The 72,089-nt window shown below is 43.6% G+C and overlaps 1 protein-coding gene across 1 annotated transcript; it reads left to right on the forward strand.

Annotated features, from left to right (window-relative positions):
- Positions 1 to 26,116: 26,116 nt before the first annotated feature.
- GIMAP8 (GTPase, IMAP family member 8) lies at positions 26,117 to 59,617 on the forward strand. Its single transcript, XM_025379816.1, has 5 exons — positions 26,117 to 26,656; positions 47,162 to 47,825; positions 51,441 to 51,486; positions 54,647 to 55,273; positions 57,321 to 59,617. Exons 2-5 carry the CDS (start codon positions 47,190 to 47,192, stop codon positions 58,007 to 58,009), a joined length of 1,998 nt encoding a protein of 665 aa, XP_025235601.1. The 5' UTR covers positions 26,117 to 26,656; positions 47,162 to 47,189; the 3' UTR covers positions 58,010 to 59,617.
- Positions 59,618 to 72,089: the final 12,472 nt, after the last annotated feature.

Raw genomic sequence — 72,089 nt, forward strand, 5'->3', positions numbered from 1 at the left:
TTCAACTTCCAGTGGAGACTGGTCATGGTTTCCAGGCAGGCGTGGAATCCTCTGGGTCTTCTTTCTGGAAAAGTGTGGGTGAGGGGCAGATAAGACAAGATTGACCATGCCTTGACAATTTAGAAGCTGGATGAGAGGTAACTGGGGGTTCCTTATGCCTCTCTTTCTTTCTTTCCCCTTCCTTCCTTCCTTCCTTCCTTTCTTTCTTTCTTTCTTTCTTTCTTTCTTTCTTTCTTTCTTTCTTTCTTTCTTTCTTTCTTTCTTTCTTTCTTTCTTTCTTTCTCTTTCTTTCTTTCTTTCCTTCTTTCTTTCCTTCTTTCTTTCTTTCCCTCTCTTTCTCCTTCCTTCCTTCCTTCCTTCCTTCCTTCCTTCCTTCCTTCCTTCCTTCCTTCCTTCCTTCCTTCCCTCCTTCCTTCCTTTTCCAGACAGAGTCTCACTGGATCACCCAGGCTGGATCTCACCTGACGGCAAGCTCCACCTCCCAGGTTCACACCATTCTCCTACCTCAGCCTCCCGAGTAGCTGGAACTACAGGCTCCCGCCACTATGCCCCGCTAATTTTTTTTTCTTCTATTTTTAGTAGAGATGGAGTTTCACCATGTTAGCCAGGATGGTCTCGATCTTCTGACCTCGTGATCCGCCCACCTCAGCCTCCCAAAGTGCTGGGATTACAGGTGTGAACCACCGCTCCCGGGCTCTTTCTTTCTTTTTAGAGACTGTGGTAAAATACACGTAACATAACATTTACCATCTGCTATGATTTGAATGCTTGTGTGCCCTCCAAAATTCATGTTGAAACTTAATCCCCAATGCAACAGTATTAAGAGGTGGGGACTTTAGGGGTGATTAAATCCTGAGGGCAAAGCCCTCATGAATGGGATTAGCAACCTTATGAAAGGGCTGGAGGGAACTAGCTAGGCTTCTTTTTGCTCTTCCATGTGAGGATGCAACAAGAAGGCGCCATCTTGGCAGCAGAGGGCAGCCCTCACCAGACACTGAATCTGTTGGTGCCTTGATCTTGGACTTCCCAGCCTTCAGAATTGGGAGAAAATACATTTCTGTTCTTTATAAATTACCCAGTCTCAGGTATTTTGTTACACAGCACAAGCAGACTCAGACATCATCGTAACCATGTTTGAGGGGACGGTTCTGTAGTGTTAAATATATTCATATTGTGGTGCAACCAATCTCCAGGACATTTTCATTTTGCAAAACTGAAATTCCACACCCATTAAACAACAATTCCCCACCCATTAAACAACAATTCCCCATTTCCCCTCTCCACAGGTCCTGGAAACTATCATTCTACTTTCTGTTTCTATGAATTTGACTACTGTAGATACCTCATATAAGTACAATCAATCAAGTGGTATTTTTTGTCTTGTGACTGGCTTATTTCACTTAGCATGATGTCCTCAAGGTTCATCCATGTTGTAGCATGTTGGGACTGGATTTCCTTCCCTTTAAGGTCTGCACAATATTGCACAATATTGCATTGCATGTATATACCATATTCTGTTTATCCATTCATCTGTCAATGGACATTTGGGTTGCCTCTACGTTTTGGCTATTGTGAATAATGACGGTGTGGATATGAATGTACAAATGTCTCTCGATATCCTTCTTTGAGTTCTTTTAGATGTATACCCGTCATTACACTCCTCAATCTCCAGCTGAAATACAATTAGTTTTGTGATTTGTTTCCTGCCATTGTGGTAGCCTACATGGTCAGTGCTCTGGAAGAGTCAAACCAGAGGGTTAAAATTCCTTGAATTTAACAAAGTCATACACGTTAAAAACTTGTGTGTGTGTGTGTGTGTGTGTGTGTGTGTTTGAGATGGGGTTTGTCCTTGTTGCCCAGGCTGGAGTGCAGTGATGCAATCTCGGCTCACTGCGACGTCCACCACCCGGGCTCAAGTGATCCTCCCACCTCAGCCTCCTGAATAGCTGAGATGACAGGCGTGTGCCACCACGACTAGCTAATTTCTTCCTTCCTTCCTTCGCTCCTTCCTTCCTCCCTCCCTCCCTCTCTCTTCTTTCTTTCTCTCTCTCTTTCTTTCTTTTTCTTTCCTTCTTTCTTTCTTTCTCTTTCTTTCTTTCTTTTCTTTCTTTCTTTTTCTTTCTTTCTTCTTCTTTCTCTCTTCTTTCTTTCTCTCTTCTTTTCTTTCTTTCTTTCTTTTCTTTCCTTCTTTCTTTCTCTTTCTCTTTCTTTCTTTCTTTCTTCTCTCTTTCTCTTTCTTTTCTTTTTTCTTTCTTTCTTCTTTTTATTGTACAGATGGGGTTTCAACATGTTGCCCAGGCTAGTCTGGCACTCCTGGACTCAAGTGATCTGCCTGTCTTGGTCTCCCCCCAAAAAATTTGGTTTTTGAATTGAGTAATGGCTCTTCAGTTGTTAGTTGTATAGCATTTAAGTTTGAGGTATTTGAAAATGGATGAAATAGAAAATCAAGCAGTATTTCTCTCAAATGCAATGAGCCAATATTTTTTCCACATTCTCCAGCATATAGATGCAGAGATGAGGCTAAATAACATGGAGAGCCTTTCCCATCTGGTAGATCTTTATCTATCTATCTATCTATCTATCTATCTATCTATCTATCTATCTATCTATCTATCTATCATCTATCTATCTATCTATCTATAGAATGCTTGCGTGCCCTCCAAAATTCATGTTGAAACTTAATCCCCAATGCAACAGTATTAAGAGGTGGGGACTTTAGGAGGTGATTAAGTCCTGAGGGCAAAGCCCTCATGAATGGGATTAGCAACCTTACGAAAGGGCTGGAGGGAACTAGCTAGGCTTCTTTTTGCTCTTCCATGTGAGGACACAACAAGAAGGCGCCATCTTGGAAGCAGAGGGCAGCCCTCACCAGAGACTGAATCTGTTGGCGCCTTGATCTTGGACTTCCCAGCCTTCAGAATTAGGAGAAAATACATTTCTGTTCTTTATAAATTACCCAGTCTCAGGTATATGTACACACACCCACACACACACACACATATATATATATAGAGAGAGAGATGGAGTCTGGCTCTGTCACCCAGGCTGGAATGTGGAATGCAGTGGCATGATCTCTACTCACTGCAGCCTTCACCTCCCGGGTTCAAACGATTCTCCTGCCTCAGTCTCCTGAGTAGCTGGGACTACAGGTGCTCACCATCACGCCCAGCAATTTTTTTTTTTTTTTTTGTATTTTTAGTAGAGATGGCATTTCACCATGTTGGCCAGGCTGGTCTTGAACTCCTGACCTAGGCCGCCCACTTTGGCCTCCCAAAGTACTGGGATTACAGGCATGAGCCACCTTGCCTGGCCTCGTAGCAATATGAATTGAAGTTAAGTGATTAATTTTGGCCACACCTATTCAATGGGAAGGCAGGGAACCTCTTTTTTGGGAAAAATAAACCTGCTTACTGTTTTCCAGAAATATAGCTTATAGTATCTTGCCAAGAACACAGTTCTTGCCAATCTTACCCAGAGGCACAGATGTTGTGAAAGGAGTCAATGTTATCTGTTTTGGATAACCTTGAATACCTTATGTGTAAAATGATTTTGCATGTTTAAATGTGTAGGACTTTTTGATATGGAGTTATTCTTCATGTATTCTGCATATTATGGTATATATGGTGAATCCCAATCTTATAAAAGAGAAAGGAAAATCAGCACTGCTGGTAGCACTTGAAATTCAATAGGTGTGGAGATTATTATTAGTAACAAAGTGATTAAAATAAGAGGACTCAATTTGGAAAATTTGAGACGTGAAGCCTTACTGGTTAAAAAGAAATCAATAGATACAAGGTCACTAATTTAGTACTTCCATTTTCGTATCTTTTGAAAAAGAGGCCCCCCTCAAGTTCTATAAGCTTCAAGCTCCAGAAATCCTGGATCTGCCCCCGGTGATGGCTCGGCCCCTTCACTTGCTGGGAGGAGAAGGTAGTTTTATCAATAGAACATTCCCTTTGCCATGTTGAATGCCACTTGATTGTCTCCCCAAGGACAGACCCTTCTCCTCCTCAATTTCAAGGGGTGTGTGTGTGTGTGTGTGTGTGTGTGTGTGTGTGGGTGAGGGGGAATTATGCAGTCATTGTCCGCTGTGTCTCATTCTAAAGCAGCTGGGGCTTAAGCACAGGCACAGGTGTCTCTGAAATAGTTGTGCGCTGGGGCCTCCTCCTGCCCCGTCAGGGAGAACGTGGTGGTGGTTGGGGGAGGAACCGTTATGGTGGCAATGTGTGTGTGTGTATGGCTCACACCGATCCCTGACTTTGTAGTGTCTGCCTAAAGTACTCGGCATCTTTGGTGACTCCTCATGTTGCTGATTTGTTCCCTGGGGGCTATACCCTCTGCCTTTCCCAACCATGGTGTCTCTCTGCCCTTCCCGCCAGGTGTGTGGGCCCACTCTGCCCTTCGCTGGGCAAATCCTCCTAGTGGGGGGCCACACCTGAGGCAGGAAGGGCTCTCAGCCCTGCAGCATGGGCTGCATCAGTGCCCAGCAGGGCTCCCAACTCTCACCACCTGGCTGCCTGTCAGGTGACCTGATGCTGCAGCTGCACGCTCTTGATGCTAATGGGGCCAATCTTCCATCCTCCATCCACCACAACTTATGTATCCCGCTGTCCCATGTTCCTGTAGGGCTGATGAGAACTTCTCCAGGCCAAGCAGTGGTAAGTGGTGTCAACAGCTCCATGCATATTGGGGCGCCCAGGTCACATGAGGGTGCTGACACGGCCTTGAATGCCTTTCACCAGAGGCCTGACCAGTGTGGAGGTCAGGAAAGAAGAAGAGACTTTAGAAGTGGGAGGCCTTGCCTTGTGTTCCTCAGAACCAGGACACTTGGTCCTCACCAGGGTGAGGCTGGGCAGAGTGCACCCTCCAGCCACCTGTACCTCCACAGCCCTGCAGGCCGAGAGATGAAAGATAAACTACGGATGACACCCACTTTGGAGTCAGGAGGCCTGAGACTCTCCCCCAGCTGGTTCCTTCATGAACTTGGGGAAGTCACTTCCTTCCTGGGGGCTACAGTTTCTTCACTGAAGAATGAGGAGGTTGGATGGGAAGTCACTACTTCCAAAGTTTTTTTTTAATGAAAGTAAAATCTTATTTTTTCAAAATGTCACCGGGAAGACCCATGGATCACCCCAGGAGTGTTTCAGCTGCAGCATGGGATGGGTCTCCCTCTCCCCAGCAACCTTCTTTCCTGGGCCCGCCCCTTGGGTGTCCGGGGGCGCCCACCAGAACCTGCAGAAAACATTTGGAACCCACTGGACTTGCTTGCAGGTCCCATAGAATCCCACCCTCCAGGATTCTCTAAGGAATTCAGAGGTTCCCCTCCGACCCCCAACCACACTCTCCACAGACACATGCACAGAAACATAAGCACTGCGCACAGCTGTGTGCACACACAGGGACTTTCAGAGGCGTGATTCAGAAGCCACACTGGGCAAAGTGCCCTCCTGCTGTTTGTGTTCACTCACGCACCCCTTGGCTGCCTTCCTCCTGTCTTCTTTATTTGCTGCTGTCACTCCCACCTCCTGTGGAGTAAACCAGATGGCCGCACCTGCCCAAGGAAGTGTCTACAGAGGGAACGGCAAAGTACATTCCAGCCAAGGTAGAAATCACTGGCAGGCAAGCTCTCAGGGCCAGGGCACTGGGGCTTTGGAGGCCTGGCCTGGGTGCCTACCCAAACCCTTGTCCTCTCAGATACATCCCTAGACCCCTTCCTGAGCAACCTGGAAAGGACCCCCAGGCCCATTTTCTGCACATTCCTCAGCTCCACAGAGAGAGGAAAGTACTCTACCTCCTCCAGTTGCTGCCCAGGCTGCCAGCTAGGAGGGGCTGTGGCTTCTGCCTTCCCTTCCCCAGTGCAGCCAGGCTTGACCTTTCAGAAAATCCTTAAAGATGGGAAGGACTCCTAAGGGTGGTGTAGAATAGCCAGGCCCAGCCCCTGGGCCTACATAAAGCAGTTGTTGGGAGGCAGAGGGTGGGATGCCTGGTGAATGGGGGGCTGGTGCTCAGTGCAGTCAGAGAAGGCAGCGTTCTTACCCAGCTGCTCTCAGAGTAAAGGCACTTGCCCTCTGCAGGCTGCCCTAGAAGCTGAAGGAAAGCAGCTGAGTCTAAAGTGAAGGTTTGGGGACCTTAATATCTGATGTAGTTTGAATATTTGTCCCTGCCCAAATCTCGTGTTGAATGAAATGTAATCCGCAGTGTTGGAGGTGCCTGGTGGGAGGTGTTTGGGCTATGGGGGCAGATCCCTCATGAATGGCTTGGACCATCCTCTTGGTGATGAGTGAGCTCTCACTCTGAGTTCACACGAGATCTGGTCATTTAAAAGTGTGTGGCACCTTGTACCTCACCAACCCCCCTCCTCTCCCTCTTTCTCTCTCTGTCTCACGCTGAAGGAGACAAAGAACAGTGAGATTCTCCCTTGCAGCCTCCAGAAGGAACCTGCCCTGTGGACACCTTGATTTTAGCCCTGTAGGTTCATTTCAGACTCCGGACTTCCAGAACGCTAAGAGAGTAAGTCTGTGTTGTTGAAGCCACTGTCTGTGGCGGTTTATTATGCAGCAATGGGGAACAAATACACCTGGCATGTCTTGGGGCAAAGCCTGGGGACAGAGGAGGGGACTGAGCTGGATGCCCATACCCCGAAGCACGAACGGAAGTGACCAGCAGCTAACACTCGAAGAGGCTTACTAGTTCTCAAAAGAGGTATGACGTGAAAGCCATAGTGAGGAGCAAGGGGAGATACTAACTCCAACCGAATTTTTTTTTGGAGACAGGGTCTTCCTTGGTCACCCAGGCTGGAGTGCAGTGGTACAATCACGGCTCACTGCAGCCTCGACCTCCTGGGCTCAAGTGATCCTCCTGCCTCAGTCTCCAGAGCAGCTGGGACCACAGGTGTGCACCACCACGTCCTGCCCCCAACCCCATTTTCTGTCCCTGAGGTGCATGGGGTATGATATAATAAACAGTCCCCACTGGAGAGAGATTATTTAATCCTCACCCTACTCCACAAGACCATTATCGTTATGGTCTTCCTTCTACAGATCAGGAACCTGAAGCACTTGGGGGAGGAGGTCACTTGCTCAAGTTCAGGCAGTTAGGAAGGGCAAAGCGGGGGTTTGAACCGTGCCTGCACCTGTGAAGTTTAGGAACCATCATCGCATTCCCCCAGGGGAAAAGTCTAGGATCCGAGTTCCAGCTTCTCCATCTGAGGCAGCAGTCCCCAGGTGCTGGCAGCAACGTGCGGCTGCTGGGGTAGGAGGCAGGTGCCTGCAGAGACCATGCCTTCCCCTTGGCGCAGGTGCAGTGGGCAGCCTGCACTTTGCTGCTCTTGTGTACGACTCCTTGGGGTTCTGTTCCGGAGACAGAGCTCAGTGAACTCACAAGACGGTCACTTTCTTCTGCTGAGCCCCTGAGTTTATTTGATGAAATCCAGAACTGAAGTTCCTGGAATAAATCATCTTACCACCAGTGTTTTGAATTAATGAACTCAAATGTCATTTCCTCCCACCCAAACGTTTCTCTTTAGACATACAAGGATGAAGATGAAGAGAAAAAGTCAGGTCATGCGCTGAGCTGTGGTGCCGATCACATTCTGCGTCTGGGGTGCCTGTTCAAATGTCCTACTTGGACGAGTTATTTGTGGGGCATAAGCAGAGAACCCAGACACAGATGACTTGGGAGGGAGCTCAGGATGGTGCAGTTTCCCCAGACACTCCTGGCTGTGCCATTGCTCTGCCCATTGGGAACAGTTTATAGGATTCTCAGATAAGAACCATATCTGCAGAGAAGCCAAAAAGGAGATATGACCCTTTGTCCCTTGGTTCCAATTTCCTCAGGGGATTGGGCTACTCTAAAATTTTCTTGAAGTGAACAAGTCTTGAGATACATTTTTTTTTGAGATGGGGATCTTACTCTGTTGCCCAGACTGGAGTGCAGTGGCGCAAACACAGCTCACTGCAACCTCAACCTCCTCAGCTCAAGTGATCCTCCCACCTCAGCCTCCCGAGTAGCTGGGACTACAGGTGTGCACCACTATACCCAGCTAGTTTTTTATTTTTTGTAGAGATGGGGTCTTGGTATTATGCTCAGGCTGGTCTGGAACTCCAGAGTTCAAACAATTTTCCCACCTTGGCCTCCCAAAGAGTTGGAATTACAGGCGTGAGCCACTGTGCCGGGTCATGAATATTTTTTTAAATGACATGCATTCCAAAACAGTTTCACAGGGCTATCAGGAAAAGAAGAAAAGTAGGCAACTATTTTGTATACTGCTTATAAAAAAATACTGTTGATTTTCTTTCTTAGGTGTAATTAACTTTTGAGTGGGAAAGCTTCTATTCCCACTTTGAATATTCTATTCAAAGTCGAGGACAGTCAAGTACCTCACGTTCTAGAGAGAACAGTCCTCTTGGCAGTTATTAAAAAGAGACAGACCAACTCTTTCACCCCACTCTCCCTTCATCGGCCCACACTCAATACCAATACCAGTCTGGAGTGCATACTTGGAAGACTTGGAGGGGGAGAGGCAGTGAGAGGGAGGGGCTGTTGGAACGTTGTGCTGTGGGGAAGAGGGGCTTTGCCTGGGTGCTGGGGAGACTCCAGCTCCCGCTTCAGCCCTGTATCTGGGCTTGCTCCATGGTGGTGCTGAGGCCCTTCTGTGCCTGTGAAGCTGGACTATGAGAATTTTGTCTTTCTTGTGACTCCCTTTTCCAAAGATCTTGAAGTTCAACAGGACCCACAAGTCCTAGAACATTTAAAAAGCATAAGTAAATCCCCCTCCTGCTCCCACCTGGAGAACTTAGAATCTTCATATCAACTCCTGGAGGCAATGGTCTTCAGATCTGCTTGGCTGTGGCCAAACTACAGGGTGTCACAGGGAAACATAGTCTGGTGGGAGGGGCAGGTGACAACAGCAGAAGGCAGGAAAGAGAAAGACTTCTTGGTGATATCTTCCATGGTGAGTGTACAGTTTCCATATTCTCCAGCTATGAACTTGAACTCAATGGGAGAAATCTCCCAATAAGATGTGATGTGGGTGGTGGCCTAGTAGGAGTGGGTTGGTTGCTGTGAACTGAGACTCTCCTGTCTTAACATTGGAGAAATGGAGACTTGAAGAGGTGAAGCAAATTTCCCTAGGTGACTTGGGAGTGTTGGGTTGTGGGGAGTTGGGTTTGAACTTGGACATTCAGATTTGAATACACGCGCTCATAGAGGGGTAGAGAAGGCTCTAGGACATGAGAGTCAATTACTCAGCAGAGAAGGGAAAGGGAGAAGATTTCACACATTCCTGCTCTTCTGAGTTGATTTCAATCCTATCTGGGTAGTAGACATCATTATGGTTAATATTTGCCTCTGATTGGTTGTCCTTGTTTTGATTCCCCCTGAATTAAGGATTCAAGGGCAAGTAGTTTATTTGAGAGTGGATCCTGAGAAATCCTGGTGGGGGAGTGGGAAAGTGAGAAAGAGAGGAGGCCACTAGAGGATGACTGGAAACTCATTTCCACTTTGGGCCACTGGAGCTTGATCCTGCTGGGGAACCCTGGCATGTGCATCTCAGATGCCAACCATGGAGCAAGAACACTGGGGTGTTCTTTCCATCTGGCCTTGGTTGCAGCATCTCCCAGGGGCGTTGTGTCCCTGGTGCTCTGGTTGGTGGAGAGTCATAGGTGCTCTTGTTAAGCGTGTGTGTGCATGTAGAGGAGAGTGCTTGGGAGGGATGGGGGGTGGCATCAAGGGCATCTGCAAACCTTGGTGGCTGGAAGATGGCCAGGTGGCTGCCTGTGTGTAGCTCGTGTTGTGAAACATCTTTCTGTGCCCACTTATTTGTGCTCGACCCTGGGCCACAAGTTTCTGGATAGTTACAGGGAGAGGTTCCAGCCACCCTGTTGCGTGCCTCAGCCCCATCCAACCCCTGATGTTTATTGTGGACCAGGCTGTAGACAGATCTTCATCAGTTGCCCCTGTGAGTCTTCTGTGCAGACACCTGCCTGTGGAGGAGTTGGTCTCTGGTTACCGTTTCAAGTCTCCGCTGTGGCCACAGCTTTCTTATCTCTCACTTTGGGGATCTCAGGAAACGAGATACCAGGAAGTGTCTGCTATACAAAATCATATTTGCTCAAGGCACCTGCATATCTCAGCTCATGTTTCTTAATCATTTTTCTAATTCTAAAAAGTCCATTACAAAACTTCAATAGGAACACAGTTCTAGCATTTGGGATTGGAGGAAGAAGTGTATTCAGCATTCTACCTTCTTCCTGACTCTGTGAGCTTAGGTCTGCTTCCACTTTAAATCTCTCTCATTGCAGGCCAAAGAGGAGTGGCCTTTCAGTGGCCCTCGTGGAGTGGTAGGATGCTGAGCTGGGCTCTCTGCCACATTGTTCAGTTCCCACACCAGCCTGGTAGGTCGGGGTAGTCACTTCCGTGTGAGAGATGAGGAAGTCGAAGGAGAAAGCTAGAGTGAGCCAGAACTGAGGGCTGATCACAAATTGGATGAGTAACTGAGATAACTAGGATGGCCCCTAGCTAAGGCTGCAGGCAGTACCCCAAGGAGACAGCCACCTTTTTGTTACAATTTTCCAGGGTGGGATAGAGCTTAGGAGGATGATGTGTCTGTCCCTAGGACTGTAGGTTGTTCTGGAGAAAAATAAGATGTTAAGGACTTTTTCTTTGTGCATATGCCTCAGGTAGATATCATGTGGGCCTAGGCAATAGGACCTAGGAGGGAGACTCCCCTGCCCCCAGGCCTGCTGCTCCTACTCATGAGGCTGAAGGGTCCCACCCCAACTAACCACAGTCAGACACACTCTTCCTAACACACCTTCCTCCTGACCCCCTAGCTTCCCTCTTTGTCACTGAAGTCATAGACTTTTTGTTTGTTTGAAGAATTGTCAACCTAAATAATGAACGGAAGTGATTCTCCAAAGATGATGAGTTTATTTGGAAATGAGCAGCGTGATAGTGATGCGGAGTGCCCGTGCCATGGCAGCCATGGGCGCATCCAGGAGGCTGAGGCAAGGGGAAGCTTTTAAGGGCACAAGGAAGACTGGGCGCGGTGACTCAGGCCTGTGATCCCAGCACTTTGTGAGGCTGAGCCGGGTGGATCACTTGAGGTTGGGAGTTCGAGACCAGCCTGACAAACATGGTGAAACCCCATCTCTACTGAAAATACAAAAAATTAGCCGGGCATGATGGCGCATGCCTATAATCCCAACTACTTGGGAGGCTGAGGCAGGAGAGTTGCTTGAACTTGGGAGGCAGAGGTTGCAGTGAGCCCAGATCACACCATTGCATTCTAGCCTGGTCAACAAGAGCGAAACTCGGTCTCAAAAAAATAAAGGCAAAAGGAGGAGTGCACAGGAGTTGTTGAGTTGTTTTTGAACAAAGAGAACATTGGTTACTGGGGCACAGGAGTTGAGGTCACTTTCTTAGTGGAGACGGCATGTGAGGCGAGAGTGCTCCAACACCAGGCTGGCCGTCCAATGACTCCTGTGGCAGGTTGCAGTTTGGAAAACCCTTGGAAAAAGTCCTTATTACAGGCATATGTACATCACAGCCTTCAGAGAGTCTTTGTAATAGTTCTTTTTTCTTTTCTTTTCTTTTTAGAAATAGGGTCTTGCCTCATCGCCCAGGCTGGAGTGCAGCGATGTGATCATAGTTTACTGCAGCCTGGGCTCAACTCCTGGGCTCAAGTGATCCTCCTGCCTCAGCCTCGCAAGTAGCTGGGACCATAGGTGTGAGCCACTGTGTTTGGCTGTAATCGTTCTTATTGTAGGCGCAGGTGCATGAGGACCCTCCCTTCTTAGGCTCCTGACTCTACTTTGCTTGGGTTTGACACAAGTGACTCCATCTTGAAATGGACAACTGGCACAGAATAGAGCATTTCAAGGGTAGTTTAGATGACAACTTAAAAAAAAGGTAAAGAAAAATTAAAGAAAAAATTAAAGGTAAGGAAATATTTAGACTTTCTAGTAACTTCAGGAAGGAAGGGGAACATGAAACCAAGAAAGAGAAGTGGTTATCAGAAACTAAACTGCACGAGGCTTGTGAGGTTTCCCATGTTCCTCCTGGAACTTCCTCCCAGTCTCTATTCTGCTGTCTGCTCTGGGAAAGGGCCCCTCTCCTTTCATGGCCTAGAAAGCATGGCACTGAGCTGTTCTTTGGGCTGAGGTGGGTATCTGGGGTACTGGTGGGGACAACCAGGCCCTGCCTTCCTGGGTACCCCTTGCTGCTTGTCACCAGGCCCTGCCCTCCATACTGTGAGGGATTGAAGGATTGACTCCTATTCTTTCCTGTCCTCCATTCATACCCATGCTATTGTTCATCTTGGGTGGACTGTATTTCCCTGCCCGTTGAATTTGGGTTTGGTCTTGTGACTTGCTTTGGCCACTGGGATGGGGCAAAGTGAGAGGGTTCCCAGTTTCAGCCCACCTCTTGTAAGACTCTGCAGGCTTCTGCTGGCCTCCTGGGCTTCTGCCCTTGCCTGGGAGCTTTCCCTGGGTGGCTTTGGTTCCTTCTACTTGGTACCTGAAATGAAGACACATGGGACAAAGCCACTCCAGCTGACCTAAAGATGAACAAGATGAAGCCAGTGGACCCACAGATGACTGAGAAATGTGTTTATTGCTGTATCTGTGCCATGTCGATTTTTGTGGTTGTTTGCTGTATGTCACTATTTTGGCACTAGCTATATATTCCCTTTTCCTTCTTCTCTGTACTCTAGTCTGAATTAATGCCTCTTTGTTTTGTCTCATTTGCCATTGCTTTTCACTTTATTACAAAAGCATTGCAATTTATACATTGAAGCAAAAAAGAAGGGTGGAATCCCCAAAATTCCACACCCTTCTGTGAATACACTGGTGTCTAGACTGTTGGAATATATTCATTTAGTTTCTCCTCCTAGGTACATTTAAAAAATGAATCAATTCTTTTTTTTTTTTAAAGCAAATTGTTTCATTTAACAATACATGGTAAATGCACTTGGTGTTAGTGCTGTCCTCAGAGTTCTGTGGCGCTTTTTACAGTCTTCCTTTTAGCACCCTCCTAAAGATGTTGAAGGAGGCAGGTGGTGGGGTCACCTGACTCCTTCACCGGGAGCATCCTCACATCCATCTCTTTCACACATTGGGGTTTCACATGTGTGCTTATTTGCAAAACAGGGCTCTGCTGCAAAAATCACCAGTTGAAAATCATCATCTAAAAACTCCTTTTTATGTGTTTTAATTATATACCATGTAACATTATAACCAATCCCTTAATTGAAAATTTAGGTTGTTTGGGGTTTTATAATTAAAATCACATGCTTATGGCGTATATTTGTATATACTGTTAATTATTTCCTTACCATAAATTATTAGAAGTGGACATATAATTTCTACAAGTGTAGGTATAAAATCCTGGCAGTAGAATTCCTAAAAATGGAAAGCATATGTACATTTAAAGGCTGCTAAATTGCCAAAATACCTTCCCCAAACCTTATCAGTTACTCTTCCACTGGCAGTGATGCCGGGTAGAACCTCTGACTGTCAAATGAACGTTTGGATCTTGTGGTTTGAAATTACTGTTCTTTACTAATTAAATAAGACTATTTCTTCATATAGTTATTACCATTTGCATATCTTGTTTTGTGAATTTTTTGTTTATGTGCTTTGAGCATTTTTTTTGACTAGGATGTCATCTTTTTCTCACTGATTTATAATACCACTTATATTGCTTTATTAGAAAGAATGCTGGATTATAATTTGATGTATAAAGATGGTCTGTCTGGCATTACAGATTAGTAGAGAGTAAAGGATGAAATATTCAATAAACAATGATAGAACGATTAATTATTTATATGAAAAAATAAAATTACATATATAGTTTTTTAAATTATAAGTTTTATAATTATAAATTACAAAAAACAAGAACACTCTGTCGCTCAGGCTGGAGTGCAGTGGTGTGGTCTCGGCTCACTGCAACTTCCACCTCCCAGGTTCAAGTGATTCTCCTGGCTCAGCCTCTCGAGTAACTGGTAGGTGCGCCCCACCATGCCCCACTAATTTTTTGTATAGAGATGAGGTTTCACCCTGTTGGCCAGGCTGATCCCGAATTTCTACCTCAAGTGATTCACTTACCTTGGCCTTCCAAATTGCTTGGATTACATGTGTGAGCCACCGGGTCCAGCCAGAAAATTACATTTTTATCTCTCTATATTCACAAAAATATTCCACTGTGAAAAAAAAATGAAGCTTACAGAAGAAATATGAAGAAGATTTTCAGTTTTTAAGGTACACACAAAAAGCACAAATCATAAGAGAAAATATTGATAATTTTGACCAGATCAAAGTTCTGTCTAACAGAAGACATTATAAACTACATAAAATACAAGCCAGAGACTTTGGAAAGAGTGGCTTTGGAAAGACCTGCAATACATAAAAGAGTAAATTATTAGTACAGATGCTCCTTGATTTACGAAGGGATTATGTCCTGATAAACTCATTGTAAGTTGAAAATATAAATTGAAAAGGCATTTACTATATCTAACCTATGGAACATCATAGCTTAGCCTAGCCTACCTTAAACATGCTCAGAACAGCCACCCACCCGAGACTATAGTTGAGCAATAGTCATCTAACACAAAGCCTATTTTATAATAAAGTATTGAAAAATCTCATGGAATTTATTGAATACTGTGGGGCATTATGAGAAAGTATTGTGCCACGTATTGCTAGCCTGGAAAAAGATAAAAATTCAAAATGCAAAGTACAGTTTCTACTAAATACATATCACTTTCTACTATTGTAAAGCTGAAAAATTGTAAGTCAAACAATCCTAAGTGTAAGTCAGGGGTTATCTGTACATAGAACATAGAAAAATGGGAGCGGTGGCTCACACCTATAATCCCAGCACTCTGGGAGACCGAGGTGGGAGGATTGCTTGAGCTCAGGAGTTTGAGATCATCCTGGGCAACATGGGAAAAGCCCATCTTACAAAAAAAAATACAAAAATTAGCTGGGCATGATGGTGCAAGCCTGTAATCCCAGCTACCTGGGAGATTGAGTTGAGAGGATCACCTGAGCCCGAGAGACTGAGGCTGCAATGATCCGAGATTGCACTTCTGCACCCTAGCCTGGGCAACAGAATGAGATGTTGTCTCAAAAATAAAAAATAAGAACATGTAAAAATGTGGAATATAAAATATAGGATATAAAAAACATACAGCATATCAAATGCCTATAACTTAATAGGGAATGTGCAGACAACCCAATAAAAAATTGGGCAAAGGATATGAATAGGCAAGACACAGAAGAAGAACATGACTGGCCAATAAACATTTAAAGGATGCTCAGCCTCACAGCTAATCAAACAACCTGATACCATCTCACACCCACCAGTCTGGCAATAAAAGTCTGATAATACCAACTATTGGTGAGGACGTAGAGAAATGATAATTATCAACCACTGTCAAACAGAAATGTAAGTTTTTATAAACAGGAGAACAATGTGATGATATCCAGTGAATTTTAAAATGTGCATTCCCTAAGGCAAAGAAATTTAACTTTACAGCATAGACTCCAGGAGAACTCTCACATGTAGTTGCGTTAATTGCAACCTTATTTGTAGTAGCAAAAATTGGAAGCAGCCTGTAGATTCGTCACTGGAAGGGTATATAAGGGGCTACAGCTGTATCTGAAATATTTTCACTTAAAAAATCTGGAGCAAAAATGACAAACTGTTTAGATTTAACGAACTGGGTGTTGAGTACATGGGTTATTTTCTATGCTTGTTCACACCCTGTAATATCTTGTTTTAAAAAGATGATATCGTATTAGGAACCCAGGAATACCCCAATCCAGCTCGAGACCACAGTCAATCCTCCTTATTTTGTCTAGGCTGACCCTGGGGCTGGAATCTGTGGCACCTTCAAAAAGAGTGATGTGGAGGGTAGAAAGAAGGGTCACCTGTGGCAGGAATCACAGAGCAGTAAGGAAAATGGCCATAGGAAAGTCTCATTTGTTTTATGACAATTTTGAGATATGATTCACGTGCCACAAAATTCAACCATTTAAAGTGTACAAGTCAATGGTTTTTAGTATATTTACAGATATGTGCAACCCAGCGCCACAGTCTGCCTAATGACATTTCTATCGCCTTATATAGAAACCCCATACTTTAAGGATCACTCTTCATCCCATCTCCTCCCAGCTCTAAGTAACCACTCATCTACTTTCTGTCTCTATTTGATGTAACTGGAATCATATAATAGGTGGCCTAATGTTTTCAAGGTTCATCCATGTTGGATCATGTATCAGTACTTCATCCCTTTTTAGGGCTGAATAATATCCTCTTGTATGGAAATACTGCATTTTGTTTATCCATTTATCAGTTGATGTTGAGTTGTTTCCACTTTTTGCTTACTATAAATAATGCTGCTACAAACATGCAAGTACTAGTTTTTGAGTAGACATGTTTTCCTTTCTTTTGGGTAAATATCTAGGAATGTCATTGCTGGATCATTTGATTATGTTTCACCACGTGAGGAACTGCTAGACTGTTTTCCAAAGTGACTACACAATTTTACATTCCCACCAGCGATGTATGAAGGTTCCAATTTCTCCACATTCTCACCTCTTCCACATTCTCCTCATCCTCACTCTCTTGTTATCTGACTTTTTGATTATAGCCATTCTTGTGGGTCTGAAGTCGTGTTCTCTTTTGGTTTTGATTTGCATTTCCTTTATGACTAATGATGTTACACATCTTTTCATGTGCTTTTTGGCTATTTGTGTGACTTCTTTGGAGAAATGACTATCCATATCATTTTCCCAAGCTAATTTATAGATTCAGTGCCATCCCCATCAAGCTACCAATGACTTTCTTCACAGAATTGAAAAAAACTACTTTAAAATTCATATGGAACGAAAAAAGAGCCCACATTGCCAAGACAATACTAAGCCAAAAGAACAAAGCTGGAGGCATCACACTATGTGACTTCAAACTATACTACAAAGCTACAGTAACCAAAAGAGCATGGTACTGGTACTAAAACAGAGATATAGACCAATGGAACAGAACAGAGCCCTCAGAAATAATACCACACATCTACAACCATCTGATCTTTGACAAACCTGACATAAACAAGAAATGGGGAAAGGATTCCCTACTTAATAAATAGTACTGGGAAAACTGGCTAGCCATACGTAGAAAGCTGAAACTGGATCCCTTCCTTACACCTTATACTAAAATTAATTCAAGATGGATTAAAGACTTAAATGTGAGACCTAAAACCATAAAAAGCCTAGAAGAAAACCTAGGCAATACCACTCAGGACATAGGCATGGGCAAGGACTTCATGTCTAAAACACCAAAAGCAATGGCAACAAAAGCCAAAATTGACAAATGGGATCTAATTAAACTAAAGAGCTTCTGCACAGCAAAAGAAACTATCATCAGAGTGAACAGGCAACCTACAGAATGGGAGAAAATTTTTGCAATCTACTCATCTAACAAAGGGCTAATATCCAGAATCTACAAAGAACTCAAACAAACTTACAAGAAAAAAACAACCCCATCCAAAAGTGGGCAAAGGATATGAACAGACACTTCTCAAAAGAAGACATTTATGCAGCCAACAGACACATGAAAAAATGCTCATCATCACTGGCCATCAGAGAAATGCAAATCAAAACCACAGTGAGATACCATCTCACACCAGTTAGAATGGTGATCATTAAAAAGTCAGGAAACAACAGGTGCTGGAGAGGATGTGGAGAAATAGGAACACTTTTACATTGTTGGTGAGACTGTAAACTAGTTCAACCACTGTGGAAGACAGTATGGCGATTCCTCAAGGATCTAGAATTAGAAATACCATTTGACCCAACAATTCCATTACTGGGTATATACCCAAAGGATTATAAATCATGCTGCTATAAAGACACATGCACACATATGTTTACTGCGGCACTATTCACAATAGCAAAGACTTGGAACCAATCCAAATGTCCATCAATGATAGACTGGATTAAGAAAAAGTGGCACATATACACCATAGAATACTATGCAGCCATAAAAAAGGATGAGTTCATGTCCTTTGTAGGGACATGGATGAAACTGTAAATCATCATTCTCAGCAAACTATCGCAAGGATAGAAAACCAAACACCACATGTTCTCATTCATCAGTGGGAATTGAACAGTGAGAACACTTGGACACAGGAAGGGTAACATCACACACCAGGGTCTGTCGTGGGGTGGGGGGAGGGGGGAGGGATAGCATTAGGAGATATACCTAATGTAAATGACGAGTTAATGGGTGCAGCACACCAACATGGCACTTGTATACATATGTAACAAACCTGCACGTTGTGCACATGGACCCTAGAACTTAAAGTATAATAATAAAAAAAATTGGGTAATTTGCCTTTTTATTATTGAGTCATAACATTTCTTTATATAGTCTAGTTAGACACAAGTCCCTTATGAGATATGTGATTTTCAAATGTTTCTCCCATTCCATGGGTTGTATTTTCAGTTTTTAAATAATGTCATTTGAAGTACAAAAGTTTTGATTTTGATAAAGCCCAATTTATCTATTTTTTCTTTTGTTGCTCATGCTTTTGATGTCATATCTAAGAATCTATTGTCAAATCCAACCATGAAGATTTGCCCTATGTTTTCTAAAAGTTGTGTAGTTTTAACTCTTATGTTTAGGTCTTTGATCCATCATAATTTTTGTATATGGTGTGAAGTTAGAGTTCAATGTCATTATTTTTATATGTGGCTATCCTGTTATCTCAGTATGATTTGTTGAAAAGACTATGTTTTCCCCCATTGAATGGTTTTGGCACTGTTGTTGAAAATTAATTGACCATATATGTGAGGCTTTATTTCTGGACTCTGAGCTCTGTTTTATTGATTTATGTGTTTATCCTTATCCCAGTATCACACTATGTAGATTACTGCTGCTTTGTAGTAAGTTTGGCAATCAGGAAGTATGAATCCTCCACTTTGTTCTTTTATGAGAGTATTTTGGCTAGTCTAGGTCCCTTGAATTTTTTTTTTTTTTTTTTGAGACAGAGTCTCGCTCTGTCGCCCAGGCTGGAGTGCAGTGGCCGGATCTCAGCTCACTGCAAGCTCCGCCTCCCGGGTTCACGCCATTCTCCTGCCTCAGCCTCCTGAGTAGCTGGGACTACAGGCGCCCGCCACCTTGCCTGGCTAGTTTTTCTCCATCTAGACCTGGCTGGTCCCAGCCCCAGGCTTTTCCTAGGTCCTTGGCATCTGTGCTAGTAGCAACCTCAGGGCCACCCTCAGCGTCTCATGACTTCTGCCCTTCTCTGGTCCCTGTAGAAATTATGTTCAAGAGAAAACACCAGGGGGCCACAATGATAACAACAATAACACCACCACCTGTGCCCAGTGAATGTGAGGCCTGTCATGGAGAAAGCAGAGCTCCTGAAGGGGCCTCAGCTGAGAAAGGGCTAGAATTTCCTGTGTGGTTTGTGTGGAGTGACTATGGAATTCAGAGGCAGAGCAGAATCTATCTGGGCTGTTGCGGCAGGAACCTGAGACTCCAGAGGGACCCTGGTTAGGCTCTCAGAGGAGAAGGAGCCTGGGAGAGTGAGCCAAGGAACAGGCCTTTGTCCCCAAGCCTGGAGCCAAGGGCTCTGTTTCCCTGGCCAGAGGCAAGGGGCGCCCTTTGGGGTCTCATGGTCTCATGGTTCAGGTGGCCTCTTCTCTCTTAGGCCTCTTCCTCCAGATCCCCACTCACCCCACGGGGCACAGCCCCATGTGTGGAGTCAGCCTTGACTCTGCCCTTCAGTGTCCCTGCTCATAGCCGGCTGTGCCGGCTATCATTCCCCAGTCCCGCTTCTGGCAGGCCCCTACCCAGAGACAGACGCTGTGGCACCCACCATGACATGGGGGACCCTGGGCAGTGCTTTAGTGCTTGACAGACATTGGGTCCTCCGGTCCCCCTCCAATGCAATGAGCTAACAATTGTATCCCCATCACACAGATGACAAAACTGGGAGGCAGCACAGCTCAGGAGCTTGTGCAAGTTCACACAGGGCGTGATTGACAGGGCTGGGATTCAGATGCAGGTAGGACGCTGCCTTATCTCAGGCTCTGCTGCTCCCCAGACTTCTTGGCCCTGATGCTCCTTTCGAGGTTATAGAACTCTCTTGAATGTCTCTGTCGGCTGCTGCCAGCTGATTAATTACCCTGCATGAATGGGGACTATGGGTGACAGTTTCCTCTGTCCCAAGTTCTGGCTGAAACCTCCTTTCTATTGGGTTAGGGGCCAGATGCCTGAGGATCTGCAGGAGGCCAGGGCTACACGCTGAATGAGAACTTTACCTGGTCACCAAGTCCTTCTGAGCACAGGTGCCACTCCCTGCAGTTAGGACATGCTGGCCGGGGTCTCTGACCTCCACCTGGAATATTCCTGGAAGCCCCTGTGTGACAATCTCCGCCACAGTCAGCTGCAGCCTCACAGGCCTTGTGTCATTTGCTGCTATAGGACCAGGGAACCAGGCTGACCAGACGGCCTGCGAGGAGAAACAGTAAGCTCCAGAGGCTGAAGTGGAAAGCCAGGCGTCCATTTCTCTGCCTGCAGAATGAGTCCCCAGAGAGCCCAGCGGCCATGGCAAGGTGTCAGGGGCCCTGGCACAGGGCAGGGCTGCGAGAAGGCCACATGGTTGGAACTGTGGGCATGTGACCAGGAAGCTGTGGCTCTGGGGGAGGGTTTGTGTCCCCGGGGTGTCTGAATGCAGCTCCGGGGTGGGGCCAGCCTGGGTCTGGAGCTCCTGCAGGCTGGTCTAGTGCCAGGCCCAGGGGACGGCAAAGTCAGAGACTGGGGGACTTTGCCTCTGCTCGCTGTGTCCTCAGTGTTAGGAGCTGGCTCAGGACTGGGTGGGTGTCCACATCGGAAGAGGGCCTTAAGCCATGAGGATTGAGGCTTCCCTCCGGACCTGAGTGGGTGGGGAGGGGTGGGGGTGAGGGCTGTGGTCACACCTGTTCCATCCATTCCCTGGAATAAAGGAGTGGCAGGTTTGCTCGTTCCTCACTCGCTCATTCTTCCGTCTCTGGTGTGCCAGGCCCCGTTTTGGTGCTGGAATAGAGTCATAAGCAAGACAGACATAGCCCCCACCTTCAGAAAGCTTTTGTTTGGTACAATGCTGTGGAAATGCATCTCGATCAAATATTACAGAGGAACAATTTGGAGTGGAGCTCAAATCGTTCCAGAAACTCACTTTTTAAAAATTTTATTTTATTTTGTATTTTTGTATATATTTTTTGAGACAAGGTCTTGCTCTTTTACCCAGGCTGGAGTACAGTGGTGCAATCATAGCTCACTACAGCCTGTACCTCCTGGGTTCAAGTGATCCTCCCACCTCAGCCTCCCAGGTAGCTGGGACCACAGGTGCACACCACCAAGCTCAGCTAATTAAAAAATTTTTTTTGGTAAAGATGGAGTGTCTTTTTGTTTCCCAGTCTGGTCTTGAAATCCTGGCCTCAGAGGATCTTCCCTTCTTGGCCTCCAAAAGTGTTGGGATTACAGGTGAGAGCCGACACATCCAGCTGTCCTCACTTAATTTTTTTTTTTTTTTTGAGACAGAGTCTCACTCTGTTGCCCAGGCTGGAGTATAGTGGTATGATCTTGGCTCACTGCAACCTCCATCTCCTGGGTTCAAGTGATTCTCCTGCCTCAGCTACCCGAGTACCTGGGACTACAGGAGTGCTCCATCATGCCCGGCTAATTTTGTACTTTTAGTAGAGACGGGGTTTCACCATGTTGACCAGGCTGGTCTTGAACTACTGACATCAAGTGATCCACCCGTCTTGGCTTTCCAAAGTGCTGGGATTACAGGGGTGAGCCACCGCACCCGGCCATCACTTTTTATAGGTGAAAAAATATGGAGAATTTGGGAAAATCCCAGGAAGAAGAACCAGTAGTGAGGTGCTGGGAAAACCCTGGGAGCATATGAAGCTGCTGTGGAATTTTACAGGAATTGCCCCTCCCTCTCTGTTTGGGTGATCCTTCTCTTTTGGTGGATTTTTTCATTTCAAAATCAGGTCTCTTGCCAGCTTTTAACTACCATTGACTCATAGTTTTTACCTTCACAAAGCTGTTTGCTACCACTATCAATCACTTAGAGTTTAAGAACTTTCTATTTCCACTCCTGATTATTGTCTGTGGGCCTCTTGTGCCTGCCTATATCTCTCTAGAATCTTCTAGAAGCAACTTGACTCTTTTAGGCCTTTGCTGCCAGCTAAGAAGGTGAAGAAAAGTCACCGTTGCAATAAAAAGAGGGCACTTTGTCTCACTTGGCAATAAACCACCACCACCACCAGCAGCAATAGCGGCACCCCCACCCCCACCAAACCAAAAACAAACAAGAAAAGAAAAAGGAAACCTGTAAGCAAAGCCCAGGGGAGCTGTGTTGAATGTAGGTACAGAGTGGGATTGAGGGCTGCAGCTGGGCACAGGGTGCCTGCGCCCCAGCAAGAGTACAGGCTGGAGGAAAGTCATTCTTTATCATCTCATTGGCCCTTGGATGGTGTCGACAAGATTTAAAAATGTTTTTATCCTCTTTATTTTTAGTTGTTTTCAGTGGGAGGATGGGCATGAAGAATCCTTGGGAAACAGGAATCAATCAAGACCTTTGGATGCCCCTGCTTGCTCTGTCTCTAGAAGCCTCAAGCCCAGCATCCCCACGCCGATGTGCTCATCTCTAGTAAAACACCAGCCTTTCAACCCTCTCTCCACAAAGGCCACTAGAAAGTACTGTGATGCCAGGCTGCTCCACATCCAGGCAGCCTGGGTGACCACTGCCCTTTATGAGAATCAGAAAAAGGTGTCTCCCGAGTAGTTGGGATTACAGGTGCATGCTACCATGCCTGGCTAATTTTTGTATTTTATTAGAGACGGAGTTTCTCTATGTTGGCCACACTGGTCTCAAACCCCTGATCTCAAGTGATCCACCTGATTCGACCTCCCAAAGTGCTGGGATTACAGGAGAAGTTAAAAGTTTTAAAATAAGTATAATATTTCTTAATTCCTATAACAGACATGGACTCCATTTGAACAAGATACTTAATTCCATCAAAACATTGTCAAAACATACAAATTTAGTCACAAGACACTTTACTACCATCTGCCAAAGCTGTAGGAAACACACACATTTTCCATCTTTGAAATGAAACAACATATAATAATGTTTTCCAAAATAACAAAGATGCCTTTGCAGTGAATAGCACTCCCTTTGATGTGGCAACTGGTCCAATCGTGTTAACAACGGTGAATTCATCTTTTTAAAAAATTCTTTTACTGTTTCTCTTCTTTTCTCTCCTCTTTTCTTTTCTTTTCTTTTTTCTTGTTCCGAGACAGTCTCACTCATGTCGCCCGGGCTGGAGTGCAGTGTTGGGATCTTGGCTCACTGCAGCCTCCCAGGTTCAAGCAATTCTCATGCCTTAGCCTCCTGAGTAGCTGGGATTACAGGCACGGGCCACCACACCCAGCTAATTTTTTGTATTTGTAGTTTAACCAGGTTGGTCAGGGTGGTCTCGAATTCCTGACCTCAGTTGATCTGCCGACCTTGGCCTCCCAACGTGCTGGGATTGCAGGCATGAGCCACCAGGCCCGGCCTTATTGTTTCTATTTTCTAAATTTGTAATAAATCTGTTCCGCTTGCTGCTGTCTCTGTGTTAGTTCTCATTTCTAGCTTTGGCGCTGCAGCAGCCTCCGACTGGTCCTTCCTGGTCCTTCCCTCTCCAGCCTGACTGCTTTTTCCCGCACCTGCCGGGCTGTCTTAGGGCCCCAATGGCGGTGGCGTTTGCCATTCTCCTTCTGCCTCAGGTGTCCTCTCTCCGTCATCTGACAGGCAAATGTTTACAGCTCTTCAAGACTTAGGCATTACCTTTCCCGCGCGGCCTTCCCTCCACTGTGCCTTGCAGTCTTCTCCATGGCAGTACCTGCCACAGGAAATGGCGGGTTTACTGATTTGTTTATAAGTTTATTTCCCCAGTTGGTTGTTTTTCCATCTTGTGGGGTTTACATCGTCTCCTCTTCACTTGCGTGGCAGCCTGGACGCATCTCTGTCACAGCATATTACCTCGTTTCGTGACCACAGCGTAGTCTTTTCCCCATCCTCAGACTGAGTTAGGGCCCCTTGAGTCAGGAATTTGCCTTGCTAATCTTTGTGCCCTCTGTGTCTAATACGGTGCTTGGTCCTGGTGGATTTCTCCTTGCTTGCGTAACATGTGTCTTCCTGGCTTATTCGATTTCCGGAAGTCCAGTCCTTCTCCGCGCTGTTTCACCTGCCTGCTGAGTCAGGGCTCTCAGCCCGCTGGGGAGCATTTTGCTGCACTTGTCATTAACCACAAAGCCACTAGAGGGCAGGGAGCCCCCATCCTTCCTCAGATCGGTGCCAAACCAGAACCCGGCAACCTTCCTTCTGCACGGAAATCAATTAAGCTGATTTGTTGAAAGATCATTTTGCAAAATGGTCAACTCAGCAAATAATCGACTTCCTGAATCTTTGAGGAGTTATTTGCAGCTTCAGTTTTACTCAGAGCAATCCCTGGATGCTTAATATTTCATTTAAGAATGAGTGAGCCTTTTCTTCTCTATTTTAGGGAAACAATTTCTTGCTGAGCCTCTGTTAGTACCGCAGCGGGCATGAACTGCAGTACCTGGCTTAGGGTTTTTGTCTTATCATTTTAATGAGTTGATTTTATGTGCATTGACCTACTGCAAAGGAAGGGTGGGGGTTCTTCCAAAATAGATCCTCTTTTAATGAGGAGGCAGGTGGAGTGGGACATGGGAGGAGGGGCTTTGTCAGTTTTCCCCATCAAGATGTGTCCTGTGTGTCCCCAAACCTCTTCTTGGGCCATCCCAGCATAACCAGGGTTTCCTTCAGGTTCATAACAAGGTAGAACAGCCCTCAAGGCTGGCGCCTGAAGACCAGTCCACGGAGAGGGTGGATCCCTCGGGATGTGATAGGCTGACAGCAGCACCCCAAAGCCTGTGGTTTTGACTACTGTAGAGACTTCATATCTGAAGCATGCCCCTCTACTTCAGCTACCCCCACTGCTCCTCCTTCTGTGGGGTCCCTTTGGAAAGCTCAGCACCACCTCAGACATTTGGAAAACTGCAGTGAGCTCCAGTCCCTCGAGGCCCCAGCCTCTGCATTCCGTGAAGACATCCCTGCGTGCAGAGTGCAGACGGTTCCGCACTCACTTGGACGAACCTCGAGGGCATTCTGCTCAGTCTCAGAAGGGCAGACATTGTGGGACTCCACTCACATGAGTATCTGACGTTGCCAAAAATCATAGAAACAGGCCGGGTGTGGTGGCTCACACCTGTAATCCCAGCACTTTGGGAGGCCGAGGCAGGTGGATCACTTGAGGTTAGGAGTTCAAGACCAGCCTGGCCAACATGGCAAAACCCCATTTCTACTAAAAATACAAATATTAGCTGTGTGTGGTGGCGGATGCCTAATCCCAGCTCCTCGGGAGGCTGAGGCAGGAGAATAGCTTGAACTTGGGAGGTGGAGGTTGTAGTGAGCCGAGATCTCACCATTGCACTCCAGCCTGGGGAACAGAGCAAGACTCTGTCTCAAAAAAAAAAAAAAAAAAAAAAAAAAAAAAGTCATAGAAATGGAAAGTAGAACGGTGGTTACCCGGGCTGGGGTTTGGGGAGGGGAGTTGGGGTGTAATGGGGAGAATCTGGGTGCTGCAGGATGAAAAGTCCTGCAGACCTGGCACACAACAATGTGAATGTACTTTCTACCGTGGTTAAGATGGTACATTTAATGTTACATCATTTTTACCCCAGTAAAGGTTTTTAAAGAAGTCTTCCTCCGTGTTTGACTTCCTTATGAAGTAGAGACCAGGAATTTGGGACACTATGTTCTTTCACAAAAGGGGTTTCATTTTGTGAAATATTTGAAAGCACCAAAGCATAGCATTTCACATGTTTTGCAAGCTGGGGAAAAGCATTCATTCCCTGAGAAGCAGCGCTGGTCTGTCAGGCTCGGAGTTCCCTGGGTTGTGGGTTTTAGGGAAGGCTAGGGAAGCGAGGAAGGACTTGTTAGAGGAAGTCCTAAAGGCCACTTCAGAGCACACAGAGGCCGGGAGCTGGCTTTGCTCGGAGCCTGTAGCGGAGCCACAATCTCTGTCCTCTCAGGAACAGGAACCGGCTTGACGTCCTTCTCCTGCCCTATCCAAGCCCCTGTTCTTGCAGCCCTTCTGAAGCTCAGCTTGGCACCCGCCCCGGCACCCCAGCCCCTGACCAAGTCTCTGCTGTCATTTTTCCTCCCTCCTCTCAGTCTACAGCTGCGGGAGAGGCCAGGCTCCTCAGTTTCTGCTGTGTTGTGACTCCACAAGGCACTCAGCACCCAGGGAAGGCACGTGTGTCCCCAGTGCTGGCTCCTCCCTGAGCCCTGATGGCTCTTGACGTGCTGAGCCTGTGGCCTGCAGACGGAACTTCCTCTCCAACTGCATGCCTCTGTGATTGTGAGGGCTGTTTCTAGAAATCTCTTCTTTTGCAGAAACACCCGAAACCCTCCTGCCAGGAGGACCAGGCCTGGGAAGAGGGTCGCTCTCCGGTGTTCTCCCCTCCCCCTCCTCGCCCTCCTCACATCCTGTGCCCTGGGGGACCAGCAGCTGCTTCCACCCAGGTGAGAGATGGAGGGATGGAGCCAGGTGGATTGCAGAGCCTGGAGACTGGGACGCCATGGGACAGGACTGCAGTGCATGTGTGACGTGTGCACACGTGTGTAGATGTGTGTGCTGGTGCATAGCTGTGGGGGAGGATGGGCTTGGCACCGGGAAGGTCGCCTGTTCAGCCATGGGAGAAGAGGCTGCTTGTGGGGTTGGATCGCAGGGACCCTGGAAAGCTTTCCTCCTGGTCCAAAGCGTGTCTCCCCAGCCTGGTGGGGAGCAGATTCTGCAGGATGGGGACAGAGGCACATTCCCAGACATCTGTGAGATTGGCTGTCCTGAGAGAAGTTGCGTCGGGGAGTGGGTGTGAGCCCTGAAGAGGAGGAGGGCTGAGGCTGGCAGAAGGGAGGAAGAAGCGGGCGGAAGGAGCCTGTCAGAAGTCCCATGAAGCTAGATGGTGCCGCAGAGCAGCCCCCAGGAGGAAGCCAGCGGAGCTCCTAAAGCAGGGGGTGGGGGGTGCTGATTTTTCCGTGTCTGCTTTTCTGGTATTTCCTGCCCCTTGCACAGTTAGGATTCTGTGAACTGGGCATTGGAGGGGTCAATACCTTACCAAAAACAGTATTTCTGATTTCATCTACATTTCAGCCAACCTGGCCCTCAGCAGTTAACCCCTTCCCTTCCTCTTGATGGTTGTCCTGCTGGGCTGGGCCTAAGGTCTCCCCCACGCTGGGCTCTGGAGCCATCTCCGACCACCCTGCTCTATAAGTGGGAACTGCGACTAGATGTGGGATGAATCCTCGCATGGCTGGACTCTGTGTTCAGATGCCTGAGTCCACGTTTGCCTTGGGCTGTTTCCTGAGAAGGAGGCGGAGGCTGCCTTTACAGTCTTCAGTGAATTACAGGAAGAACGCTCTCTTTTTCTCTCAGTTGCTCTGCTGGGGCCTCCAGAGTGGCCTGGGAGATTGAGCAGAGGGAAACGTGGGCTGGCAGAGCGCGAGGGAGGGTGAGTTTGGGTTCCTTTTTGTCCTTAAGTGCACTTTCTACATGCTGGGGTGAAGTGCTACCGGCTGGGAAGCTGTATGTGTGGTAGGAGTGTGCATGTGTGCGTGCATGTGTGTGTGCGTGTGTGTGTAGGTCCTGACATCATGTGGAGCTGCAGGCAGGAGTCCAGCAAAGATTCATCGGTTTGGTCACACTCTGCTGGGGAACCACGCAAGGCTGTGCCGCCTAATTGGGAAAGAAATTTCTTTCTTCTTCAGGCCTGTGGGAGGCCTCTGCTTCCTTCAGCTTGCTGTTTACTCACTAGTGTCTTTTTTTCTTACATTAATTTGCAGAGACATCTCACTTCACTTGCATATATATATATATACACACACACACAATTTAAGTCACTTCCCTTTTACTATTCAAAGTGACATCTCTTTCGTCTGCTTCTCAGTTCTTTTTTTTTTGCTTTGAGACGGAGTCTCACTCTGTCGCCCAGGGTGGAGTGCAGTGGTGTGATCTCGGCTCACTGCAACCTCCCCCTTCCAGAATTCAAGCAATTCTTCTGCTTCAGCCTCCCAAGTAGCTGGAACTACAGGCACCCACCACCATGCCTGGCTAATTTTTGTACTTTTAATAAAGATGGGGTTTCATCATGTTGACTAGGCTGGTCTCAAATTCCTGATCTCAAGGGATCTGCCCGCCTTGGCCTCCGAAAGTGTTGGGATTACAGGAGTGAGCCACTGTGCTCGGCCTTCCTCTCAGTTCTAAAAACCATTTTTCTTCTTTTCTTCACATTTCTGTCTCTCCTGTGATCATTCATTCATTTAACACCACGTATTGAGCATATACTACATGCTAGGCGCAATGTTAGGGCCTGGGGACACAGAACAAAACAGGCATGTTTGGAGTTTTGGCATATGCCATTATGGAGCTTTGTACCAGCGTCAGTACAGAGAAAATTTAGAGATTTAAAAATAAAATTAATAAATAATTATAAAATAATAAATAATATCAGATAGAATCAATGTTATTTAGAAAATTGAGGAGAGACAGGATGATAGGGCATTAGTGTGAAAGCTTCTCTCCACAGGGTGTATCTGGGTGAAAGATGATCTTAGAAGACCCCTGGTGCTGATTAGGTTTGAACCCACCAGAAGTATTTTTCCCCTGGTGGACGGTTCTGAGGTTCTGAGGTGTTTGAGACTGCAGTGGGCTCTGCCTTGTGCCGTGCAGCCATCCAGATGATTCCAGAGAGAGGCCTCTGTCAAGGCCCTCATGGAGTTCGCCTCGCCCTTTTTGAAAGTGAGCTGTGCCACTGCCTTTACTACCTCCCTGGGTCATTCCCTGCAGTGCGGCCTCTTCCCTGAGTGCCACAGACCCCATTTTTTGAAAAGATATGAACCACCAAATCACTGCACAGAAAAAGGGCTAAAGGACTTTCCCACTCTTCACTGTCTTTGGCGTATCTGCTGCATTTTGCTTGTTTTTCAGGTCAATAACCATCAACCCAGAAACAAGTATTTATCAGATACTTTCTCTATGTTGTAGATATGGTGGTGAGAAAAACAGAGCAAGTCCTTATTCTCACGGAACTCACCTCTAGTGGTGGGAGACTAAAAAGCATTAAGCAAGTAAATGCAGATGTGAAGGGTGGCAGTAGTGGGTGCTGGGTACGGGGCGGGGGTGCAGCTGCGGCACAGAGGAGTCACGACTCTTATGGTGGCAGTAGTGGGTGCTGGGTATGGGGAGGGTACCAGTGGGGCACAGAGGGGTGGACGGCTCTTAGGGTGGCAGTGGTGAGTGATGGGTATGGGGCGGGGGTGTCAGTGGGGCACAGAGGCACGGACAGCTCTTAGGGTGGCAGTGGTGGGTGCTGGGTATGTGGAGGAGGTACCAGTGGGGCACAGAGGGGTGGACAGCTCTTAGGGTGGCAGTGGTGGGTGATGGGTATGGGGCGGGGGTGTCAGTGGGGCACAGAGGCACAGACAGCTCTTTAGTAGCGGATGGAGGATGGAGATGGTCTCCCGTACCAAGGGGACAGTGTGGTAGAGACCTAAGGGAAGTGCACATGTCTGCAAGGGAGAATGCCCCAGTTCAGATGAACAGCAAGCATGTTTGAAGAATGCGCCGGCTGACATGACTGTGGCAGACAAAGTGAGGGGAAGGGAGTGGGAAATGAGGTCAGAGGGCAGCTGGGCGCAAGACAGGGTCTCGTGACCACTATAAAGGCTTTGTCTTTTACTTTGAATGAGTGAAGAGCCATTGGAGGGTTTTGGAATGAAGCGTGACATCACCTGTCTCTTGTTTTAACAGGAGAGGAGAACTGTGGCTATTCATGGACATTAGACAGCAGGAGAAGGGTGGAAACAGGGGAGCAGTGTTAATATTACTGCAGAAGTCCAAAGAAGAGCCGATGACAAGTTCAATCTGGAAAAGTCAGGAAAGGCTTGACATGGAGCCTCAGAGTCCTTGGACTAAGCGATGGAGAATGGGTAGGAATGTTCCAGGCAGATAGGAGGATGGGGTGCAGGCAAGGGTGTGCTGGACCATCTGAGAAGCTGTAGCTAAGGTGGCAGCGGAGGGATGGGGCCTTGATTGTGGAAGGTACCACAGTAACAGGCTGCACATTCTTTAAGAGCCTACAGGAACACCTACAAAAGTTTTACTGAGCCAAAAAGTAAATCTCAACCAATGACAAATAGTTTATACAGACATTGTTCTCTGGTCACAATGCAGCATTTGAAATAAGTAAAAAGGTAGCCAATGTCTCAATACATTTTGAAATTTAGTAGTCACTTCTTTTACCTTTGGGTCAAAAAATCATAATTGAAATTAGAACATATTTAAAACTGGTCAACAAAAATGAATGGAGGGAAAGACAACAAAGAATAGAGGGAAAGACAACAACAAATCTATAAATGCAATGCAATGGCATTCAGCATTTCAACAGGACTTAAAGAAATTGACAGCTGATTTTAAAAGTCCTATATCAGATTAAAAAGCTGAGAGGAGCCAAGACAGTTTCGAATAATAGCAAGGTGTTGGGAGTTGCTCAATCAGTTAACTAAGACTTATTTTAAAGTTATACTAAAGTTATACTAATTAAGTAATATTGGCGTTTGGTAATGAAGGCATTCTGGTTCAGGAATACACTAAGAGTCCAGTGGACAAAACAGAGAACCTAGGGATAGAACTGTGGACCTACGGGCACTTGGCATCTGATAGAATCATTGGAGAGAGCATGGACTATTCAGTAAATGCTGCTGGGAAGCTTGGCTCTTCATGTGGGATCATTTAGGAATGCTCAATTTTAACTAAAGGTGGCTTAACCAGAGCTTGTTAAACTTAAATGCTCAAGAGAATAACCTAGGTCTTGTTAAATTATAGATTCTGATTCAGTACATCTGGGGCGGGGTCTGATTCTGCAGTTCTAATGAGATCCCAGTTCTTGGCGATGTTGCTACTCTGTGAATTGCACTTTGATTAACAAGCTCTTAAATCATTAGAATATTAAGTGCTCATTTAACAAAGGGTTGGTCTCTGGGATGTTCTGGGAGCTCAGTGATAGCAGCAGGAATCCAGGTGCCTTTTATCTTTCTGTTTGGTGGTGCAATGTTGACTTTTTGTTTTAATATTTGTGACCTTATTGCCCCATACTATCTGCCACAATCCCAGATATCACACTTCAATCCCATGCAAGAAGAAGGGGGAGGAGATGACAACAGGAGCTGTCTACTTGAGTCTGTCTCTATCACCAAGGAAATAGTACTAATATTCCCAGAATTTCCAAGCAGACTTTCATGTAACTATCATCTGGTAGAGCTGGGTCACATAGACAACCCTAGTTAGAAGGGAAGCTGGGAGAGAGAGTGTATTAGTTTCCTACTGCTGCTGTAACAAATTGCCACAAACTTAGTGGCTAAAAGCCCACCAATTTATTTTACAGTTCTGGAGGTCAAAAGTCCTGAAATCAAGGTTTTCTGGGCAGGAATGTGGTCCTTCTGCAGGTTCTATGGAATACTCCATTTCCTCGCCTTTTCCACCTTCTAGAAGCCACCTGCATCCCCTTGACTCCTGGTGCCTGCTCCTTCCTCCATCTTTAAAGCTAGCAATGTGGCATCTTTAAGTCCCTCTGTCTCTGTGACCTCTGCCTCTGTCCTCACATCTCCTTCTCACTCTGACTTTCCTGTATCCCTGTTATAAGGACCCTCCTACAGACCACTGAGCCCACCTGGATGATCCAAGATTATCTGTCTCGAAATTCTTAATAACATTGGCAAAGTCCCTTTTTCCATGTAAAGTAACACAGCCACAGATTCTGGGAATTAGCACATGGACACCTTGGTGACCATTCTGTCTACAACAGAGAGTACTCAGATCCCCCTCCCCAACATTTATAGTGGGTGATGTGTAAAAGAGAAGGGGGTTAGTTTGTTTGGCCAATCAACAGTGTCATTTTGTTCAAGATGGAAAAAGGATAAAATTAGTTGCCTACCTCATACTATACACAAAAACAAATTCCAGAGAGATTAAAGTTCTAAATTGAGTAAGAAATATTTAGAAGAAAGTAAAGAATATCTCTTTGATATCATGATAAAAACAGAATTTTTAAAGAAAAAAATGCACAATGCGCTGAGACCAGCTCGGTCGTGGAGACCCCAACCCAGTGGTGCGAGAGGAATGAAGACACAGACACAGAAATAGAGTGCAGAGTGGGATCAGGGAGCTGGCTGCCTTCACAGCTGAGAGTCTCAAACAGTGTTTCACCCACCTATTTATTGACAGTAAGCCCGTTTCTGCAGTTTATAGATTAACTAAAAGTATTCTTTACGGAGAACAAAGGGACAGGTTCTGGCTTGTTATCTGCAGCAGGAACATGTCCTTAAGGCACAGATCACTCATGCCATTGTTTGTGGTTTAAGAATGCCTTGATTTTCTGCCCTGGGTGGGCCAGGTGTTCCTTGCCCTCATTCTGGTAAACCAGCAATCTCCAGCATGTGTGTCATAGCCATCATGAGCATGTCACAGTGCTGCAGAGATCTTGTTTATGGCCAGTTTCTCATGGCCTATTTATGGCTAGGCTTGGGGCCTGTTCCCAGCAACAATGCTTAAATTATAAAACAAAGGGTTGATAAGAGTAGATTAAAATTTAGTGTTTTTGTGTGTATGACAAAAGACATATTTAGAAACCTAAAAATAGGCCACAGACTGTGAAAAGATCTATGAAATGTGTAGAATCAACAAAGGTTTAGTAACCAGAACATATACATCATTTCTACAAATCAATAAATTATACAAATACCCATAGGGACAAGTGGGAAAATAATATTAACTAAAAATTCACAGAAGGGCCAGCCCAAATAGCCAACAAGCACATGAAAAAATGTAAAATGTAAATTCTGACAGCTGAAAACATTTGTGAAATACTGTTTTACCCCTATCAGATTGGTAAGATCTTGAAGGTCTGATGAGATTAAGGTCTGAAGAGATGCAGACACCCTGAGGCGCAAGTCCCAGCAAGTCCCACAGGCTCTACCTTGCTCATGGGCAGTTCTTTGAGCTGCACTCGGCCACCCTCCACTCCAGCTGCACTGCCTTCCTTGCTCCTTCCCCAACAGGCCTTGGCCTTTGAACTTGCTGCTCCCTCTGCCTGCAACACTCTTTCCTCAGAGAGCCACATGCCTGGTTCCTTCAACTCCTCACCACTTCTGTCTTGCTCAGATGTAAGGCACTGAGCACTTTAGCACCTTTCCCATGTGTGTTAGCCAGGGTTCTCTAGAGAAACAGAATGAATGGTGTGTGTGTGTGTGTGTGTGTGTGTGTGTGTGTGTGTGTAACATATTTATTTGAGGAATTGGCCTACATGATTGTGGAGACTTGGTGAGACCAAAATCTGATGGGGGATGCTGGTAGGCTGGAGACTTAGGAAAGAATTGCTGTTTAGGTCCAAAGGCAGCCTGCTGTAGAACCAGGAAGAGCCAATGTGGCAGATGAAGTCCAAAGGCCATCTGCTAAATGATTCCTTCTTGCTTGGGGCAGGTAAGCCTTTTATTCTAATCAGGTCTTCAACTGATTGGATGAGGCCCACCCCCACTAGTGAGGGCAATCTGCTTTACCCAGAGTCCACTGATTTTTAATGTAAATCTTATCCCAAAACACCCTCACAGAAACATTCGGAATAATGTTTGACTAACTATCTAGGCTTCATAACCCAGACGAATTGACTCATAAAATTAACCAGCACACGTCCTTACCTTATCCACCTGGAATCCATACACTTCTCCTTAAACTACACTTAATCTCCCAATTAAAGACAATAACAAGACAATAACATAAATCCATCTAACAGGCTACAACTGTCCTGCATACAACTGATATGCACTAATTCCTTCTCCAGAAAAAGAAATAAAGTTCTTTTATCCTTCTCTTTGATATCCTATAACTTAAGTACTATGATGTAAAGTTAACCATACTTAAATATTATAATGTAAAATCAATACGTCTTATGTTACATGTTAAAGAGATAAGAGAGGGAAGAAAACAAATATATTTGACACACATACATTCATTACAAAATAAGGAGGAAATACTCACAAGAATTATAATCCTCATTCCTGTAACTGGTCATGTGGTCATAACTGGTTTTGATAATTACCTCCTTTTCCCACCCATGCTGTTTTCCTTTTACCATCATCAGTGAGCTCAGCTGGTTGTGGTTTTTTATCTGGGGAGGTGGAGGCTGACCCAGACCTTTATTCCTTAAAAATCTGAGTTATTAGTAGCCCTGCCTGGATTGGGTTGTTGTAATTTTCCATTGACTTTAATCATAGGATGTGGCAATACTAAGAGATGCTCTAAGGGATTTCTTGTATTCCATATTCTTTCTTACCTCCATTGTAGAGTAGTAGTCCAATTTCCCCTTGGTAGTAAGGATCAATCACCCCCCCAATACCAAAACTCCCTTCTGGGCCTGTTGATTTAGAGGCATGAGGAGCCCAAAGTGGCCAGGTGGCATTCTTAACTTCCAGTTCAATGGAGTCATTGTGGTATCTCCAAGTGGAAGCATTTCTTCTTTTAGAACTAAGACCTTTAGGCCAGCATAAAGCCTTGAGGATGGGAAGCAAAAATGTTACTAGTGGGTCACTAGGAGTAATAGCAAGTGGTACCACTCCCGTTTCTACCCCTTGATTCCTGGACCCATGAATCTTGGCTATGGGAGAAATAGCATCATACGTTGGATGCTGATTCAGAGCATGTAGAGCCTCCTGGAGAACCTTGCCCCAGTCCTACAAGGTGGTATTGTCATGTAACTGGTGCTATAACTGAATCTTCAGAAGGCCATTCCACTTTTCTATCAATTCAGCTCCTTCAGGATGGCAGGGAACGTGGTAAGACCAGTGAATTCCATGAACATGGGCTCATTGCCTCACTTTATTTGCTGTGAAGTGAGTTCCTTGGAGTGAGTTCCTGTGAAGTAAGCCTGTATGGAAAACTGTAACAATAGGTAAAGTTTTATGTAAGCCCAAGGATGGTAGTTTTGGCAAAAGCATTGTATGCAGGGAAGGCAAATCCATATTCAGAGTAAGTGTCTATTTTGATAAGAACAAAACACTCCCTCTTTCATGTTTGAAGTGGTCCAATGAAATCAATCTGCCATAGATAGCTGGCTGATAACCCTGGGGAATGGTGCCATATCAGGGACTTGGTGTTAGCCTCTGCTGCTAGTAGATTGGGTACTCAGTGGTGGCCATAGCCAGATTGGCCTTAGTGAATGGAAGACCATGTTGCTGGGCCCATGTATAATCTTCACCTCTGCCAGCATGGCCACTTTGTTTATGAGCATATTGGATGATGTCAGGGATGGCTGGGGGAAGAGGCTGACTGGTATCCACAGAATGGGTCATTTTATCAATTTGATGATTATTTTAATAAAATCTTCCTCTGCTGAAATCACCCTTTGGTAAGCATTCATATGGGACTAAATGTCTTCATGTTTTCTTCATGTTTTTCACTCATTCCAAGAGGTCTATCCACATACTTCTTCCCCAGACTTTCTTGTTACCAATTTTCTAATCATGTTTCTTCAAGGTCCCTGACCATCCAGCCAAACCATTGGCCACAGTCCATGAATTGGTATATAATTGTATCTTGCCATATCTCCTTTCAAACAGAATGAACAACCAGGTACACTGCTTAAAGTTCTGCCCATTGGGAGGATTTTCCTTGACTACTGTCCTTCAGAAATGTCCCAGATTGGTGCTATAGTGATGAAGCTGTCCACTTTGGGTAGTGCCTGCATATTGTGCAGAACTATCTGTAAACTAGCTCTGAATTTTCTCTTCCTCTGTCAATTCATTGTAGGAAACTCCCCTATGAGGTCGTGAGTGCAGATTGGGAGAGATAAGGCAGTATAGCAGGAGTAGGGATCATGGGCAGTTCGGCTACTTTTTCATGTAACTTGTGCCTTTAGGGCCTAGTTAGGTCCAGTCTCATATATACCACTTCCAGCTGATGATGGAGTCCTTCCGTGCACACCCAACTTTACTATATACTCAGGCTGCATGCCAACTTAGTGGCCCATGGTTAAGTGTTCAGTGTCTACTAAGGCCCAGTGGCAGGCCAAAAGTTGTTTCCCAAAAGGTGACTAGTTATTCATAGACGATAACAGGGCCTTGCTCCAAAATCTTTAGGGTTTATACTGTGAGTTATCTATAAGGGCCTGCCAAAGGCTCCACACAATAGCCCATATTGGCTACTGATACCTTAAGCACCATTGGAGCTAATAAATTATATGCTCAAATCATATCAGGATAATGCTGACATAACAGATGGTCTAGCTTGGAGAATTCTCCATGTGTTGATAAGAAGAAAGTGCGTTGTGTAGCTGTTGGAGGAAATGTTCTGTAAACATCTGTTGAATCCACATGATCTGTAGTGTAGATTAAGTCCTATGTTTCTTTGTTAATTTCCTATCTAGATTATCTGTCCAATGTTGAAACTGGGGTATTGAAGTCTCTACCTGTTATTGTATTGGGGTCTATCTTTCTCTGTAGCCCTAACAATATTTGCTTGACATTTCTGTATTAGGTGCACAAATATAGTCATTATACTCTCTTGCTCAATTGATCTATCATAATATAATCTTCTTTGTGTCTTTATGTTTTTGATTTAAAGTCTGTTTTGTCTGATTTAAGTATAGCTACTCCTGCATGTTTTTGGTTTCTGTTTGGGTGGGATATCTTTTTTTTAAATCCCTTCACTCTCATTCTATGTGTTTTACAGAGGAAGTGAATTTCTTGTAAGCAGCATATAGTTAGGTCTTGTTTTATATTCCATTCAGCCAGTCTATACCTTTAAATTGGTGAATTTAAACCATTTACATTTAAGGTTGTTACTGATAGATGAACTTACTCCTGTCATTTTGTTGTTTTTGGATTGTTTTATATATCCATTGTGTCTCATGTGTCTGTGTGAAGACAGTCCATGAACAGGCTTTGTGTGAGCAACAAGGCTGTTTATTTCACCCGGGTAAAGGTGGGCTGAGTCCAAAAAAGGAGTCAGCAAACGATGGTGGGATTATCATTAGTTCTTATAGATTTTGGGATAGGTGGTGGAGTTAGGAGCAACGTTTTATGGCCAAGGCGTGGATCTCACAATGTACATTCTCAAGGGTGGGGAGAATTACAAAGAACCTTCTTAAGGGTGGGGAAAACTATAAAGAAACTTCTTAAGGTTGGGGGAGATTACAAAGTACATTGATCAGTTAGGGTGAGGCAGAAATAAATCACAATGGGGAAATGTCATCAGTTAAGGCTATTTTCACTTCTTTTGTGGATCTTCAGTTACTTCAGGCCATCTGGATGTATACGTGCAGGTCACAGGGGATATGATGGCTTAGCTTGGGCTCAGAGGCCTGACATACCTGCCTTTTTATATTAATAAGAAAAATAACATAAAATGGTATTGAAGTGTTGGGGCAGCAAAAATTTTTTGGAGTGGTATGGAGAGATAATGGGCGACATTTCTCAGGGCTGCTTCGAGCGGGATTAGGGGTGATGTAGGAACCTAGAGTGGGAGAGATTAAGCTGAAGGAAGATTTTGTGGTAAGGGGTGATATTGTGGGGTTGTTAGAAGAATCATTTGTCATATAGAATGATTGGTGATGGCCTGGATATGGTTTTGGATGAATCGAGAAACTAAATGGAAGACACAAGGTCCAAATAAGAGAAGGAGAAAAACAGGCATTAAAGGACTAAGAATTGAGAGGACTCAGGACATCCAATTACAGAGTGCCCAAGGGGGTTCAGCATAATTACTTGCTTGGTTAGTGAGTTTTTGGGCTCTATCCTTGTCAGAGTCCTCCTTTCTAAGTATGAGGCTGAGCTTGGTGAAGAGTGTTTTTAAAAGACCATTAGTTCATTCTACCTTTCCTGAAGATTGAGGACGGTAAGGAGTATGAAGATTCCACTGAATACCAAGAGCCTGAAAAACTGCTTGGGTGATTTGACTAATAAAGGCCAGTCTGTTATCGGACTGTATAGAGGTGGGAAGGCCAAACCAAGGAATTATGTCTGACAGAGGGGAAAAAATGACCGTGGGGCCTTCTCAGACCCTGTGGGAAAGGCCTCTACCCATCCAGTGAAAGTGTCTACCTAGTATTTTAGTTTCCTGACTTGAAGCATGTGAGTAAAGTCAATTTGCCAGTCCTGGGTGGGGGCAAATCCCCGAGCTTGATGTGTAGGGAAGGGAGAGGGCCTGAACAATCCCTGAGGAGTAGTAGAATAGCAGATGGAACACTGAGAAGTGATTTCCTTGAGGATAGATTTCCATGGTAGAAAGGAAATAAGAGGTTCTAAGAGGCAGGCTTGTAATGTACATGGAAGAGGTTTTGAAATGACGACAGAATAGAATGGGCCTGTAAGGCTGGAAGTAGATTATTTTCCTTGGTCCAAGAACCATTTGCCTTATGTGGGAAGAGATTGATAGGTGGAAGTTTCAGTGGGAGAGTAGGTGGGAGTGACCCATGAGAAGGAGAAAAACTGCCATAAGGGATAAAAGATGGAACATTAGCTGCTTCTTTAGCCACCTTATCAGCATAAGCATTGCCCTGAGTGATGGGATCTAATGCCTTTTGATGGCCCTTGCAGTGAATGACTACAACTTCCTTTAGAAGTAAAGTGGCCTTGAGAAGAGTTTTTATTAAAGAGGCATTAATGATGGAGGACCCTTGTGTAGTGAGGAAACCTCTTTCTGCCCATATAACAGCATGGTGGTGCAGGATATGGAAGGCATATTTAGAGTCAGTATAAATATTGATGCATAGTCCTTTTGCAAGAGTGAGGGCTTGAGTTAAGGCAATGAGTTTGGCTTGCTGAGAGGTAGTGGGTTGAGGGGCAGAGCAGTAGCCTCAATGATAGGTGTGCAAGATACTATAGCATAGCCTGCCTTTGCTGGTGAATGGCAATTAGGCCTGGTGGAACTGCCATCAATAAACCAAGTATGATCAGGGTGAGGAACAGGAAAGGAGGAAATATGGTGAAATCGAGTGAATGCCAGGTGGATTAGAGAGATACAGTCATGGGGGTGGAGGCCAGCCTAAAACAGTAAGGTCAAGTTTTTTGGACAGAAAGGCTACAGGGTGTGGTCCTGACTCTTGTGTAAGAATTTTGACCACACAGCCCTGCACTTTGGCTGTGTGTAATGAAAAAGTTGGGATGAGTTAGGGAGAGTTAGTGTGGGAGCAGCTTTTAGGGCTGTTTTTTAAGGAATGGAAAGGGGAGTGGGGAAAGGATTTAGGATTTATGGGGTCAGCTAGGTTTGCTTTTGTGAGTTTACATAATGGTTTAGTCAGGATGGTAAAACTAGGTATCCAAAGGCGGAAGTACCTAACCATGCCTAGGAAGGAAAGGAGTCATTATTTTGTAGAAGGGGTTGGGGTTTGGGAGATTAGCTGGACACGATCAGCAGGGAGAGCACATGTGTTTTCATGAAGAATTATGCTGAGATAGGTAGCAGAAGAGGAAGAAATTTGGGCTTGACTGAAGTAATGGGGGCTATCCACAAAGCCTTGCTGCAGTGCAGCCTAGGTAAGTTGCTGAGCCTGATGGGTGTCAGGGTCAGTCCAAGTGAAAGAGAAGAGAGGCTGGGATGAAAGATACAAAGGAATAGTAAAGAAAGTATGTTTGAGATCCAGAACAGAATAATGGGTCGTGGAGGGGTTGTGGAGGGAGGTATTGAGGATAGGAAAGTATATGGGTTTGGCACTTTGGGGTGGATAGGCAAGACAATTTGGTTGATAAGGCGCAGATCCTGAACTAACTTGTAAGATTTGTCTGGTTTTTGTACAGGTAAAATGGGGGAATTGTAAGAGTTTATAGGCTTTAAAAGGCCATGCTGTAACAGGTGAGTCATAACAGGCTTTAATCCTTTTAAAGCCTGCTGTGGGATGGGATATTGGCATTGAGTCAGGTAAGGGTGATTAAGTTTTACTGAGATAGTAATGGGCATGTGATCAGTTGCCAGGGAGGGAGTAGAGGTGTCCTATACTTGTGGGTTATAGTGTGGGGATAGGAGAGGAAGATGCGAAGGAGGCTTTGAACTGGGGAAAAGGGTGGCAATGAGATGTGGCTGTAGCCTAGGAATAGTCAGGGAAGCAGATAATTTAGTTAAAATGCCTCGACCTAATAAGGGAACTGGGCAGGTGAGGATAACTAAAAAGGAGTGCTTAAAAGAGTATTGTCCAAGTTGGCACCAGAGTTGGGAGTTTTAAGAGGTTTAGAAGCCTGGCCATCAACACCCACAACAGTTATGGAGGCACGGGAAACAGGCCTTTGAAAAGAGGTAATGTGGAGTGGGTAGCACCCGTATTGATTAAGAAGGGGATGGACTTACCTTCCACTCTAAGAGTTACCTGAAGCTTGGCATCTGTGATGGTCCAGGGGGCTTCCAAGGTGATCAGGCAGTGTCAGTCTTCAGCTACTAAGCCAAGGAGATTTGGGAAGGAGTCAGCCAAGGAACACTGGGTTTGGGCTCCAGGGGTTTAGGAGCAGTGGCGATGTGAGTTGGACAGTCAGACCTCCAGTGGGGTCCTGCACAGACAAGGGATGGCTTAGGAGGAATCCCAGGCTGTGGGCATTCTGAGGCCCAGTGACCAGGCTTTTGGCATGTGAAGCAAAGTCCATGAGAATGTTTTGAAGGAGCCCCTGGGAGCTGTGGCTTGGATGTTTTGAAGTTTTTGTATGCTAGAGACGTGGTTGTGGGTTGTCTTACAGCGGAGGCAAGTAGCTGTAACTCAGAAATACATTGCTACTTGGCTGCCTTTACTCCATTATTATACACCTTGAAGGCAAGGTTAGTTAGGTCCTATTGTGGGGTTTGAGGGCTGGAATCTAATTTTTGGAGCTTTTTCTAATGTAAGGAGTGGATTGGGTAATAAAATGCATATTGAGAATAAGACGGCCTTCCTCTGGGTTATAGGGCAGTAAAGCATCTAAGAGTTGTTGCCAAATGGGCAATGAACTGGGCTGGGTTTTTATATTTGATGAAAAAGAGCCTAAATGCTAACTGATTTGGGAGAGGTTGGATAAAGAAAAAAGGAGCATTAGCTTTGACTATGCCTTTAGCTCCAGCCACCTCTTGAAGAGTAAATTGTTGGGCAGGTGGGGGAGGGCTAGCTGCGGAACGAAACTGTAAGCCAGACTGGGTGTGAGGAGGGGAGGTGATAGAAGGATTATACGGTGGGGGAGCAGAGGCTGAGGAAGAATTGGGACTTGGCTCGGCCTGGCAAGGAGCAGCCTGGGGAGAAGGGGAGAGGTCAGATGAGTCCATAGAAAAGAAGGATTCAAAGGACTCAGAACTGGGGTGGAGACTGAAGGAACAGACAGGAGAGAAAGAAGAAAGATTTGGGATGAGTCACATTGGGAGCAGAGATTAGGGAGGGACCAATGTGTAAAAGAATGCCTGGACATCAGGCACCTCAGACCATTTGTCCATTTTTTGACAAAAATTATCTAGGTCTTATAGGATGGAGAAATCAAAAGTGCCATTTTTTTGCCATTTAGAACCATTGTCAAGTCTGTATTGGAGTCAAGCAGTGTTGCAGAAGAAAATGAGATGCTTAGATTTTAGGTCAGGCGAGACTTGAAGAGATTTTAAATTCTTGAGAACACAGGCTAAGGGAGAAGAAGAGGGAATGGAGGGTGGAAGATTGCCCATAGTGAAGGAGGTAAGTTTAAAGAGAAAAGTAGAGACAAGGAGAACGGGGTGGGGAGCAGCCAAAGCAGGTATCTGTGCAATTGACTTGCCACTAAGGGAATGTGGCTGAATGACCAAAGCAGGTGTCCCCTTGGTGATCAGACACCCATGGAGTGTCGGTGAATAATCAGGCAGGCATCCTCGCAGTGATTAAACACCGAGGGAAGACTATCTTCCTGAGTCCATGACTGGCGCCGGAGTTTTGGGTCCATGGATAAAATGTGTCTCCTTTCTCTCTACTAGAGAGGAAAAAGAACTGGAATTGGAAGGACAGGGAGATTGAAGGGTAGCGAGAGAGGCTGGAGAAGAGAGTGAAAAGACTGCATACCTGATTTGAAATTGGTGAGATGTTCCTTGGGTGGTTGGTCTGAGGACCTGAGGTCGTAGGTGGATCTCTTCACGGAGTGAGGATGAGGACAGAAGACTGGTCTCCTGAAGGAGTCCCTCTGACCCAGGTCTTCAGCACCAAATGTCTCATGCGTCCATGTGAAGAGAGTCCACCAACAGGCTTTGTGTGAGCAACAAGGCTGTTTATTTCACCTGGGTGCAGGCAGACTGAGTCTGAAAAAGGGGTCAGCAAAGGGTGGTGGGATTATCATTAGTTCTTATAGGTTTTGGGATAGGCAGTGGAGTTAGGAGCAATGTTTTGCAGGCAGGGATGGATCTCACAATGTACATTCTCAAGGGTGGGGAGAATTACAAAGAACCTTCTTAAGGGTGGGGGAGACTATAAGGAAACTTCTTAAGGGTGGGGGAGATTACAAAGTACATTGATCAGTTATGGTGGAGCAGAAACAAATCACAATGGTGGAATGTCATCAGTTAAGGCTATTTTCACTTCTTTTGTGGATCTTCAGTTACTTCAGGCCATCTGGATGTATATGTGCAGGTCACAGGGGATATGATGGCTTAGCTTGGGCTCAGAGGCCTGACACATTGTTCCTTTATTTTACTCTTATTGTTTATCCTTGAAATTTGGTGGTTTTCTATAGTAATAACATTTGATCCCTTTCTTGTTCTCATTTGTATATCTGCTCTACCAATGAGTTTTACACTTTGTGTATTTTCATGGTGGTAGATACTGTCCTTTCACTTTCAGAAGTAGGACTCCATTAAGCATTTCTTATAGGGTTGGTCCAGTGGTAACAGATTACCTTAGTTTTGGCTTGTATGGGAAAGGCTTTATTTCTCCCTCATTTCTGAAGGATAGTGTTGCTGGGTATAGTATTCTTGGCCAAAAAAATTTTTTTCCAGCACTTTGAATATATCATCCCATTCTCACCCGACCTGCAAGGTTTCTGCTAATAAAACATGGTGTTAGTCTGATGGAGATTCCCTTAAATGTGACTTGACACTTTTCTCTTGCTGTTTTTAGAATTCTCTCTTTGTCTTTGACTTTTGACAATTTGACTACAATATGCTTCAGAGAAGATGTTTTTGGATTGAAACTATTTGAGAATCTTAAGTTTCCTGTATCTGAATGTCTATATCTCTCACAATACTTTGGAAGTTTCCAGCTATTATTTATTACATAGATTTTCTATGACTTTTCCCATCTTGTCTCTTTCTGGAACTCTCAAAATTCAAGTATTTGTTTACTTTATGGTGTCCCATGTGTCATATAGGCTTTCTTTATTCTTAAAAGAGTTTTTTTTTCAGACTGAATTATTTTAAAAGACCTGCCTTAAAGTTCAGAAATTCTTTCTTCTGCTTGATCTAGTCTCTTTTTGAAGCTCTTGGTTATATATTTTGTTCATTGAATTATTCAGGTCCAGGATTTCCATTTGGTTCTTCTCTTTTTTAAAAAAATAGTATCTATCTCTTTATTGAATTTCTCATTCAGATCATGAATTTTTTTTTTCTGATTTTTTTGTATTGTCAATCTGTGTTCTCTTTTATATTGTTGATGTTCCTTAAGATCACTATTTTGAATTCCTCTTCAAGCATTCCAAGATTTTCTTTTCTTTGGGATCTGTTACTAGAGAATTACTGCGTTCCTTTGGAGATACTATGTTCCCTTGCTTTTTAATGTTTCTTGAGTTTTTGCAGTCTGTGCATCTGGTGTAACAGTTGCTTCTTTCAATTTTATGCATTGGCTTTCATAGGGAAAGAGTTTTTTCTGTACATGTATCTCTAGTGTTGATTGGGTAGGGTGCTTTGGCTTTGATTTTGGGTAGGTGCAGGAGTGTAGTCTTCATATGATTTCTCTGACTGTAATCAATGTCAGTGATGTCTGCAAGTTCCTCAGTGGTTTAGCCTGTGGTTGTTAGTGAAGGCTGTGGTAAGGTTTTCCTGGGGACAGAGATACCAAGTGGGCTCACCCTTGGACCCTGGATGATGCACATGGGCACCAGTATTGGTGGCTATGCGCTATGTGGGTCAGTAGTCAGTCCTCTGGGTGGCATATACAAACACTGATAGTGGCAGGTGGAGGACCCATGTCGGCCAGTATTGGGGCTCTCAGGTGGTGTGTGTTGGCCACAGCAGCAGATTTGGTGGGTCAGTCCTTGGGCCCCTGGATGATGTATGTGGCACTAGCAGTGCCAGTAGCAGTGGTGGGCCAGCCCTTAGAGCCCCAAGTGGCATGCATGGGCCATGATGGTGACAGTAGTGGGCTGGGCTGACTGGAACCTGGGCCCCTGGGCAGTGTGTATGGGTATCAGTGGCAGCTGTGATAGGCAGGGTAAAGTAAATTATTTTACTACTACTTGTTATTTTCAATATTTGGAGTAATTTCTAGGGTAAACTTTCCTCATACAGAGTTTACATTAGCTTCAGATGGACACATACATATAAGTATGATAAAATGGAAAAAAACCTAAAATGCTCATTTACATGTAATAAAAACACTACAAATTGATATGATTCTTTGCAGATGGCAGATCACTTTCCAATCATCATTTTGTTTATTTTCCAACTTATTTTAAGGAATATGTTATTCTTATTTAATGAAAATATATTTTATGAGAGAAGTTATTGCTAGATGATGCAAATATATGTGTGTATGAGGAAATTATGGGCTGGACATGGTGGCTCATGTCTGTAATCCCAACACACACTTTGTGAGGCCAAAGCTGGAGGATTGCTTGAGGTCAGGAGTTTGAGACCCACCTGGGCAACATAGGGAGACCCCATCTCTACAAAAGATTTTAAAAAAGTAGTTAGGCATGGTGGTGTGTGCCTGTAGTTCTAGATAATCTGGAGGTTGAGGCAGGAGATGACTTGAACCCAGAAGGTTGAGGATACAGTGAGCTGTGATCCCACCACTACACAACAGCCTGGGCAACAGAGACAGACCTTGTCTCTAAAACAGAAAAAAAAAGAAAAGACGTTATATGCATATTTTAACAAATGCTACTTATGTATGATGGAGCCATAGATGGAGCCAGATTTTTTTCTTTAAAATTTTCAGAATATACCAAATTCTGTAGAATAAACACCAAACTTCATAATCAGAAAAATACAAAGAATGAAGAGGTTATGGTGCAGAGTGATCAGATAATGAGTATAAGCACATTGTGAACTGGCAGCTAAGGGATCTTTGCTCTCTGCTGGAGCAGTTTTTATGGAGTGGTACCAATCTGTCCCCAGTGCTGACTCCTCCCTGGGCTCCCACAACATTGTCCTCATGTGTGTCACATTCTTCTTATCTGCTTGCTGCATCTCTGAGTTTTATTTGTTGTTGTTCAGTCTTTTCATACAAGTGCAAAAAGGATGCTGGAGCAGGCTTGGTGGGAAGAGGAAGGAACCCATCAAGGGGCAGAGACACTGCCCAAGGGTGTGAAATAACATGAAGAACTTTCTGACTTCACCATGGACCCTGGAGGGGTGGCCATCCAAGAGGGTGCTGTACGAAGGTTTCATAGGGAGAGTCACTCTCTTGTAGATCTGCATAGGTAAACCCTCACAGGGGAGGGCATTATGGCCAGGTTTGCAGTCTTGGAAACTAAGTTTTTAAGGAGAGGAACACAGGATCGCTGGTGTAACCCTGTGTGGGAATCACAGCTAATTGCTGATGTGCCCTAAAGGGAAAACCTGTGATTATGGTAGAGGGGAGTTGTTTCCTCGCAGCAGCAGTTTTGCCATGCATTTCCAGGCCTCACTTGATTTCAGGTCAGTGACTCTTGGGCAATCCGGAAGAAATTGTGCAAGGCAGGATGATTGAACAGTTACAGCAAATCAGCTCAAAACATATGTCAAACAAGGTGGGGCCTGAATAAATAAATACAGATGAATAGTTCACTTGACTGGAGCATACAGTGTGTTGAGGAGAGTGGCTACAAGTAGAGCTGAATCTGTGGGCTGGAAACAGACGCAAAGAGCTTGGCACATTAGCTCAAGGGTTTTGGACTTGACTTGCCTGGCAGGTGGAAGCCTTTGCAGGGAGAAAATTAAATCTAAGCAGCACTATCTATATACTGAAATAGTACCACTTTGCATTTAGGTAATATGTAGAAACTTGCAAGGTACTTTCTCATGTGTCATCTCATTTGAGTTTTATAAAAATATCCTTGAAGTAGGTGATACCACTTCTATCTTATGGATTAGGACACTGAGTCTCAGAATGGTTAAGTGGCCTCTACAGATCAGCTAATGGGTGCAGAGCAGAAGGTGAACCAGGTCAGAGTTCAAGACCATGGTCATACCCACCACATCATGCTTCTCTGTTAACTTCACCTGGCACTGGGTGCATCATGAGTCCCACAGACGAAGTTTTCTAGTTTGTCTTCTGTGACAGTACTTTCAGAGTATCATGTATACCATACATTATATTTGCTTGTATGCTCTAGACATTTCTACTTCATTGCATTTTATAGGGCAACACTTCCCAAACTTGGCTATCACTCATTAGAATTACTGTGACATTTGATGAATACAGATTTCTAAGCTCCATCCTTTGAGATTCTGATTTAATAGGTCTAGGTTGGGTCCCAGAGATCTGTATGTTTTAAACATCTGACCATTACTATTAATTATGAGATTTCCTTCAACTTTGAAACATGCTTATTTACTATGGTTTCTGACATATCTGGCTCCTTGTGGCTCCCAATGGTAAAAAAAAAATTCAAGGAACTAAAAGAGGTCTCTAGGTTTGTCTCAGAGATGGAACAGGAAGATCCTGGGAAAGCGTTTCTTGTTCTAATCTAGTCTGGGTCTAGCACTTCAGTAGCTCAAATTCATTGGCGGCAATTTGAGTCAAAAAGAGAATGTCTTTTCTTGCTGTTCTCCTGTCCACTCTGTGTGGGAGTTGAACATTAATGTGTTGCTTTCTGTCCCAACAGAACCAGCGGGAGCCTGTGTCAGGAAAGCATGTCGGAGCAGAGCTGCCAGATGTCTGAATTGCGGCTCCTCCTCCTAGGGAAATGCCGCTCGGGAAAAAGTGCCACAGGAAATGCCATTCTGGGCAAAGATGTGTTCAAGTCCAAGTTCAGTGATCAGATAGTGACCAAAATGTGCCAGAGAGAGAGTCAGGTCCTGAGAGAAAGGAAGATTGTGGTCATTGACACCCCTGACCTTTTCTCCTCAATAGCTTGTGCTGAAGACAAGCAACGCAACATCCAACGCTGCTTGGAGCTCTCTGCCCCCAGCCTCCATGCTCTGCTCTTGGTAATTGCCATCGGCCATTTCACCAGGGAGGATGAGGAAACAGTCACGGGCATCCAACAAGTGTTTGGAGCTGAAGCCAGGAGGCACATCATTATTGTCTTCACCCGGAAGGATGATTTGGGGGATGACTTGCTGCAAGATTTCATTGAAAACAACAAATCTCTCAAGCAGTTGGTTCAAGACTGTGAGGGCCGATACTGCATTTTCAACAACAAGGCCGAGAGTAAGGATGAGCGGATCACCCAGGTGTCCGATCTCCTTTGTAAGGTTGAGTGTTTGGTGAATATGAACGGAGGACCCTATCGTGTGAACTTCAAAACTGAAGGCAGCAGGTTTCAAGTAAGAATGTTGTTAATATCTTGAAAGATTTCTATGTTGCTGAATCTAGTGGGATGAAAATGGGTACAAATAAATGAAATATTGCATTGTGTGACAGAACATGGGTTTTGTTTAATAAGGTATTTATACATAATTTGCAGGATTAAGAGGTATCAGACTGTAGGGTACTTTAAGTATCAGCCTGAGGACTTTAGGCTTTGTTAGCAAATTAATGGACAAATTTAAGCCTTTATCTTACTTGTTCCCTCATATTATTCAACACAATGATTTGTTAGACTCTCTCTTCCCCTGACTTCAATATAATTGCCCTCTCCTTGTTTGTTTGTTTGTTTGTTTTTCCCTCTTTTTCTGGCTATTCCAAAGATCGATGAGTCCTTCTCTTATCTCTGACCTCTAACAATGAACATCCTCAGGGCTTGGTTCTGGCCTTCCTCAATTCTTTGTACTCTCTTCTCAGATGATCCCACACTTTTATGGCATTGAACTTCATCTACTACTAATGGTTTTCAAATGAGTAGTAACTCTAGTCCAAATCTGTCCTCTGAGTTCTTCTTGCTTCACACAATTGCTGCTGGAGATCTCCACTTGTCTCTCTTATACTTTCTCACACTTAACATGTCCACATTTTTTATTTTCTCTCTTAAATCTATAAGATTTTTCCTTCATACTTCAGAAAAGGGCTGTGATGTTCACCATGCTCTTTGTACTCACACACCCCAATGTCAGCTCTGCTACCCTGGTAGCTCTCCTTGGAGAGCCAAGAAATCATCAGGTCTTGCGGGATCAATATACCCAGAATCCACCTGCTTCTCTCCATCCCACTCCCACCACCTGGTCCAAGCCTACATCATTTCTTGCCTATACTATTTTAACGTAATTATTTTCTCCTCATGTATTCTTGGGCTTTATCCCGCAATCCATCTCACACATTACAGCCAGGGTGAGATTTTATTTAAGCTTTTGACGTGAAAGGAAAATGTATTTGTAACTAAGGAAGACACAAAAATGCAGTCTTGTGCCTTAGAGGTGCTTACACTTCAACTGGAGTGGCTGATGCATAAGAAACAAAGCGCTCCCGGCTGAGTGTGAGGGGGATGCTAGCACAGAGGATTCGGCAAGGGGAAGCCCCAGAGGGTGTACAGCAGGCACATGCTGAGCCCGGGGGACATTCAGGTCAGAGAGAGACTGTTCAGAGGGAAGAGTAATAAGCCCAAGCAGCATAGAAATAAGAGGGAAATCATTTACTGAATGCCCATTAAATTCCAGACACAGACGTGAATTAATTAAGCCCTCGTGACAACCCTATGGAGAGATGCTCTACACATGAGGAAACTGAGGCTCAAGAGAGCTGACGACACTTGCTCTCTTATCTCCTAGCCTGAGTGCTCCCTCCTCTGTGACAATCTGTCTCTTCCTTGAGGGCTGCATGGAACAGGGATGTCAGTAGAGAGAAGAATGGGCATGTAGTAAGTTTCCTACAATGAAACCCTCTTGTTTAACATAGTCCAGTGACTTCCTGCTGATCGTAAGGTAAAGTTCAGAATCCTCAATGTGGCTTGACTCCTTGCCCTGTGCTCTGCTGTCTATGCCTTGGCCCTGCTGGCCTTCCTGTTTTCCCCTGAGTTACACTCACATCCACTCCTGAGTCTCAAGCCTGCGATTCTCTCTGCACTGACTCTTCCTCTCCCCCCTCCCACCCTGTACCAGGTTTCCTTTTATTTCTCCATCTGCATCAGCTAAAAGTCACTTCCTCAGGGAGTCCTCCCTGACCATCCTGGCTCTCAGGCCTTGGAATGAGCCCCACAGTTTCCTTTCCTCATGGCAATGTCACCACCATATCAAGTGATTTCACTGGTTGTCTCCCTACCAACTCCATGAGGGCAGAAGAAATCATAACTGTAGTTTTGTTGACTACAGCATCTTAGTTTTGTCGACTACAGCATCTTAGTTTTGTCTTCTGTAAAGCAGAGATAATAATCACATGTATGTCAGGAATTGCTCTGAGAATTAAATGAAATGCTTACAAAGTTGTTAACAAATGCTTGAAACTTGGTAGGTGTTCAGTAATTATGCTGTTATTATTATGATTATGAAAATGCCTGAGGATTAAATAAATTAAGGAATCATTAAGAACTTTAACAACCCAGAGACTGAGTCAGAGTCATAGTTTGAGGACTCTATGCCCTGGAAATAAAAAAAAAAAATTAGTATACATAAAGATAGATGTACAAGAATAGTTAGCACAACATCATTTGAAACAGTAAAACCAGAAATAACCTGAAGATTGATCAATCAAAAGATGGTTACATCAGTTATGCATGTCCGTACTATGGAATAAATTCTATCTACTTAAAGAATGATGTAGTTCTATCTATATTGACTTTTACAGATGTACAGAATGCATTGTTAAGCAGATTATAGAACGAATAACTTAATAAATCTCCATATGTTCATGTATGCTTGTACGTATTTGTATGAACATAGAAAAAGAGAGAAGGATATATACCAGTTAACAACTGTTACTTTTCTGGTGGAGTGGGAATGCAAAGATCATTAATTTTTATATTATGGGCATTTACCTCGTAACGATCTTTTGCATTTGGAGAACATTAAAGAATTTGAACTGGGCTATGTAAGGTTAAAGAAATCTGATAGGCCGGGCGCGGTGGCTCACGCCTGTAATCCCAGCACTTTGGGAGGCTGAGGCGGGCGGATCACAAGGTCAGGAGATCGAGACTACAGTGAAACCCCGTCTCTACTAAAAATACAAAAAAAAAATTAGCTGGGCGCGGTGGCGGGCGCCTGTAGTCCCAGCTACTCAGGAGGCTGAGGCAGGAGAATGGCGTGAACCCGGGAGACGGAGCTTGCAGTGAGCAAGAGATCGCGCCACTGCACTCCAGCCTGGGCGACAGCGTGAGACTCCGTCTCAAAAAAAAAAAAAAAAAAAAAAAAAAAAAAAAAAAAAAGAAATCTGATAATGACAGCTAAATAGAGAGGATGCAGGGAGAGGGATGGTTGAGGGTATCAATGATATTGGGCAAAGCCAGGCAAGAAAGCAGAGGGAAGGTTTCCTTGGCTGGCATGAAGGTTTAACAAAGATAAGGTTAAAACGAAGTCTAGGAAGCTTCTAAGACTAGCAGGTTCATCGAGATTGCATACTGTTTTTTCACCTCCTTTCTTGATTCCACAACAATAAATATTTTGGAACTAAGTATAAGGATTCCCCAGGCAGGAGAAGGGGATGTCAGTTATGTGTTTGGTTCTCTATCCTGTTGTTTCCATTGGCCAGACTTGGCGGGGTGGGGACAGGATTCCAAATTATATTGGACAATTAACCCCAGGTTAGAAGAAGCTTCCTTCCCATACTGGGAGTAGTGAGGGAAGGAGACATTGGAAACATCACCTTCTCCGAGAACCAGTCATAGCAGCCTCAGGGGATCTAAGGATCCAATGCCATTGTGGACAGGTCCACAAAGAGCAACAAAGACCATGACCAGGGCCTTGATTTGACCACATCTGACTCAACAGATCACTCTGCCCCCCCCCTTTTTTTTTAAGTTTGTGGAAGATTAAGTTTTAGATCTGTGTGCACTATTTTGTTCCTTTATTTTCTAGGATTGTGTAAATGAAGCTGCATCTCAAGAGGGAGACAAGCCACATGGTAAGTTGATCTTTAAGAAACATTAAGCTCACGCTTGTATTCTTTTGAATGCATTCTGCAGCCAAAGTGAAGTGGAAACATTATCCATATAAACCAGAACAAAAATTCACCCTGGGGACCTAGCTGAGGTTGGTTCCTGCAACCTGTCCCCCAGGAAACTCCTAACACTTGTGAGTAGGTATAGCACCAGCAAAGTTCCTGGTCCCAGCGAGGGTGTCCTTGGACTTTTCTGAAGGGTTACAGAGCTGGGCTTGCCTCTTGTGTCTTCTTTCCTAACTCAGACTCTTCTTTTTGGCCTTGGATCCGGCCCTACCCAAGTTTTGACTCCTCTTAGGAAAGCAGAAATCGCTCCTTCATGGACAACACCAACTTGGAGAATTCTCTGATGGGGTGCAGTATTCACGTGACGATTGCCAGTAATGATAGATCCTGCACATCTGCATAAGTCAATATGTATAGATCTACCTTTTTCTATTTAGTAGATGCAGTTCGTTTCACAACGTGGACACACACAACCAATGCAACCATGCCTTTACTGATGGATTTGTGGGTTATTTCTGGGTCAGCCCTGTGAGAGCTCTGAGTATCCAGTCACGAATAAGATAGATAAGATCCTTTTCCTCGTGAAAATCTCCCAAATAATAAAATCATAATTTTAATAGTATTGATAATAATTGCAGCTGAGGCTGGGTGCATTGGCTCATGCCTGTAATCCCAGCATGTTGGGAGGCCCAGTGGGTGGAACACTTGACGCCAGGAGTTCTAGACCAGCTTGGCCAACATGGCAAAACTCTGTCTCTACTAAAAATACAAAAATTAGCCAGGCATGGTGGTGCATGCCTGTCGTCTCAGCTACTCGGGAGGCTGAGACATGAGAATCACTTGAATCTGGGAGCACAAGGTTGCAGTAGCTGAGATCATGCCACTGCGCTCCAGTCTGGGCAACAGAGCAAGACCCTGTCTCAAAAAAAAAAAAAACAAAAATTGCAGCTGACATTATGTCCTGGGAAATAACTTTTATATACATGTAATTCAATCTTCATAGCATATTCATATATAATCCTCTTAAAATACACAGTTCAATTCTCATAACAATCTTGTAAAGAAGATGTTGTGAGCCTCATCCTCATTTCACAGCTGAGTGCACTCAGCCAGAAATACGTGTACTCAGGCAGAAGGATTTCAAAATTCTGGCAATGACCTTTGGCCAAGACCCCCCGGAACACACATGTGACTGAACAAAAGTGCCTTTATTGACCTGTGGCAGTGAGGGCCCAGCACACCATGGGGAGTCACAGGGATGTCAGAAAGACGGGGCTGGGAAGGACTTTTTATAGGATGTGGGCTCCTGTTAGATGATTTTGAGGAAGGTTCCGGGAAGTGGGACTTTGCTCCGGGATGGATGCTCTTAGGAAGTGGGGGGTAGTTCCACAATGAAGTGTTTGAATAATTCTTCTGTCTAAAGTGACAAGGGTGGAGCGAGGCTACAGCTCTCAGGAGGAAGCTGTCATCTATTTAGCCAGGGCAGGGGACGTTTAGGCAATGCTGTTGTTTTTGTGTGCTCAGACATGATTGTAGAGTGGTTGTGGAAGACACGAGTCTTCCACAGACTTGTGTCTGATTTTCTGCAATACTGTGGATGAGAGACAGGAGGGTGCCATGGCCTTGCTGTGGAGGCCAGACCAGCTCCTGGCTCTCAAGGGTTACTTATTATACCTTCTCACTCCTACTTTTAACCACTGCACTGTATGGTCTCTCCAAATTGAAGAGAGTCCATATTTGAAATAAATATAAAATTATTATTTTGGTAAGAATAGAGGAATTACACATGGCAGCTAATTTGTATGGTTTTGCAGGGAGCAATTTAGGTGAAGGTCTCTTGAAGAAGTTGTATTTGCACAGGAACCCAATTAGCCAGCAGGAGTTAGGACGGGAGGCAAAGAAAGTGCTATCATATGGGCAAAAGTCCTGAAGGCTGTAAAGGAAAGGGGTGGGGAGTGTGAGGGAGGGAGGGGTGCTTCCAGGCCTGACTCAAGTTCCTCCTTACCTGTGAAGCCTTCCATGCACACTTCCGTAACAGTCAGGTCCTAAGGGCTTTACAGGTGCTGTTTCCTTTAGTCTTTTGAACCTCAGTGTGGGCATTAGATTCCCGTTCTACCAACATGGAAACAGATTCGCAAAGCAGTAAGTTTTCCAAGGCAACACAGCAAGGGCCTTTGATGCTGTGTCCATCCCACCTTCCCAACTTGCTGCTCAGACCCTTCCCATGAAGGCTGTTGATGACTCAGCCTCAGAGAAAGCTCTCTGCAGTTGCTGACTCTCCCTTTTGCTCAGTACATGGGTCTGCTGTTGATGCTGCCTCAGCCAGGGGATGTGTGGAGAGATAGTTGTAGGGTGCAGGTTTGCAGGTTTTTACAGCAATTTATTGAGGTACGATTTACACAGAGTAAAATGCACAAATCTTAAATAAACAGCTTGATACCTTTTTCTATATCTATATGTATGGGGTCCCCATCTAGATAAAGCTATAGAGCATTTCTATCTTCTTAGAGATTCTTACTGCCCCTCACCAAAGAGAAACACTGTCCAGACTTCTATCAACATAGATTAATTTGGTCTGTTCTTCAACTTCAGATTATAGAATCACATAGTATGCAGTTTTTGTGTCTTGCTTCTTTTACTTAGCGTGTTTTTTGAGATCCATCTATATTGCATATCACTAGTTCACCTTTTTTTTTTTTAAATTGCTGAGCGTATTTGATTTTATAACACCAAGGGGCATTTGAAAATCAGATTCTCCCTGCTCCTGCCTTAGCCCCTGGACTTACCTTTGGTAAGTACTTACCTTTGGTAGGTCCCAGTACTTACCTTTGATAACAAAATGAGGGGAACCCTGAGGACCAAGATCAATGAAGGCCAAAGTTGGCATGTTTGTGTTCCTGGGGAATCTTAAGCTCCATGAATATCTTTTAGTTCACTCCTGCCCCTGTTTGTGGCTTTTACCTCGATGGAGAGCCTCTGGCCAAGAGTAGAGTTCTGCTGGTTTACAGTGTTGTTGCCATTCTCTATACAAGTTGGCCGGGATGAGAAATCATAAAACCTGCCCACATCCATATTCAACTGCAGGAAGAGACTCTGAACCTGTCCATTTGTCCCACAGGCCCAAGGGAGAGGCAGCTGCAGTCCACAGGACCCGAGCAGGATCTGGGGACATCAGAACTGACAGTTCTCCTCGTGGGGAAACGCGGTGCTGGAAAAAGTGCAGCAGGAAACAGCATTCTGGGGAGGCGGGCCTTTCAGACCGGATTTAGTGAGCGGTCAGTAACCCAGAGCTTCTCGTCTGAGAGCAGAAGCTGGAGAAAAAAGAAAGTTTTGATCATTGATACTCCGGACATCTCAACTTTAAAGAACATTGGCTCAGAAGTTAGAAAACACATCTGTACAGGCCCCCATGCCTTCCTGCTGGTGACACCACTGGGCTTTTACACTAAGAATGATGAGGCAGTGCTGAACACCATCCAAAGCAGTTTTGGAGAAAAATTCTTTGAGTACATGGTCATACTCTTTACCAGGAAAGAAGATTTAGGGGATCAGGATCTAGATACAGTCTTAAGAAGGAGCAGTGAAACTCCCCATAGTCTCATTCAGAAATGTAAAAACAGATACATTGCCTTCAACTACCGGGCAACAGGAGAAGAAGAGCAAAGGCAGGTGGACGAGCTCCTGGAAAAAATTGAGAGCATGGTGCATCAGAATGGGAACAAGCATTGTGTTTTCAGAGAAAAAGGTAAAACTGTGAATAGAATATATATTTTTTATGTATCATTTAAAAATAAGTATAAAATATACAATAACTTTTTATTTTCTAAAAGGCATAGAGAAGATAAAAAGGACAGGTCTTCTGTTTCTGTGTTAATTTGCTTAGGATGACAGCCTCCAGCTCTATCTATGTTACTGCAAAGGACAGGATTTCATTCTTTTTTTATGGCTGCCTATTATTCTATGGTGCATATGTACCTGTACCTAAACTAAAAGTTGAATTACAAAAGAAAAGAAATTGAAACTGGCAGAAAAATAAAGGAAGGACAGGTCTGTTCTATTCACTAACTCTTTTCTCTCTCTTTGCTTCTCAAATTGTACCGAAGTTAGAGCCTTTCCATGTGCATTCTCTTGAACTGATCTTTAATTTTTTCATGATCCCTACTATCTCTTCCACTGGATGATGTGGGTCTTGAGGAACGGAGCTGATGCTTTCCAACCCTTTGTTTCCCCACAGTGTACTGTTGCCCAGAGCTTGGCACACTGCTCTTTTTACTACTTAAGAAGGACTCCTCACCCACTTAGTGTTACATGTTCAGTTTACCTATGCTGAGGTCCTTCCCATTCTTACTCATCCGGTTTTTTTTCTGCTTCAAACACCCTCATCCAGGAAGAGTATAAAACCCAAAGGAGCATATCTTCTTATTGAACCCTCCTTTAGAAGTACAGATATGTGGGAAATTCAGGAGAGGCTGTGTGTAGAAAACCCAATTTGAAACAGGTTTTAGAGAATGAGTAGGGATTAAATGGCTGAGCAGAAAGCTGGAAGATATTCCAGAGAGTACACCAGCAATCTGAAGCAAAGATGTCAGGCTAAGCATGTCACTTGTTAGGGGACAAAAAAGAATAATCTTGGTGGAGATGGGGGTTCACATCTCTAAAGGAAATCTTCCAAGAACGTTGAAGATTAAGACATTGAATATTAAGAATATTGAATTAGAGAATATGGGATGGGGAGTGAGGTCGGATTTCAGAGGTATATGAGAATCATACCCTCTGTAGATACAGAAGTAGGGACTGAAATATATGACAAATATGGGAGTGTTGGAAGATTAAGCTATTGTTTATCTGCTGAGCATAACTATGAAGTTGAAGGTTCAGGATAAACAGGTTAATAATTTCCCCTTGAAGGAAGAGCATGAGATGTGCTTTCTTCCTCCTTTGCATTGAAGTAGATATTAGCTATTTGATATGAAATTCATAATGGAAGAGAACTATGAAGAGACTTGAATGAGCACTGGACTGTCACAGTGCAAGTGCAAAAGCATAAGGACAATCTGCAAAGAACACATATTGTAAGGTCTCTATGCATCTGTAAATTCCATTTATAGGGAAATTCTTTCTCTTTCTCCATCATGGACACCACACACCCAATAGTGTTAGTGGATATTCATTATTATAACCATGCAGTTTCTTTGACTCATCAGTGAAAGGCAATTAAGTTCAATGTGGTTTCAATGAGAAATGAATTTTTATATAACTAAGGAAACTGGTAATCTATCAGTGGTATGTAGAGTTCCTTTTTCATGAAAGTCAATTTTACAGAATAATTCTTTAAATACTGTAAGGAGATGTTGCTATAGTTAGCAGTAGTTGGGAGTGAGAAGATGTAGTTGTAACAGGAACAGAAGACAAAGGGATAAGATGTGTACACGGGACCTGGCTGAGGGAAGTAGAGAGTAAGAAGGTCAGGGGGCACTCACAGGTGCCAGGGAGTCTGGAAGGTGCTGCAAAAAGGGAGCAGAGCCAATTCAGTGATAGGAACAGTGCCACATTGGTGGATGAACCCTGGATGGAGACTGTAGTCCAAGTCCTGCCGTGAGTCCACAGACTAAGCGAACTGGTTCAAGTCATTCCCGTGTTTGGAGATCCCCCTGCTTGGGTGAGAAGGAGGCCTTGATGCTGTTTGAGCATCCTGTTTGTTTTAGTGATATAATGTTGCTTCATGGGATAACTTTAAAATCCAATTTCAGATCAGCCCATGGTCACGAATCTTTCCCACTTTCCTTTGACAGAAACCCTGAGCATTGTCCTCGTGGGGAGAAGTGGGACTGGGAAGAGTGCGACCGGGAACTCTATCCTGGGGAGCCTCATCTTCACCTCTCAGCTCCGGGCCCAGCCGGTCACCAAGACCAGCCAGAGTGGCAGAAGGACCTGGGATGGACAGGAGGTGGTGGTTGTGGACACTCCTTCCTTCAACCAGATGCTGAATGTCGAAAAGGACCCATCCCAGTTAGAAGAGGAGGTCAAGCGCTGTTTGTCCTGCTGTGAAAAAGGGGACACATTTTTTGTCCTGGTGTTCCAGCTGGGACGATTCACTGAAGAGGACAAAACAGCGGTGGCACAACTGGAGGCCATCTTTGGAGCAGACTTTATGAAATACACGATTGTGCTGTTCACCCGGAAGGAAGACCTAGGGACAGGGAAGTTGGAAGACTTCGTCGGGAACTCAGATAACAAAGCCCTTAAGAACATTATTAAAAAGTGTGAGCGGCGTTATTGTGCTTTTAACAACAAAGAAACTGGCCAGGCCCAGGAAACCCAGGTGAAAGCTCTTTTAACAATGGTCAATAATCTGAGAAAGAAAAGTGGGTGGTCCGGGTATCCCCATACACAGGAGAACGTCAGCAAACTAACCAAAAATGTCCAGGAAATGTCCCAAGCCAAAAAACTCCTTAAAAATTTAAAAGATAAGTTACCATAGGTAGCCGAAGTGCCTGGGATCTCTTCAGTTAGAGACACCCTTAGGTTGGGGGGAGGGGCGGGACATGGTATGACTTGTGGGAAGGGAAGAGGGTTCATGGCTTTAAGGGCCTGAGAGGCAAATACATCCCGCCTTGTGATGTATCAGCTATTGATAGATAAATAAATTGCAGGCGGGGGTGAATAGTAGGGGATTATAACGGAGAGAGAAGATACAAGTTGGGGAAATCTGGAAAAAGGTTTCAGACATTAGGCTGATAATAAGAGGTAGAATCAAGTCACAAGAATCACCTCACCTGTGTAGGTAGGTTGGAATCAGGATAGACACTGTGATCAAGGCTGAGGCCACCTGGCATCAGAATATAGATAGTCATGCAACAACTCGGGGGATCCAGATACATGAGACCAGGGCAGCGTTCAGCACACTCCTGGGCATGGCAGAAGTGGGCAGTAGACTCCAGAGGGCCTCTCTGTTGTCCAGGGCTGTTGGCTCCCTGAGCTCTCCCGTCTCCTTTGGGATGTGACTCAGAGCTAGAGTGTTCCTTTCTTCACATGGTAGCTATTCCTTACTGCTCTTTACATTCCACGCCTAGGTGTGAAGTGGGACATAGTCTCCTCTTGCTGGCTGTCCCTGAGGAAACAGACATGAGTCATGGAGGTTCTGAATGATTTTATTGCTAATTATCACAGTGACAGAGACTAGAACAGAAATTTGAAGCACAGTAAGATTGCCAAAATCAGAGAATCTTGCGAAGTTCTATAATTCTAAGTGTTGTTCTAGATTTCCTCTAGAGAAGGTTAATTGGAATCTCCATTGCGTTTCTCTTTCTCCCTCTCTTTCTGCTGAGGTTAGGAAACAGGTTAAAACTCAGAGAACTCCAATAATAATGGTTTAAAAACATCAGGGGCTTCCTGTATCTCATGTCAGGAAGCCAAGGAGTAGGCAGTCTGGGTCTGTGGGTGTCAACATCCCAGTTTTGTTCTATCTTTCTGTCCCACTTGCACTGGGATGTGGCTTCTACACTCGAGTTTGCTTCTTGGTTTCAAGACAGTGGTGTTCTTTCCATGGCTGAGCAGATTATTTTGAGAGATGGGTGATATGTGAAGAGAAATCTGGAACCTTCTTCTGGGTAGATATAGGGTAAGATGTTTTAAATGTTGAGCACTTTGTACATCGTTTGAGGGCATAATCTTTGTCATCCATTTTCTTCCCCTCGACAATATCAGGTTACTGTCAACATTAATCCATTTAAAAGAGCATGGACCGTTGCCATTAATACTTTTGGATTCCATATAACCCTTAACATGATAACTTCTAGAAAATGTGTGTGCCATGGACACAAAGAAGGGAACAATAGACACCAGGGTTTACTTGAGGGTGGAGGGTGAGAGGAGGGTGAAGATTGAAAAACTGCCTATTTGGTGTTATGCTGGTTTCCTGGGTGACAAAATTACCTGTACACCACACCCTTGTGACACACAACTTACCCATGTAACAAACCTGTGCATGTACCCCTTGAACCTGAAATAAAAGTTGGAAAGTTAAAAAAAAGTGTGTAAATATATTTAGTTGAATCAAATAATAAAGACGAATCAGATTATGAATTCATATTCTCTTTCTGATTTCTATTTTTCTGATTTAGGGAAGGAGCATACCTTCATGAAGAAACAATTGAGATGTTTAGATGCCTTGATTCAGGTGAAGTTTTTGTATTTTTGGTGCCTGAGGACATTTATTTAGACTGGGTGACAGCCATTTGGGTGGCAGGTCCCAGACAGCTCAGTTATCTTTCACTCTGGACATCTTACTATAGCAAGGACAAATAAATGTAACCAGTATTGGAACCAGAAACATGGGAGGAATAAAGTCTGAAAGGCATTTTGTGCTTCTTCCCTGAGTTTCCCATCTGCTTGAAGACAGAAACAAATCCCAGTGTGCTACCTATGGCTGAGCAGGTGACACTGGGAGCTGCACAAGGCGGGTGATGTGTGGGCTAAGCAATGTGGCATCCTCTCACAGGTTGGCTCTAACATACCTTGCTGTTTTTCTTTAGGTCTGAGTCTGAGCAGGGCGACAATACTGCTGTGTCAGTTTCTCTGAGAAGTACATGCCGAGAAAGAGTTAGGAACACAAGAGGTTTATTTGTGGGGAATGCCCATGGAAGACAAAAGAGGGAAGAAGCAGAATTGGTCAGGGAAAGCCTTCAGACTGTCATTTAGACTGGACACTTGCAAGAGGAAAGTGGGGAGGAGCTGAGTTGGGCAGGGAGAGCCTGGCAAAGCCCAGGCCAGCTTAGTAGGGAATTCTGGGGCAAAGACAGATCAACAGCCAAGTCCTGCATTGGACAGACACTAGGAGCTCTGCTGTGCTCAGCTTTAGGCTGGGGACTGGCTGGAGAAAGCATGGCTTCAGCTCAGAAGCTGAGGTGGGGCCTGACAGCGTTGCAGCTGGAGGCTGCCAGCTAGCTGCATTCCTTGGACCTGAATGGCAAGTTTCTTTTTGAAGTGAAAGCCTTCAAGAGTGGCATCCCTTCCTCACTGGAGTAATTGGCTGACATCCTCCATGTCTCACTGAAGACTCTCCTTGAGCTGGAAGTCCAGAATTGATATTCTGCTCTCTCAAACATATGTGCCTTACCAAGGCCGCTATCATGCTGGGCATCTATTGCTTGTCCTGCCTCTTAAATGTGACGTCATTGAGGTAATGTGCTAGTTCTCAACTGGAAACAGTTTTGCCCTGTAGAAGACATTTGGCAATTCCTGGAGAATTTTTTGTTTTGTTTTGTTTTTGAGACGGAGTCTTACTCTGTCGCCCAGGCTGGAGTGCAGTGGTGCGATCTCGGCTCACTGCAAGCTCCGCCTCCCAGGTTCAGGCTATTCTCCTGCCTTGGCCTGCCTAGTAGCTGGGACTATAGGTGCTGCCACCATACCCGGCTAATTTTTAATTTTTTTTTTATTTTTAGTAGAGATGGGGTCTCACCGTGTTAGCCAGGATGGTCTTGATCTCCTGACCTTGTGATCTGCCCACCTTGGCCTCCCAAAGTGCTGGGATTACAGGCGTGAGCCGCCGCGCCCAGCCTCCTGGAGAAATTTTTAGTTGCCACAACAGGGAGTGGGTGCTACTGGCATGTGGTAAATAGAGTCCGGAGATGCTACTGAACATCCTAAGATGCACAGGACAGTCCCCCACAACAAAGAGTTATCTGGACCAAAATGTCAATAGTCCCGAGGCTGAGAGACCCTGATGCAGTGAACAATGTGATAGATTGCAGGACATACAGATGGTCCAAACCTCTTTTCACTAGACAGTGGGAGAGGTAACTTCTAAGGAAGTGGTTTTTGCCTATTTACAGTGTCTCTGTTTTGCTAGTGCACTAAGAACATGCTTATTTTTTCACAAAGTGTCTTCCAGCACCCCCAGCCTCCTCTCCTTCCTCATAGCAATCCTTTTCACTTCATTTCTCTCTTTTCCTGCACTGAGAAAGATGTACTGAAGGACAAGGCTTTTGTGATGAGCTTAGCATAAAGAGTAAAAAAAAAAAAAGTTTCATGATACCATAAAGACAGAAAATCCCTAAAATTTGGCTAAATTTCTGCAAGGGAGTCAGCTGAGTTGCTGACATGATCTGTGAAGCCTGCCAGCAAGCTCACTTCCCTAGAAGAATCCCCAGGCCACCTAGCTATGAGCCTCTTCTCCTCCTACCTCAAATGAAGTATCCACCTTTTCAGTAAAAGCCCTCTCCTTCCTAGCCCATCATTACATTAGTTTGTTCCATGGGCCCATTGGTCCAGCCTCTACCACTAGCGCACTATCATCCTCCCTAGCAGATGAAGGCATTGGCAGGCCTCACCTCTCATTCTCCCATGAGAGGCAGCTTGATGTTCGTGACAAACCTCCGTGGCTTTCACTCTTGCACCTCTGTATTTCTGTGAATACACACAGGATATGCTCAACAGGCTGGTGTAAAATCTAGTTGTGAACAGCTTGATCAGCATGATGTATTTTCCTCTTCAGCTACAAACAGCTCTTGTTTATTGCTCTTCACTTCACATCGTCCTCATGTATGCTGGTGGGTGGTGGTGTGGCGGGCTTGCATTTCCTCACCCACAGATTACAGGGCAGTGTGTAGGCTAGATTAAAAGGGGTTAAGCCAGGGCCAAGGTGTCATGCCTAAAAGACCCTCTGGGAATATATTTGTAATTTGTCCTTTGAAAATCATCAGTAACCTGAAGTTTAAAATGACATCGTGTCGATAATAATTATGAATGTTTTCCTAGCTTGCAACCCACCTGCTCTTGCAGCACTATGGGCTGCCAGCAAGTTCCTGTTTCCCCTCAATTTATTTCTGAGGTTTCCCAATGGATGAGTTACATTAGCTACCGAAAATTTCTGTCACTTGTCACGTGGCGTTTATCTTTTACTTTTGTCCTGATCCAAATCCTTCTCCACTGTGTGCTGCTTACTAGGCACTGTTAACTACAAAGCATGCCTTTCAATCCTGCTGGCCACCATAGCTTCAAGTCAACACTGCAAGGTCTACTGGGTGTTGGAGCATGCGCTAAACACCTTTGGTCTTTCCTCTATTTGTGTTTTCACTGGGTAATGAGGTTCTCATGGGCACCACTTTTGGCTCCACTGGCTGTTCATCCCTTCCTTCTTGGGTTTCCTATTTTGCAAATGGTGCCATAGTCTGTCAAGTTGTCCAAGCCAGAAGCCTTGACTGTTTCTTCCAATAAATAACAAAGAGTTGTGTATTATAAAGGCTTCATATCCCATCCAGATTTTTTTTTTCCTTATCTCTACTCGAGTTATGGTCACCATCATTTCTGTATTGGATTGTTGCAACTGTTTCTTTGGATTGGACTTGTTTTGAGGCTTGCTTCTCTCAAATTATCTTTTACACTGCAACCATAATGCTATATATTTATAAGACAAATATAATTGTGAGATGATGTCAGTGGGAATAGCAGAATAATGCCCTCCAAAAATCTCCACAAAAATAGAGAACACTGTCAAAAATAGTCAGAATCAACTTTTTTTTTTTTTTTCAGAACTCTGGGTATCAATCCAAGGCTTGAAGCAATATTGAGAGGGTTCATTCAAGAAAAATAGTAAGAATAGTGAGTTCTGTCATGTTTCAACTTGCCCCTTTCTCATTATCCCAAACTCCGTGGTAACCTCGAAAACCAAAAACCTAAAATCACTATGAAAACTAGCAGCCTGGAAGCCACTGAAGGGAACTGAATGGAGTTAGACCCCGTTAAAAGTCCCATTTCTAGAAAAACGTCATTATTTGATCTGTCTAGTGGTGCCCTGGGAGATCCCACTTGCAACTCAGGAATGGAAAACCAAATCGTGTATTTTCTCACTTCTTAGTGGGAGCTAAGCTATGAGGACGCAAAGGCATGAGAATGATATAATGGACTGAGGAATTGGGAGCAGGGAAGATTGGGAGGGGGATGAGGAATAAAAGACTACACATTGGGTACAGTGTACTCTGCTTGGGTGACAGGTGCACTAAAATCTCAGAAATCACCACTAGACAACTTATCCATGTAACAACAACAACAAAAAAACACCTGTACCCCGAAAACTATTGAAATAAAAATAAAAATTAAAAAAGGAGCAATGTAATGAAAAAGAATAAATATAGTACTAATTTAAAAGAAAGAAAAATCCTGAAATCCTCTCCACTTTCTAAGAGTCCTCTTTTTCCTCAGCCTTTCCTCTGCATCCTCAGTCCTATGGAATTATGCACTGTTTCTTTGTTAGTGCAAGACTCCAAAAGCCTAAAATGTGGTGTTTTTACTGTTACTTAAAAAACAAACAAACAAACAAAAAAACCTGGTATTCACACGCACAATTATTCCTATTCAACTTTTTTTCTTTCCTGTTGTGTTAGTTTCAGGAAATTTTACTGGAGATTCTGCAGAGAACATGCAGAGTCAGCACACAGCCTTCCTTCCTGATTTTGATCACTCTTCCTTTTGCTCCTTTCTCTTTTAAAAAAGTGTAAGATGCTTTTATTTGTGTCTTTGAGAGACTGTTCTTTAGTGGATAATAATATCTCTCTTTTAGTCTGTCAAGCTTTGGTGAAGAAAACTCATTCCTACCCCCTTCCACATTATACTGAAAGGTAGAAAAAGTCAATTTAATAAACATTTAAAAACCCCACGTATTCAGAATATTGGATACGTTATAAATGATCATCAAGTATGGGCATAAGAATGTTTAGAGTACCCCATCAGGTTTAACAAGAAGACATAGTTATACTGATTTCTGGCATTCAGTTTATGTTCCTGAAATATCTGAAAGACTCGTTTCTAAATCTTCTAGCTCCTGGAGAAGGGCTGTTTCTTTTTGAATTTTCTCCAGCTGCTTTTTTTCCTAGCTGTTTGCGGGTTGCTGCTTGTTATTTCAGTTGTTTGATTATTTTCAATTTCTTAGGTTCTCATGTTTTCCCCGCTATCTTAAAATCTCTTAATGTTAGCTGACAGAAGATATTTTGGGGTGTGTTTCCTGTTTTGCAGCGACTGGCCTCATACTTCCTTTGTTCTTAGGGGATGTTTTGGGAAATGGCTTATTGTTTGCCCTTCTAGTTTCATATTCTCTGTGGCCCCTCCTCATGCAGCTTAAGATCAATGACTTGTTCATTTCTTCTAACTGGAGTTCTAAAAGTCATTGCAATATTGGCTCCTCACAGGGTACTTAGAACTGCTTGATGAGTTACTGATTTTATTGGAAATACTATGTCCAGAATTTTTCGCTGAGGATTTCTGCACTTGATGGCATGCTATTCTTGTGCAGGATAGAGCTAGTATAATGCAAAATCTCGCACCTATTATTCACACATAAGCTGGGGGCACATGTAGTAATCGTTGCAAGACAGGTTCAGTATACAAGTATCAGTCATGTATTACACCATATTAACAGAATGAAGGACAAAAATTGCAGAATCATCTCACTGGATGCAGAATAAACATTGTACTGCCCTTTATCTGGGCACCAAGCAAAGTATGTAAAATTTGAAGCTATAGGTTTGGAAAAAAGTCCATGGTTTTTAACACCCCACAATTTGTCCCCTTGATTTCCAAACCCCTACAGTAGTAATATGTATGAATACAGTGGCAATATGTATGAAGGCTGTAGTAGACTGTATTGCAAGAGCCAGTTCCAAAGTCAAGTTTACAATCACACAGCAAGTAGAGAATTGCTGCTTTGACAAGAGTTTGCCTAGAAGGCCCAACTCATTAAAAATGGGATCACTCTTCAGTATTTACATTATAGCATTTTATTTGTTGCAATATAGAAACATGTTTGTTATTGACAGTAGGAAACTATGGTTTTGTCGACATCTGCATACCTATTACCAACTCACCGGTAGCTTTTAGATTGTATTTTAGTTCTCACTACTAATGTTAGTTTGCCTCAAACCAGGAAACAGGTTTCTGGTTTGGAACCTGTTTTGGAAAGTATTGTTTTGTTCCTGGTTTGGAAATTATTTTTTTGTCGACAGCTGTACTACCTAGTAGCAGCTCACGGTTAACTTTTAGATTGTATTTTAGATCTCACTACTAATGTTACTTTGCCTCAAACCAGGATTCCATGTTCCTTATCTTGGGTTCCTAGATCTCCCTGCACCCATGTGTAGGTAGCCTGCCTGGGGCTTCCTGTTTCCATGTTATAAGCTGACTGGAGTAGGTCTATTTCGGCAGATTCAGGCTAACCTTTCCTCTTCAGGTTTACTTTTCTCAGTCTAATGTGGTATGGATGTTAGCTGAGTTGTACTGTGGGCTCATGCTACTCCATTTAGAAAGAAGATTTGGGAAGCCTCATTTTGAACTTTGATTCTTGCTGTGTTCTTCACTCCAACATCTTAGGGGTTCTGTGTTTTGGATGAAAAGGTTATCATTTGCCCAAATGACTTCATTCTTTATGCATATATGCTATTATTCAGAGCTATCGAGGAAAGAAGGGGCTCATCGGCACTCTGAATCTAAACAGTAATACCTGGAATGTGAATAGTGGTTCGAAAAGTATTAACATGCTTACTTTTTAGTATTTCTAAGCACATGAACATCCTAAATTCTGTTGGAGGCACCCATCTGTCCTCAGGTGAAATTAAGATATGTTTGGTTACAGAAGAGATGCCAAGAGAAAAATAAAGGTAATATTCAGATTCAAATATTTTAAGAAAATGGCTTTGCATAAATCCAACAACATTGCAAGCCAAGGTTTTGTCTAAGTATATCAACGGTCATGCCTGGTGGGGTAGACAATCTGTTTTTCTGTTTCACTCCAAGAGCATACCAAAATATTTCAATCACATTTATCTTCCCCAAAAGTACTCTGATATTAGCTTAACATTACAAACTATTTCCCCTTTTAATTAATGAAGAAATCACCTCTAGCTACTACTAACTCTTAGTACACAATTTTTAAAGACAAACTCTGGGGCTTCTGATATTTGTTTTAAGTTTTATTCATTAATGGACGACTGTTTCTGAAAATCCACTTCTCCCTTTGCATCTGTGAGATAAAATAAAACAGACTGTAAACGTCAGACAAGGTTCAGCTAGAGAATTATATTCTGTACAAATAAGGGTACAACAGCAATCTTTGGTTGTTGGGGCAGCTGCAACACAGCACAGATGTTACATTCAACTTCCTTTGGAAAAAATAAAATAAATTTAAGTGTAAAAAATATATTACGACTTTGTGATAAGGAAGACTGGGGACTCTTTTCACATCTAATTTTTGAATAAATAATATATTTACGTGATTCAAACAACAAAAGAATATGAAAAGGCAAACATTAAGATATATTGATTCCACCTTGTCTGCCTGGTTCTCCCACAGTTTTTAAAAAATAACCATTGTTTCTTGGGTATACTTACATTGTTTCTTTCTAAAAATATAAACAAATCGCAGCACACGTTCTTAATTTCTTTCTTTCTTTTTTCAGATACAGAGACCCCTCTGTCACCCAGGCTGGAGTGCTGTGGCATGATCATAGCTCACTGCAGCCTTGAACTCCTGAGCTCATGGTCCTCCTGCCTCAGCCTCCACGTAGCTAAGACTACCAGCAAGTGTCATCATGCCCAGCTAGTTAAAAAAAATTTTTTTTGCAGAGACTGGGGCAGGGAGGGTCTCACTGTACTACCCAAGCTGGTCTTGAGCTCCTGGCTTCAAGCAATCCTCCCACCTCGACCTCCCAAAGTGTCGGGATTATAGGTGAGCCTATGTGCCTGGCCATAGATTCTTAATTTCTTCTCTCTCCTTTTTTTTTTTTTTTTTTTTTTTTAACATAAAAGGTAGTATACTGTTTATATGGCTCTATGTCTTGTTCTTTTCACTTAACAACATATCATGGGGATTGCTCCATCTCAGTATCTACAGAGTCTCCTTATTTGTTTCATACAACTGCATAGTAGTCCTTTGTCTATCAATACCTGCATTTGTGTTAAACTGTTTCATCTGGGATATTTCTAAAACTTTGCATTTTCAAACAGTACTGCATTGTTTGCTACATTTCCCTCCACATAGGTTGTGCCACTCTGTATTTTCACTAATGAAGTATGAAGGTGCGTGTTTGTTCTCCTATTATGGGTTTTGAAAATCTGATGAATTTGCATTTCTCTCCATGTGAGTGAGATTAAGCATCTTTTCTATATGTTTAATATCAGTTTGTTTTTCTGTTAAAATTTTTTCACATATTTTGTCCATTTTTACAATGAATTGTTGGACTTTTGCATCTTTACAATCAGCAAAGTTTATTTTTTAGAGCAGTTTTAGATTCACAGCAAAATTGAGTGGAAAGCACAGAGTTCCCATTCACTCCCTATCCTCACACATGCCCAGCATCCCCAGCTGTTGACATCCAGCACCACAGTGATACATTTGTAATAAGCAGTAAACACAGCCTGACACTCTACCCGAGAAGAGCTTAGTCACTTGTCTATTCTGTGAGTTACAAATATTATTTTTCAGGTTGTGATATTTTACTTTGTTTTTGTTATGTAGAAGTGTATCACTATTATGCAGGAAAATTAATCAAATTATATGTATTTCTGGTTTTTGAGTCATACCTTCCACATGTATAGATTTTAATGGAATTGTTTTGTTTCTTTCTAGGACTTAAGAAATTTTTTTCTAGCATTTAAATGTTTTATTCATTTGTAATTCATCCTGATGTTTATCAAGCAATTCTTCTCCCTTGCCTGCATAAACTGTTCTTCTAGCTACTAAACAATTGAAGAGGAAGAGAATATCTTAATAAAAAATATTCTAGCTACTTAACAGAAAGGACATGTTAGAATATGATATCACCAGTTCAATATATCCAATAAGGTAATGCATCTACACAACGCTCATGAATAACTGCTAACATAAAAAGAGAAAAAGCAAAGCATCAAGTGCCCCCTGATGGAAACATACAACACCATCTACAAGTAATATTGTCAAAAAATTGAACTTGATTGTGAACTCTTTGATCAAATCAACCACAACTAAATTCCAGTATATAAAAATGTATGAGACTGAGGAACATGGCAAGTGATATTAAACAGAAAAATTCAGAATGGAGAAAAATCAGTAGTACAAATTATATGGTATTTTTAAATGAATACGTTGCAAGAAAAGAAATGGGGGAAGAATCTTTTGTTTTGGGCCATGATAGAGTAATGGGAATTGTTACTTACCCTCCTTCCATAAACAACCAGAAAAATGGTAAAATATATAAAGGAATTGTTTCCAGACATTGGACAATAGGCTGCTCAGGACTGATTCATGAGATAGGTCAAGTGGGTGGAAAATGAAAATAGATGTCAACTGAGATTTCCACAAAAGAATAAGAGATCAAAAATAGTAAATACTTGGATAAATATAAAATATTATTTTTATCATTTAAAATTTCTTTAGAAGATAGCTGATAGATTCTTGAAAGCATTTTCATAGTATTTACCTTTTATGTAAATGTAAAATGTTTGATAACAATAATGCAGAAGATGGAAGGAAGGGAGTGAAAGTATATTATAAAGGTCTTACAGATGAAGTGACATAATATTTACTGATGGTAGAATGTGATGTTACAGAGAATAAAATAAGGTGCAGCTAATAAAGTAATAGTGGGAATAAAAAGAAATTTTAAAAAGTTGCCATAAAAGGCTGGGTGTAGTGGCTCACACCTGTAATCCCAGAACTTTGGGAGGCTAAGGCAGGCGGATCACCTGTGGTTAGGAGTTTGAGACCAATTTGGTCAACAAGGTGAAACCCTATCTCTACTACAGAAAACAAAAACAAAAACAAACAAACAAACAAGAAAACAAAAATTAACCCGGTGTGGTGACGTACTCCTGTAGTCTTAGCCACTTGGGAGGCTGAGGCAGGAGAATCGCTTGAACCCAGAAGGCGAAGGTTGCAGTCAGCCGAGATCGCGCCACTGCACTCCAGCATGGGCGACAGAGCAAGACTCCATTTTAAAATAAACAAAAAGGTTGGCATCAAAAAGAATAGTTGGAACAAATAAAAACAAATAGCAAAATGATGGATTTAAACACAGCCATATTGATAATCATATTAGATGTAAATTTCTAAATGCTCCAATTAGAAGACACATTTTCAGACTGGATAAAAAAGCAAGACTTCACTGTATGCTATCTAAAGGAATCACTTTAAATATAAAAGCACAAATGGGTTAAATGTAAACGAACTGAAAAAGATATATATCATGCATACATTAGACATACAAAAATGGCAATGGCTATATTCGTTATCAGACAAAGTGGGCTTTAGAACAGTGCTCTCTCTTCACCAGGGATAAAGAAGAATACTTCATAATAATAAATAGTATAATAATAATAAATTAATTCATCAACAAGACAATAATACTGGCTGTGCATCCACCTAACTAATAACTAACAGCTTCAAAATATAACAGAACTTCAAAATTCAAGAAGTGAAAATTGACAGAAATGGAGAAACAGACAAATTCACAATTATAGTTGGAGATTTCACCATAACTTTCTTAATCATGTATACTATTTCCAAACATCTGTAAGGACTTTTTTTCCCCTAAGATTGAGCACAGATGACCAAAGAGAAACTGTGTTTCATAATTCAGATTCCTGCACACCAATCTTTGACTTGAGGTATCATTTCCCGATTTCCCATCATCTTATTACTAAGTAGGTGGGTTGAGATCTGAAGAGATGCATGAAGGGACAGAAGGAGAATGAACCATTTTAGATTAGGGTTCCAGATCTCGCACAGTGGGTGGCTTTGTTTATGCATCTAAGCTTTCTGGGCCTCAGTTTCCGCCTCTGTTAGAAAATAATAGTCGTCTCTCTGCCATCTCTGAAAAGAAAGCTGGAGTCCCTCCAGTTACTATGAGTGGATAAAGAACATTGCTGTTCTTTTTAAAACTTAAAAAAAATTTTAATGTTGGGTGTGTATATTTATGAAGTACGTGAGATATTTTGATACAGGCATGCAAAGTGTAAAAATCACATCATGGAGAAGGGGGTTTTCATCTTCTGAAACATTTATCCTTTGTGTTATAAACAATCCAATTAGCCTCTTTGGGTTGTTTTTTAAATGTACGATTGTTATCGATTGTAGTCACTCTGTTGTGTTTTCAAATACTAGGTCTTATTTATTCTAACTATATTTTTGTTACCCATTAACTATCCTCACTTCCTCCTCACACCTCTGGTAACTGTCCTAACTTTCTGTGTCCATGAGTTCAATTGTCTTGATTTTTAGATCCCACAAATAAGTGAGAGCATGCGATGTTCGTCTTTCTGTTCCTGGCTTATTTCACTTAACGTAGTAATCTCCAGCTCCATCCATGTTGTTGCAAATGACAGGATCTCATACTTTTTGATGGCTGAACAGTACTCCATTGTGTATATGTACCACATTTTATTTGTGTATTCATCTGTTATGGACACTTAGGTTGCTTCCAAATCTTGGCCCTTGTGAACAGTGCTACAACAATGATGGAAGTGCAGATATTTCTTCAGTACATTGATTTCCTTTCTTTTGGGTATATACTCAGCAGTGGGATTGCTAGAACATATGATAGCTTTATTTTTAGTTTTTTGAGGAACCTCCAAACTGTTCTCCCTAGTGGTTTTACTACTTTACATTTCTACCAACAGCATACTAGAATTCCCTTTTTTCCACATCCTCACCAGTATTTGTTATTGCCTGTCTTTTGGTTATAAGCTATTTTAATTGGAGTGAGATGATATCTCATTGTAGTTTTGATTTGCATTTCTCTGATGATCAGTGGTGTCGAGGACCTTTTCATGTGCCTGTTTGCCATTTGTATGTTTTCTTTTGAGAAATGTAAATTCAGATCTTTTGCCTGTTTTAAAATTGTATTATTAGAGTTTTTTCTATTGAGTTGTTTTTGCTCCTTTATATTCTGGTTATTAATCCCTTTTCAGATGGTTGGTTTGCAAATATTTACTCCCATTCTGTGGGTTGTCTTTTCAGTTTGTTGATTATTTCCTTTGCTGTGCAGAAGCTTTTCTACTTGATGTGATCCCATTCTTCCATTTTTGCTTTGGTTGCCTATATTTGTGGTGTATTGCCCAGACCAACGCCCTGGAGATTTTCCCCAATGTTTTCTTGTAGTAGTTTTATAGTTTGAGGTCTTATATTTAAGTCTTTAATCTATTTTGATTGATTTTTGTTTATTGCAAGTGATAGGGGTCTAGTTTCATTCTTCTGCATATGGATATCCAGTTTTCCCAGCACCATTCATCGAAGAAACTGTGTTTTTCCCAGTGTGTGTTTTTGGCACCTTTGTTGAAAATTAGTTCACTGTAGGTGTGTGGATTTGTTTCTGGGATCTCTATTCAATTGGATTGGTCCATGTGTCTGTTTTTATGCCAGTACCATGCTGTTTTGGTTATTATAGCTCTGTAGTATAATTTGAAATCAGGTAATGTGATTTCTCCAGTTTTTTTGGTGTGTGTGTGGTTTTGTTGTTGCTGTTATTGTTGTTTTGCTTAGAATAGCTTTGGCTATTCTGGGTCTTTTGTTGGTCCATATAAATGTTAGGATTTTTATT

This window comes from Theropithecus gelada, chromosome 3 (assembly GCF_003255815.1).
Source record: "Theropithecus gelada isolate Dixy chromosome 3, Tgel_1.0, whole genome shotgun sequence".
NCBI lineage: Eukaryota > Metazoa > Chordata > Mammalia > Primates > Cercopithecidae > Theropithecus > Theropithecus gelada.

What these genes read in the sequence shown, in the direction of transcription:
- GIMAP8 (XM_025379816.1), top strand. Translation starts at nt 47,190, where the DNA reads ATGTCGGAGCAGAGCTGCCAGATGTCTGAATTGCGGCTCCTCCTCCTA. An exon ending in CTGAAGGCAGCAGGTTTCAA is followed by an intron (nt 47,826 to 51,440) that starts GTAAGAATGTTG and finishes TTTATTTTCTAG; the next exon opens with GATTGTGTAAATGAAGCTGC. An exon ending in TTGTGTTTTCAGAGAAAAAG is followed by an intron (nt 55,274 to 57,320) that starts GTAAAACTGTGA and finishes TTCCTTTGACAG; the next exon opens with AAACCCTGAGCATTGTCCTC.